This window comes from Triticum urartu, chromosome 4A (genome assembly GCF_056163025.1).
Source record: "Triticum urartu cultivar PI428250 chromosome 4A, HENAU_Tu73, whole genome shotgun sequence".
In the NCBI taxonomy this organism is placed as follows: Eukaryota; Viridiplantae; Streptophyta; class Magnoliopsida; order Poales; family Poaceae; genus Triticum; species Triticum urartu.
Window position 1 is genome coordinate 14,336,468 of NC_141876.1, and position 72,089 is coordinate 14,408,556.

At 44.1% G+C, this 72,089-nt stretch overlaps 2 protein-coding genes and 1 pseudogene across 5 annotated transcripts; 1 reads left to right on the plus strand and 2 right to left on the minus strand.

Moving 5' to 3' along the window:
• The first annotated feature begins 282 nt into the window (after positions 1-282).
• Positions 283-19,137, plus strand: SAB (HYPERSENSITIVE TO PI STARVATION 4). 3 transcript variants are annotated; one of them, XM_048713226.2, is made up of 23 exons: positions 283-605; positions 1,849-1,960; positions 2,626-2,886; positions 3,596-3,861; positions 4,213-4,435; positions 5,506-5,679; positions 5,767-5,844; positions 5,922-6,173; positions 6,831-8,912; positions 9,584-11,405; positions 11,566-11,666; positions 12,617-12,973; positions 13,095-13,213; positions 13,645-13,894; positions 14,477-14,701; positions 15,058-15,191; positions 15,412-15,484; positions 16,447-16,545; positions 16,968-17,141; positions 17,413-17,763; positions 17,852-18,019; positions 18,191-18,470; positions 18,673-19,137. In XM_048713226.2, exons 1-23 carry the CDS (start codon positions 535-537, stop codon positions 18,768-18,770), a joined length of 7,770 nt encoding a protein of 2,589 aa, XP_048569183.1. In that variant the 5' UTR covers positions 283-534; the 3' UTR covers positions 18,771-19,137. The 3 variants fall into 3 exon arrangements, with proteins under 3 accessions (XP_048569183.1, XP_048569182.1, XP_087373616.1); XM_048713225.1 differs by having other exon boundaries at positions 284-605; positions 18,191-18,560; XM_087517490.1 differs by lacking the exons at positions 283-605; positions 1,849-1,960; positions 2,626-2,886; positions 3,596-3,861; positions 4,213-4,435 and adding an exon at positions 4,521-4,920 and having other exon boundaries at positions 18,191-18,560.
• A 1,333-nt stretch (positions 19,138-20,470) lies between these two features.
• On the minus strand, positions 20,471-22,228 carry LOC147974445 (uncharacterized). Its single transcript, XM_087517491.1, has 2 exons — positions 21,453-22,228; positions 20,471-21,136 (listed from the first exon to the last, which is right to left on the minus strand). The coding sequence occupies exons 1-2, from the start codon at positions 22,190-22,192 to the stop codon at positions 20,515-20,517; spliced, it is 1,362 nt and encodes a 453-aa protein (XP_087373617.1). The 5' UTR covers positions 22,193-22,228; the 3' UTR covers positions 20,471-20,514.
• A 1,912-nt stretch (positions 22,229-24,140) lies between these two features.
• On the minus strand, positions 24,141-29,159 carry LOC147974446 (uncharacterized; annotated as a pseudogene). The gene is made up of 2 exons (XR_015600099.1): positions 28,335-29,159; positions 24,141-24,821 (listed from the first exon to the last, which is right to left on the minus strand). The product of XR_015600099.1 is annotated as an uncharacterized LOC147974446 (transcript).
• Between the last annotated feature and the right edge of the window lie 42,930 nt (positions 29,160-72,089).

Here is a 72,089-nt window from a genome sequence, read left to right on the forward strand (position 1 = left end):
TCATTGCTCTCCGACCGTGGGGCCCTGTTTTTGTACTACCTCTGTCCGGAATGAACTGTTGCTAAAATGAGCATATCTAGACACGGAGGAAGTGGTATAACTATTTCTCCTTCTCTTTTAATAATGAAACGATGCATAAATCTTTTGCGTGTTTGCGAAAAAGAAAAGGTTTATATATATAAACCGAAATTGGTGTCCCATATGGTGCCCAAAACGAGAAGCCCAAAGCTTGGGCAGTGCCGCCGCTACTGTACTCCTACTTGTGTCTTCTCCCTCACCCCACCCCCCACCCCCACCCCCCTCTGACTCTGACACATCCCCCGAAGCAACAGCTCTCCGCGCGACTCCCCAAGCGAGATCGCTCCCCCCAGCAGCCAGCCGCCGGCAAGCGAGCCGCCCGCTCGCTCCCCCGCCCCGGAGGAGCTAGCGCCAGGGTTCCCGATCCCGCCGCCCGCGCGCGTCGGCGGAGCCCATGTCGGCCCCCCGGATCCGGGCGGCCTGAGCGCGCGGATCCGGCCGCCCGGCGGGGCGGGCATGGCGTCCTCGCCGGTCAAGTTCTTCTCGGTGTTCCTCGCCGTCTCCGTCATCGGCTGGGTCGTCTTCACGTAAGCCGCCCTCCTCCTCCCCGCACGCGCGCCGGAAACCGCCAGGAATGCCGGGGGCGGAGGGGATCCCGCGCGCGCCGAGCTTGGTTTTCGGGCTTCCCGCGGGGGGAATCCGGGCACTCGGCTCCGGGCGCCGCCTGCTGCTTAGCGCCGCTGCTTGTCGAGAGTCGGATTTTCAGTTCCGGGGTTGGTCGGTTAATTGATTGAGTGGTTGGTGGTTCCTGGCCGAGGACTGAAGTGGCTCACTTAGTGCCACTCCACTAGCAGCCGCAGCAGTGAACTGGAGCCTCGTGGGAGGGCTGCAACCTCCCGTCCGGGGAGCTCTCCGTGGTGTGGGTCTGGTTGGGGTTTTGCAGTGCCAAGTTTCAGGTCTTCAGTGTCTAAGGGTGTGTGTATACTAGCCATTTCATCTCATCGGGGGCAGCGTGTGCTGCTTTCCGAGCTACTGCTTGGTAGCAAGATCCAAGCGAGATCGGGGCTTTCGTCCATTCATTTCTCCGTCTGGATGGTCAATTGCAAACTTCTCCCCGTTTGCCCCCTAGTTGGTACCAATTGGCAGCAAAGTGGTGATATGGTCCGATAACTGAGAGCTCTTGCTTTTTGGTGGACGGTGTATCAGTAAAATTCGTCATTGTGCGTTTCGTGTCCATCTAGCAAAATTCATAGACTTGTATCATAGGACAATGTAGTAGCTTCCCTTTCTTGCCTTCCGCGTGCTTTATGGTTAATTATAGTGGCGTGTTCAAGATTTGTATGCTATTTGCGGATACTATATTAACCGCATCCCTAGTTTCTCAATGATGGATTCTAACCCAATCAGTTCACATTACTGTTCACATGATACTATATCATGTAAATAAACCTTGTTGAACATCTAACGGTAAATACCAGGCTTCCCATTCTGTTGTGGCTAATGAATTAAGCCTGTTTGTTGGAACATATATTTCTACTATGTCTTTGTTATGGAAGAAAAAAGTGACATGTCATGAAGAAGGGTTTGACTTATCTTGACTTTTTGATTGTCATTCTACTGTACTGATTTAACGCCAGTCGCACACAAAACATTTATTCAACGACATAATGGTATAGATATGCCACAAACAATTTATTGTTCTATCTCTTAAGATAATGTGATGCCGATAAAAGTTAAATGTTCTATCACTTGAATACTTCAACATTTTTTTTGTGACAAAGAAAATCTGTAGGGAAACGTCTATTCATTCTGTGTTTGGATTCGTTGCAGGTTTGCTGCAAGATTGTTAGCTTGGTTCTTGAGCCGTGTATTACGTGCTTCCGTTGTGTTTCGAGTTGCTGGCTTCAATTGCTTGCGTGATGTAACCATAAAGTTCAGCAAGGTTTGTCTTTCATCTCACACTTCTATGTTGCTTGAAGGTCATGACTGTCTATTTTAAGCCTTTTCAGTTTGTTTTTAATTTAGAACAACTTGGTTTGGTGTATTCAGTTCCTTTTTCTACACGCAATCTGGTGCTATTACTTTTGCTACTTTGTCAGGGCTTTGCTAATTGTCATGCTTTGTTGCACTTTCAAGCAGATCATTATCTAATGCTTTTCATGTTTGTGATATGAACAGTTAAAATTTATGCTTTCCCACAATGTAGCCGGGTTGCCTAAGATCACTTAACTTACGGATGTTGCATACCCTCTAAAATGAAATAAATTGTTAACCATTGTCAACGCATAAGGTATCAATACAATTATCCTGATGAACCCCACCCTAGTGGCTCCATGAATAAAATAGCGGGAAGGAGATAACAAACGTTATTACCTTGAAATTGCAGAATATTTATTTTTTATAACAAAAAGGTCTTGACTTATGCTAAAACTCTCATTTCATGCTGGTTTTTGTCTACTTGTAGTGGAGATGGCCATACCATCTTTCCTGTCATAATATACTTACATAGTTAATAGCTAAAAATCAAAATCATTTGATGTTTGTTGGTGAACATGCATTTGATTACTTGCTTGCTAATTCATTTGTGCCACCTTTTCTTCTTCACAGGGTCCTCTTAAATCAGTTTCAATTGGTGAAATAAAACTAAGTTTCCGCAAGTCGCTGGTCAAACTAAGTTTCGGTGTCCTTTCCAAGGACCCAAAGGTGCAACTGTTGATAAGTGATCTTGAAATTGTAACTAGATCATCTTCGCGAAGCAAAAAGACAAGCAAACCATCAAAGCCTCGCTCCACGGGAAAAGGGAAATGGTTGATAACATCAAGTATGGCTAGACTTTTATCTGTTTCTGTGGCAGATCTGATGATCAAGGTAACTTTCTTATCTTGCTATTGCCTTATATTTCAAAATTTGATGTGTGTATGCATTTTGCTTGTTTTTAACTTGTATGACAACAACATATCTAGTGTTTCGACATTCAATATTTTGTTCCCTCTGCAATCTGCATTCAAACAGTTCTACTGTTGAATTTAGTTCAGATTGGTAGCTTTACATGTATAATATAATACCTGTTATTCCTTATTTCCCACTAGTTCAAAGTGACAACTCTGTTACAAGGGAACTATAGAGAGAGTCCAGAAAGACTAGGAAAGAATATATTTTGATAGGAGTAAAAGGTTACCTAGTTAGACTATAATAACCATCATTGGCTTAATTTTCTGCATGTTACATGTGCCTTTATGGCCATGTACACAATCTAAAAGGTGGGACCAGTGTAAAGTTTTCACCAACCGGTATTGTCGTGTTTTTAGGAGCTTTAGGCAGCTAAACTAAGCATTCATGTGCATGGGTCACCAGTATAGCATGCAGCATAATAATTGTTTAATTGGCATAGTTTTTCTGGCGTTCTGTCTTCCATATTCAATTTTTTTCTCCTGAAATGCATCTCAGCAGAAGTCATCACCCAACCACTGAGATGTGCTGGATGCACCGTTTGCTGACTGAAACATACCTTTTGTGTTTGGCTGTTTGCTGTTCTGTGCTGTTATTTATAATTGTTATTTCCACAACAATGATGCAGGTACCAGATGGTGCTGTTGACATCAAAGAGCTAAAGGTGGATACATTTAAAATCGCCGGACCTAATCATATTCTTGGTGTCAAGTTGCACATATTACCTTTAAATGTACACCTTGGAGATTTTGGGCTGATTGCTGATCCGGTGGGCAGCGGTAATCAGCTTGATACTTTCCAGTCTGATCAAGCTTCTCTATCAAGTTCTGAGAAATTTCTGGCACCATTTGTTTGTGAAGATTTGTTGGTAATTTGTGAGTTTGGTCATGAAAAGTGAGTTATTTTGTTCTTGGTAACTGTTATATTGGGTGCACATTTTGTTAATTGATATTTTGGATTGTAAATGTGGATTAAAACACTCGGGTCTCTAATTGTTATGGAAGTCATATACAATTTCTGATAAGCTGTAGATTATTCTCAAATTAGTTTCTGTTGATTAATTATCAGTTGGTTCAAAGTAATGCGAAAACACTTTCATATATCTAGATAATATAGCCAGGATACGAAAATCGTGTTTTCAATTGGCCAAGCAATGCCTTGACACCTCGTATCTTTATCATATTTAGGTTTCAATAGCCTTTTACTTTTCTTGTGTGTATTCAGAAATTGATAGTTTTTTGACAGGGAAAGAGGTGTTAAAATTGTTAATCTCGAATTGAAATGTGGAGATGTTACTGCGAACATCGATGAACGACTCTTTTACAAGAAACATGCAAAGCCAGAGAATAATGGTGGCTCTGAGAATGCCGGAGATGCTATCGCTGGTACTTCTTCAACTAAACAGATCTCGAAAAGCAAATCTATTCTACCAGCATTAAAGAAGCAGATGCTTGCATTTCCAGATAAGGTTTGTTAGCACTAAAAGTTTCTAGTGTAGGGTAAACAACAATTATTCAGTTCATTTACTATAGCACACTAATGTTGTTTGTGCTTGCAACAACTGTGATTCTGTTCGATATCTTTTGTAAGCCCAGTTGCAGCCCCAGCTCACATTCATAATCTTGCTTTTCTCTTCTCCTGTGAGTGTCCTGCTTAGCTAGCATTTCAGTCTCTTGGAAACATAAATTCAGTCAAACCAGCACATAATATTGCAGCATGGACAATATTTTATCAGGAGGGAGGCTTTGCAAACATCAACACAACTCCTGCAGTATTAATTGTATACCTGATTTGAGTTTAACTGCACTGTAATGTGCATTTGATGCAAGTCACTTGATGTAGTTGTCCAGGCAGAGCTGCTTTGGGTATTTTGCTGTGCTACTTCTGAAAATGGCTGGAGGCCATTTTTGTTGTTGCATGATTAGTCTTCGGACTTGGAGACTTCCATTAGTGGTTGGTAACCATGTATTTTAATCCGCAACATAGATTGAGGTTGGTTTTGTCATGTTTCTCATTGCATGAGTAGGATGGGTGCACGGTTCCATAAGCTAAAAGCTTGCCTACTTTATAATGACCAGTGTTAGTAATATATCAATCGTGCATAGGCAGGGCCAAATCCTTTAACTTCTCACTTGTTAAATTAACTGCTTCGCCTGAGATAGAAGTCTTGTTATGCGTTTTTGATGATGTTTTGGAGTGCATGAGAAAACTAGATAGTAGGCCCTCAAGTTTGTACTCCCTCCATTCCAAATTACTCGTCGCAGAAATGGACGTATCTAGAACTAAAATACATCTAGATACATCCATACCTGCGACAAGTAATTCGGATCGGAGGGAGTAATTGTTAGCAAAATTTGTTGGCACGTGGCTTGTCGCGAGCTTAATCATGATTCTGTGGCATATGTTCACACGCGATACTAAAATTTACAATCCTTCTTTTGGCAGTCGAAAATCAATGAAGAACTGTAGTTTTTTACTCGCTTATGTTTCGGCTGTACCTGAAAAGTATTGCTAAATATTATATTTGTTCTTTGGAAGGTTAGCTTCAGTCTGCCGAAGCTTGATGTGAAGTTTACACACCTGGGGGAAGGGCTTAGTGTTGATAACAATGTTACGGGGATCAACTTTACTAGTACGAAATCCCTGCCACAGGACGATCTAGAGGAAGCTACACCGCACTTCGATGTTCAGATTGTTCTTAGTGAGATCCATGTACTTCTCTATTGCTTTATCCAAGACTCTCGTTATACTTTCAGTAGCTATTCATCAATCAGCACTATTAACTTTGTTGCCTTGCAGTTAGTTAGAGAAGGCTCAAGCTCTCTGTTGGAAGTTCTTAAAGTTGCTGTGGTAGCTTCTTTGGATATTCCGTTGGATGTAAGCATCTTTGTTCACTTTAGTTGATTGACTATTGCAACTGCCCTTTAGAGCTAAAAAGTATGACTTCCTTTCAGCCACTTCTTCCAATCAGAGCCGAAATCGATGCCAAGCTTGGTGGTACACAATGCAATCTTATGTTGAGCAGATTGATGCCATGGATGCGCCTTCATTCTTCGAGAACCAAAGGAATGAAGCTTTCAAAGGCAAACTCTCATCAAGAAATTTCTCAAACAAAGGAGATCAAGCCAATTATGTGGACTTGCACAGTTTCTGCCCCAGAAATGACTGTCATGCTTTACAGCCCTAGTGGGTTGGTATTGTATCATGTAAGTTCTCTCGAGATTCATTTAAGATAAGGTTTGTTCTGCGCAGCACTTGTTTTATGTAGATGGCTCTTATGGATTGTAAATACTAGTATTTCTTTTGTCGTGGCATCGATTATGGATTGTGTTCGTTGTGATCAATGGAACCGGGGGGCTTTTGGCCGCCCTGTTTGTCTAAATTTTTTATATTTTGGTGTTTGGTGTCAAGAGTTAATTGATTGGTGATGGTTTAATCTACTGGTTGGTGTGTGTAGATGCAGATGCCTAATTTATTCTAGATGTACTAGAGGTCTAGCACGGGAAAATAATGAATAAGTTGGTACTGCGGCTGTGCAGGCAAGTGTGAGTATTGTGGATGAACTCTCATTATGGGTCATGAACACATACTATCTAGATACTAGTTTCTTTTCTTATCCCTACTTTCCATGTCTTAATAGCACATAGTTCTTCTGCAGTATGGTGCAAGTCCTCTGAACTTGTGAAAGTATAGTTTTTTTGGTATCCTTTTTACAGTTAATAGCACTTGGTCGTTTGACAATAGGGTGCAAGTTTCTCTGAGCATGCCAAAGTAACTTTAGTAACCTTTTACAGCATTTCTTACAATTTGTATTAGTATAAGCATCATCTTCTTCCAGTTCATATGTTCCTTTCATTTTGCAGGCTTGTTGCCAGTCATCACATGTATTTGCAAATAACATTGCCAGCAAGGGGATTCAGATACACACTGAACTTGGTGAAATGCTGGTGCACATGGAAGATGGGTATAGGGAATTCTTGAAGGAAAACATATTTGGCGTTGATACTTGCTCAGGCTCCTTAATGCACATTGCTCGGGTGAGCCTTGATTGGGGGTACAGAGAAATTGAGGTCCAAGACATGGCTGAAACTAGTAGACTTGCACTTGTATTTTCCATTGATATCAGTGGCATAGGAGTAAAGTTTGGTTTCAAGCATTTGGAATCTCTTCTGCTCAATTTGATGTCCTTTAGGGATCTATTTAAGAACCTTTCATCCTCTCGTGAGAAGGATAAAGAAAAGGATTTGGAGGAGAGACGGAAAAAGAAAACAAAAGGCATTGAAATATTGAAATTAAGCCTACAAAAGTTCTCTATTACTTACAGTGGTGATATAAATATATTAAATATGCCAATTGCTGATCCAAAGCGCGTGAACTATGGCACTCAAGGTGGTCAAGTAATTGTTGACGTTTCTGCTGATGGCACACAACGTACGGCAAGTATAACTTCGGAACCACCAGGCATTGGCCGCAACTTGAGGTTCACTTCATCTTTAGTTATCTCTCATCTTGCTGTATGTGTAGACAAGGAGAAAAAGTCAACACAAGCAGAATTGGAACGGGTGAAAGCAATGTACGAGGAAGATCACAGCTCTGGTATCAAAGTTACCTTACTAGATATGCAGAATGCTAAAATTGTTCGCCGATCCGGTGGCCTTACAGATGTCGCTGTTTGTTCCCTCTTCAGTGCAACAGACATTAATATCAGATGGGAACCTGATGCTCATTTAGCACTCTTTGAGACCTTTATCCGCTTTAAGTGGTTCCTGCATCATAACAAGATTCAGAGTTCCGGGAAGCTGATGACTGGAACTGGCAGTATCAAGGAGAATGAGCATGTCAACATAGCTGCTGGTTCAGTGAAACCTCAGAAGTCTGACAAAAGAGGTTCAATTTTTGCCGTTGATGTGGAAGTGTTGAGAATATCTGCTGAGCTCGCAGATGGTGTCGAAGCAAACATGCATGTACAATCTATCTTCACCGAGAATGCCAAGATAGGTGTACTATCAGAGGGTCTTTCTGTCAGCCTTAATGGTGCCAGGGTTCTAAACAGCACACGAATACAGATCTCATGTATTCCTTTCAGTACTGCAAATTCGCTCAGTGCAAAGGTTGAACCATCACCCAAGAGAGATTGGGTCGTTCAAGGGCTAGATGTTCATATTTGCATGCCATTCAGGTTACCGTTGCGTGCCATAGAGGATGCCGTTGAAGATATGATTCGTGGCCTAAAGCTTGTTTCTGCTGCCAAAAGAAGTATATTGTTTCCTGATGGCAAAGAGAACTCGAAGAAGGTTAAGTCTGGAGCTTCCAGTTTTGGATCTGTAAAGTTTGTGTTGCGTAAACTCACGGCAGAAATAGAGGAGGAGCCCATACAAGGTTGGCTTGATGAACATTACTATTTGATGAGGAACAAAACCTGTGAATCAGGTGTTAGATTAAAATTTCTTGATGATGCTATATCAGGAAGTGTAGATTCTAACCACTGCAGCTCTGAGGGAAAATTTATGTATGATGGAATAGAGGTTGACGTGCATGACACCACAGCTCTTCAAAGGCTGCGGGAAGAAATCCATAAGAAAGCATTTCGATCGTATTATGTGGCTTGTCAAAAGAAGGTATTTGCAGAAGGGTCGGGGGCGTGTGCAGAAGGTTTTCAAGCTGGATTCAAGCCAAGTTCACGGAGAGCTTCACTTCTTTCACTTTCTGCTTCTGAACTTGATATTACTTTGACCAGAATAAATGGTGGAGCAACAGAGATGGTTGAATTTATAAAGGGAGTCGACCCTGTTTGTCAGGAGAAAGGCATACCATTCTCTCGACTATATGGGAGTGATATTGCTCTCCTTGCAGGGTCCTTGGTCATACAAGTGAGAGACTATACATCTCCTCTCTTTTCTGCAACCAGTGGGAAATGTCAAGGTCGTGTTGTGCTTGCCCAGCAGGTGAGGTCCATCAAATTCTTTGTTTGTATTGCTCATTCATGTTCCCAAGTTAATTTTATGCATGATTATAGCTTTGTTATAAGGCTGGAACTCATAGCACCCACCTTCTCCTTTTTGTGTTGAGAGTTTACTTCGATATATGTTAAAACATAGAGGTAATGAGCCGTTAATGATTTGTTACATGCTTAGATGGAAATTACGATACTTGGATCTGTTGTTTCTTTTCTGTTCCTATGCTATCTATTTTCAATCCCTTTAGTGTGCATGTTGACTTGGGGTTGGCTTCTGCATTGTGTTTTGACAGACCTGATTAAACTAGTTTGCACTAATAATTATATCAAACTTCATATTGTTTAGCATATTATCTTCAGCTAGTTTTTCATGGTAATGGATGACTCAAATTCCCCTATTTCACATGTAAGAGTTATATGACTGAGATATTCATTGAATTATTAAGGATTCCTTATAGGCTACTTATTAAAACATAAGGGTATGCTAATGTTTTTTCGAACATACTCAAAAATCGAGCTCACTCCTGAAAGCTTTAACTCTGCAAATACCTGCCAGATACGAGTTCTTGTAGGGACATTTAGATCTGGTTGTTACATATTTGGATGCAAGTCTTATTCAGAGTATTTTGTGTTTTTGTTTCCCATTGTATCTACTTGCAGGCAACATGTTTTCAACCCCAAATACACCAAGATGTATATATTGGCAGATGGCACAAAGTCAAAATGTTACGTTCTGCCAGTGGTACCACACCAGCAATTAAAATGTACTCCAATTTACCTGTTTATTTCCAGAGAGGAGAAATTTCTTTTGGTGTTGGCTACGAGCCATCTTTTGCTGATATAAGTTATGCATTTCAAGTAGCCCTAAAGAAAGTTAATCTTAGCTCCAGAGATAAAAGTTCTGGTGCAGCAAACCAACCACCTAAAAAGGAGCGCAGCTTGCCATGGTGGGATGACATCAGATACTACATCCATGGAAAGATAGTTTTGTATTTCAATGAGACAAAATGGAAGATCCTGGCAACAACTAATCCTTATGAGAAGGTAGACAGACTGCAAATTGTTTCTGAATACATGGAAATCCAGCAAACGGATGGGCATGTAGATGTCTCTGCAAAGGAATTCGGGATGTATATCAGTAGCTTAGAGAGTATGATGAAGAATTGCAGCTTAAAAGTGCCATCTGGCGTGCCCAGGCCTTTTATTTATGCTCCTTTGTTCTCTCTTAATGTGATTATCGACTGGCAGTGTGAATCTGGCAGCCCTTTGAATCATTATCTGCATGCACTCCCTATTGAGGGTGAGCCAAGGAAGAAGGTTTATGATCCATTTCGATCTACTTATCTCTCTCTTAGGTGGAACTTCTCCCTTAGACCTTTGCAGGTGCAGTCTGATAATGGCACATCATCTCCCTGCTATGCAAACAATTCAATGCGATGTGGGTCTGCCTTTGGTAGTTGCTCCAAAATAGCTGATGTTGATTTCCCTACAATGAACCTGGGTGCTCATGACCTTGCTTGGGTTTTCAAATGGTGGAGCTTAAACTACAGCCCCCCACACAAACTGCGTTCTTTCTCTAGATGGCCTCGATATAAAATTCCTCGAGCTGCTAGATCTGGTAACCTCTCAATGGATAAAGTTTTGGTTGAGTTCTTTTTCCGGGTTGATGCTACTCCCTGTTGCATAAGACATGCCACTTTAACTGAAGATGATCCTGCCAGTGGCTTGACCTTTAAAATGTCAAGTTTGAAGTATGAATTGTGTTACAGTCGAGGTAAACAGAAATACACATTTGATTGTAAGCGTGAACCTCTGGATCTAGTTTATCGCGGTCTTGATCTATACAGGCCAGAGGTTTATCTAGTGCGAGATGTTAACTTGTCCTCAGTTGAAAATGTGTCCAAATTAAAGACTACTACCCTGCCGTCACAGGGCAAAGATAAATGCACCATGGGCAGTTTTCAAGAAAAACATGAGGATGGTTTCCTCTTGTCCTCTGATTATTTCACAATAAGAAGACAAGCCCCAAAGGCAGATCCTGCAAGGCTTATGGAATGGCAGGACGCTGGTCGGAATCTTGAGATAACATATGTCAGATCTGAGTTTGAGAATGGCAGTGAAAGTGACCATAGTCTATCTGAGCATAGTGATGATGATGATGGTTTCAATGTGGTGTTGGCAGACAATTGTCAACGGGTGTTTGTGTACGGTCTTAGGCTTTTATGGACCATTGAGAATCGTGATGCAGTTTGGTCATGGGTTGGAGGAATTTCCAAAGCATTTGAACCTCCAAAACCCTCGCCTTCGCGGCAATATGCACAAAGAAAGATGATTGAGGAAAGGCAGAATGCAGATAGCTCTAGATTAGCTCAAGATGCTACCTCTTCTACCCATGTCGGTTCTCCTTCGGTGCAGCATGCTGAAGCTCTGGGCTCTACTTCTCCATTGCATAGTAAACCCAATCGCTCCTCTGATATAGCAGGTATGCTTACTTTTGCTAGATGTTTCATGTGGTACCAAAAGTTGCAGGCTTCATTTCTTTCACTAGTTCACTTGTGTCGGTTCAAAAGTACAAAACTATTGGAATTATTACCGATTACCGCTACCTTTTTGGTTAAATCCTCTTTTTGTCCATGCTGCAGTGAAGTATGGCATGTTTGATGATTTGGATAAAGGAGGGAATCTCCATTTTATGGTCAATGTTGTCAAGCCCCAGTTCAACCTACATTCTGAAGATGCCAATGTAAGTGATCTTGAAGTACTTATATTCTGTTCTTTAACTAATGATAACAAAATTAACACCGGCGGTCTGTTCAGGGTTCCAAAGTCATAGTGGCAACTAAACACGAGGTTGCGCTCGTTGCGAGTCTTAACTCAACACCTTCATATATGTTGGTAGTTTTTGGGTGTCACCAGTTTAGGTCAGTTTGGGGCCCCACGGCATGTTCTTTCATTTATAACCCACTTAAAGTAACACATTTTGCCTCAAAACAGCAATATGCCAATACATTATATATATATAGCAATGATACAAAACGTATACGGATGCATGAAGGGGATTACCATACATTGATGAAACTATATCCAATTGACAGTGTAATTTACTATACACTTCGATACCATCTGTTTTACCGACCCATTTTAGTAACACGAGACATTATGCATTCAAGAAAAACTAACAAATCATCTATATCCAACGTAGCATAGCAATTTGAATAAATATCACTTCTTACTCTGAACAACTGATATAACCTTGTAGATTTAGTTGAGTGCTGTGCGTTGCGATAGGTTTCAAATGAGGAGTTAAATGCTCTAGAATTATTGGAGGGGTATCCGACTGTATCGAAGAAGTGTAAATTTGTTTATTTATTTTAAACCCCATTTTCTCCAATATTTCCTAGTATCAGGGAATATCCAGTAATACAGTAATTTTGTGAAACTTCAGAACCACCTCGCCTGTCATGAACACTGTATCTCTTTGTGCCTTAGTCTTGTTTCTCTTGTGGGCTCTGGGCGTGTATGAATGTATAGTTGCTCTGTTTGGTAATTTTTATTTTCCTTTGGTGTGGTAGTGACGTGAAGGGGTCATGGAATTGGTGTTTATGTACCAGGCTCATGTAGATTATGATTTATTGCAATAATAGCTGTATGGCTTTTTTGGCAAGAAACTGAAGCTTGTGCTATATGTACCAGGGTAGATTTCTACTTGCTGCAGCTAGTGGACGTGTTATGGCACGTTCATTTCATTCAGTTGTTCATGTTGGGAAAGAGATGCTAGAGCAAGCGCTGGGGACAAGCAGTCTACACATTCCTGAACCACAACCTGAAATGACCTGGAAAAAAGCTGATCTCTCCGTGATTCTGAAAGATGTTCAGGCTCATGTTGCACCGACTGATGTGGACCCTGGTGCAGGCCTACAGTGGCTTCCTCGTATTCTCGGTAGTTCGGAGAAATTGAAGCGCACAGGGGCCTTGCTAGAGAGAGTATTTATGCCTTGCCAGATGTACTTCCGTTATACCCGTCACAAGGGTGGAACTGCAGACTTGAAGGTAAAGCTAAGAGTCTTAAGGATACAGGCCAATCCCAATGTCTGAGTTTGTACTGGGTCCAGTCTAGGAAAACTATATGCATGAAGTAATGTTCTTCTGATTATTGTATTTAATGATCCAGGTTAAGCCATTAAAGGAGTTACGTTTCAATTCTCCAAACATTACCGCAACAATGACTTCACGCCAGTTTCAAGTTATGTTGGATGTGCTTAGCAATCTCCTGTTTGCAAGGCTTCCCAAGTAAGATTCCTTCTAGGTTCATGGACCCTTTTCTTATGCTGAATTACTTATGTTTGTTGCTTTCAGTATGTGGTCATCGAGCTCGCCCTAAAGATTAATGAAGTTACTATACCACGGCATAATATTGTTTCGTAAAAGGCACATTTTTAACTAAATAAACACTGTCATTTTGTGGATAGAGGCCTCTTGCACCATGTGCCAAAATTTTAGTTGTTTTACACTTTGATCTACACACCATGTGAATGACACATGTTCGGTTGATATTTCAAAGAGGCAAGGAATCTTTTACCACTCTTCTTTGAATAAAGGTTTGTGCGTTTACATGTTTTTTTGGGTAATTTTCACTCGTAATTATCTAAAGCAGGACCTATTTAACGAGTTAGCAGTATCTCAAAATTCGTCCTCATTTCTCGTTAATCTTTCTGCCACAGGCCTAGGAAAAACAGTCTTCAGTATCCATCGGATGACGAAGATGTTGAAGAAGAGGCTGATGAGGTGGTCCCTGATGGAGTAGAAGAGGTGGAGCTTGCAAAAATTAATCTCGAACAGCGAGAAAGGGAGAGAAAGTTATTGCTTGATGATATAAGATCCTTAGCTGGAACTGGTGATAGTCATATCGACCATCTTTCTGCGGAAAAGGATAATTCGTTCTGGATGATTAACAGTGGGAAAGCATCACTGGTAATTTTTCAAAACTTTGTATGGCCTGTTCCAAATAAAAAATGTATTTTTTATGGTGCCTATATCATTATAATAACATCAAAGTACTTTTGTGTTTGGTAGCAAATCTACACATACTAGCCGAATTGCTGCATGTTTCTATGGTAGTAATAAATATCTAATCATGTGGCACATCAGTATACATATAAATTCATGGCCAGAAAAACTGACTTGTAGTGAAAAAACAAGTTAATTTTGATATGACATATTTTGCAAACATTAAGACAAGATGTTGAAAAGCATAAAGAGACCGCCTGAATAGTCAGGAAGTTGCATTCAGTGGAAGGGAGGAGGTGGATGGCATACGGACCATCCCCTGCTTTAATATTTATAGGGCTAAAGATAGCATGTACTCACTTTCTGTTATGTGTGTTGTTAGAGCCAAGTACATGTATCTGTTCCTCATACCACAAACATCTCAGACTGAAATACACTCTATTGATTCTGTTTGCTCTATATCAGCTTCAAACATAGGAGTCAAAACTTCCAGTTATCGGAGTGTAGTTTCTGTACAATGTTTGACTGATATTATACTGTAATCAGGTGGAAGGACTGAAGAGAGACCTTCTAAATCTCCAGAAATCTCGAAAATTTGCATCTTCTGCGTTAAGGAAAGCACTACAAAAAGCTGCCCAGTTACGCTTGATGGAAAAAGAAAAGAACAAAACCCCATCTTGTGCCATGCGAATCTCTATGAAAATCAGCAAAGTTGTATGGAGCATGCTTGCAGATGGGAATACTTTTGCCGAAGCTGAGATCAGTGATATGGTATGTGTTCAAACTTTTGTGGAACAGTTCTTTGTTTGTAGTTTCATTACTGTCTTTTGTATGTACCATGTGCCAACCCCAATGCATTAATTTACTGCAACTTTATTTTATTCTTTTGGCTATAAGCCTATAACTGATGTTTCACAATCTGAAGATTTTCTCAAACTACCTTTTCCCCTAGTGATTTGTAGTACTCCCTCCGTTCCGAATTACTTGTCGCAGGTATGGATGTATCTAGATGTATTTTAGTTCTAGATACATCCATTTCTGCGACGAGTAATTTGGAACGGAGGGAGTACTTTCCAATCGACTAACTATTCTGGTTGTTCAATCATTCATTTTTGAAATATTTGCAGGTATATGATTTTGATCGTGACTACAAAGACATTGGTGTTGCTCGGTTTACGACTAAGTATTTCGTTGTGAGGAATTGCATGGCCAGTGCCAAATGTGATACATTGTTGTCTGCATGGAATGCACCTCCAGAAAAGTAAGGGCCTAATTTTGGCTTTATCTCTAACATTGGTTATTCATCATATTATTAACGTATATATACCATGTTAAGCTAGTGTGAGTCTCACACTCAATTCACTTTTTAATGCTATGTCACATTAGTGGGCAGTCTGTTCTCAGTTACTTTATAATTCTTAAAACCTCCCAGTAGATCAACTGGGGTTTCAGCAAATGATGTTAACTGCATTCTATTGCAGAGGTGTCATGCTTCGTGTGGACGCGAAGCAAGGTGCTCCGAAGGATGGAAATTCCCCTCTTGAGCTCTTTCAGGTTAGTTTGCATGTGGACTAGTTATCTTATTTTGCACCGAGCTAAAATGAGCAATTACTGTGCTGAAGGTTCTAAAATCCAAGATGTAGCTTAATGGCACCATATCATAAGTCACATGGATAGCATAACAAAACAAATTTAGTTGATCTGTAGAGATGTCTAGAATCAGTTATTGAGCAGAAAAAGGAAATCCATGAAAGGGAAACCCGTTAGAATGACATGAAAAGCAAATACTATTGTCCAAATTGTCTATCTGAATTCAGTTTCTCCCCGTAGATACTTTGGAATTCTCTTCGCATTCGTCATCCACTACAATACTAGCTTTTTCTGTCCAGATCGTTTATGGTAGTTTATACATTCCTACTTTATGCATGTTTTCAGTGGTATTTATCTGCCTGTTTTGGCCATGCAACGAGTATTTAATTTTGTTCGAACTAAGCTGTCCATGTAAACATCCAATTACCTGTAACCATATGTATTGTTTTATACTTCTAATATTTTTACCTGCTTGTTTGCTTGACAAGATTCATGTAGTACTGGAGTGTTTTTACTCCATGCAGAACATATGTTGTTTTAAAACCTCTGCTGCCAGAACTTTCATACTTTTGTACCAATACACAGTACTTGAGATTGGCCACATAAAAATATGCTCCTTTAATACATTCTGTTTCCTATATTTCTGTTTTCCCCTGAAATACTTTTGGAAGATGTAAGATCGTGGTTGTGTAATTAGTGATGCATACATACCTTATAATGTGGAATCATGAGATCAAAGTGATGGAAAAAAAAGGATGGTGGTAGTAATATTTTTATCCGATTGCCGCATTGCTGTCATTACACATTTACAAGCTGCTCTAAGCATTTCATGACTAGACTCCACTGAAACATTTGGTGCACTGTATATATGATTTATACTGCTACTTCATTAGTTATGTTTCTGTATTCACGATCAAGCTTTGCAGGTGGAGATATACCCATTGAAAATATACCTCCCTGAAACAATGTATAGAATGATGTGGGATTATTTCTTTCCTGAGGAAGACGATTCTCAAAGACGTCAGGTAAGCCGTAAATCATGCTTCGTCACATCTCCCATGTTTAGGGCCTCTTTGATTCACAGGATTTTGGAAATGTAGGAATAGGAAAAGTATAGGATTGCAGTGGCATGTCAACTTGAATCCTATAGGATTAGCAAAGAGTGTTTGATGCCACATGAAAAACAAAGGAATTGTAAAAAGAGGTTGGAGTGGATGTTAGATTTCCTATGAAATATAGTGCAAAAGATTCCATAGGATAAATTCCTATGGGATCCAATCCTATGAATCAAAGGGCCGACATAGGAAAAATTCATAAGGATTTCAATCCTTCAAAAATCCTAAAGAATTCCTTTGAATCAAAGGAGCCCTTATTATTTCTACACCTTGTTTGCTTAGTTTTCTGTTGATATAATTTTCATTTCTGATATTTTGATTGGGTGTAAAAGGATATTTGGAGGGTCTCAACATCAACTGGATCTAGAAGAACTAGAAGAGTATCTTCTGGTGCTGATGCTGTTGCTTCTACCAGCTATTCTATCAGGGAGCATGAGCTTCCTGGGAGATCAGGTACTTCAGTAAACGTCTCAAGTTGGCAAGGTTCACATGGAGACAATCCGCAGGTGAGTCACATAAGAGCAACCTAGGATATTTCAATGACACTAATATGTAGAATTGGTCCAAGTTTGGTGCCTCTGAGTTATAGTGTCATTCTGGTCTAACCACTTGTACAGAGCTGGGCCCAACCAGCCTGATAGAGCTATGAAGCTCACTATAGTATTTAAGCACGCCTTCAATTAAAAAGAAGTGCTAAAGCTACTCGTGTCGTCTCCTGTCAGATGGAATTTTCTTCTATTATTGGTCTCTCTCACAGAATAGGTCAACTGCATGCAGGTATCCAAGTTGCAGAGTCTAAAGGCCAATATGGTATGCGGTTCACATCCGGAGTTGGGACGGACATCTTCATTTGGAAAGGCCTGGGAAGAAAGTGCAACAGAAAATGCCACAAATAATGATGTGGTATCACTATTGAATTCTTCGAACATTACTTCAAAAAGCGACGGCTATTCTATGGCAGAGAACACTGTTGCTGCTACTGAGATGTTCAGGAGTAAGACTAAAGATCCCAAATCGATCAAGTCTGGTCGTTTATCTCACGAGGAAAAGAAAACAGGAAAATCCAATGATGAGAAGCGGCCAAGAGCTCGGAAATTGATGGAATTTCATAATATCAAGATTAGCCAGGTTAATATATCTCTATATCATTGGATCTGGAGACATCTATATCTAATATTTCAGTCTAATGTAAGTGTAAAACTTGCTGACACTGTAGGTTGAACTTCTTGTTACTTACGAGGGATCGAGGCTTGCAATAAATGACCTAAGGCTGCTTATGGATACTTTCCACCGTGTAGAATTTACTGGTACATGGAGGAGATTGTTCTCAAGAGTAAAAAAGCATATCATTTGGGGTGTTTTAAAGTCAGTGACTGGGATGCAGGTATGATGACTATTCATTCCTTGTTATGGAAACGAACATAATCAGAGATGGCATGGCCTCTTTTTTGCTATTTGACCCCCCTTTGATGTGGCAAGTGTCCACAAGTTTTGGACAACCTTATACTGTACTCTTTATTACTTAGAAAATTACTGACTCTTTGGTCTTGAACAGGGAAAAAAGTTTAAGGCCCAGAACCAGAGGGAAACACTTGATGGTACTGTTCCAGAAAATGATCTTAATTTCAGCGACAGCGATGGCAGTCATCATGGAAAACCTGATCAGTTCCCAGTATCATGGTTGAAGAGGCCAGGTGACGGTGCAGGTGATGGGTTTGTCACATCGATTAGAGGGCTATTCAATTCACAGCGCCGCAGAGCAAAGGCATTTGTGGTGCGGGCAATGCGAGGCGATGGGGATAATGAATACCATGACGAGGGGAGTGAGAGTGATGGTGAGTATCCTTTTGCCAGACAGCTCACAATTACAAAAGCTAAGAAGCTCCTCCGAAGAAAGTTCCGCCCGAGAGGGCAAAAGATCATAGGTATCCCTTACACGCCGAAACTATGCACTGCGGATCGAAAGTGTTAGTGCCACTGCCGTGGAAAGTATCCTCGTCACATGTAGGACTGACATTTTTTTTGGTTTTGTTGTAGGACCAGCAATGCAAGATTCTCTCCCGTCTAGCCCGCGTGAAACAACACCGTACCAGAGCGATTCGTCAGAGTCGTCTTATGAGGACTTCCATGAGTAGCGAAGCAATGCAGGCAGGCCATAGTATCTATTCAACAGGCAGCACAATGACTTGCGGATTGTCGCGAACCCCTTCACCGGGTGAACACAAGAAGCAACTATTCCGCCGGCGATGTACAGTTCTACTTCTACCTGCTGTGAGGTGCATAGTCTTTGGGGTAGTTCTGGGAAAAAAACTCCCCCTTGTACATAGTAGGGTGGTGAAGACAGCGGAGGAAAATATGTATTGTTGTAGTCAGGTGTATCGGTAAAGAATTCCAGATGTAGCCGGCATTATATTTTGGCCTTGTAAGTTAAATAAGAGGCCTTCTCACAAATTCTGTAACAGTATCATGAGAACAAAAGTCCTTGTCTCATTGCTCATGCCATTTTCGCCGTTTTTGCTGTGGATGAAGGCATGAATTTTTGCTGTTGATCTTGTGTTGTAATAGTTACTGAAGAAACACCCTCGTAGTGTCATGTTAAGTCGTCTTTGGTTTACAGGAATTTGCTATAGTATATGATTCCTATAGAATTGAATCCTTGGTTAGGGTTGGTCCCTATCCTACATATTTCAAAGGAAAAAGAAAACATTGGCTCGCCCTAATGGAAAAGTTCCTAAGCTATGAATCCAATGACAAAGGTGACCTGTAAGAAATATAATAGAAAGATGGTAGATGGTCACTGGTGATGTCGAGTTCATTTTGAGCTACAAGTGTTAAAAGAGTGAGCATGTGGCCAATCCTAGAGGTGACCGATGTAGTTGAGGGCCCAATTCTACTTTCTTTTATGGAAGTTATTTTTTGAAAGTTAATGGAAATAGGTACAAGCAAAAAAATACTTAGTGGCTTGGTTTATATATAAAACAAAAACAAAAACACATAACCTACCTAACACACCTCCCTTCGAAAACGCCTCCAAGAAGGAAAACGATGCCCAAGTACACTATCATCGACCACCGTCTACCAGAAATCTTTTGCCCAACCAGCACATGACCACCCCACCGAACCTCAGGAAAAACCGGCCCTGCCAACAGCCACCGTTGTTGCTCCCACTTAGAGCGAACACGGTCCAGTAATGAGGGAAGTACTTTTTGGTAATGACTCCAAGGAGGGAGAAGACGCACAAGAGTGCTCTCATCACCGACAATGACTCCCATTAAATCCAAAGCTTTTGCCTAGAGCCTCATACCTCTGCACCTTTGCAACCTAGTGAGGGGGCCTAACTGCTACAAACCTACAAGATTGAGCCGCGACTCCGCGCATATTCATCAAGGGCAAACCACGCAATCATAGGAGAAGGACAACACAACCAAACTACACCATGGAGTAATTCTTGAACTAACACCGACACCACCCTCACGATCACGAGCTTTTGCCCGACGGAGGCACTGGTGATGTTGATGAGGAGGGAGTGTCCCGGGGGCTGGGGCCTTTTGTCGCGACTTAGAGATTAGTATGTAAACAAATATTCCGTCGATACAAACAACACATCAGTCGGACCTTTCATAACTCATTGTTCCTTTGGACACAACAAGTGCAAGCATAGCACATCCATCACTTATGGTTTGCATATGCATGGTAAATTCATTTAGCATTCTAATGCACCTTTCATACACAAAAGAAAAGTACACATGCAGAGGAAATAAAAATAGGATGGGAGCCGGTTGTTAAAATCGCCTTCTATAAGAATTCATATCCCTGAACAAAATTTATACAAGTCAAATAAAAATGCACCCTGAATATTATCCTCACAAGTCACAATTATTATTTTTCAGATAACTCTCCTATCCAACATGGTGTGTACGGAAAAGAATATCCGATCCAATGCGCGGGTAACTTGCCCAAGTATTGTAATTTAGAGCTACTAAAATCATAAGCAACTGCTGTGTCTCGTGACATCCACAAGAAGACAATCTCCTTATATGGATGAAATCCAAGGAAATAGACCTCTCTAAAATGCATGTGGTCACAATTAACCTTAAGATCTCGAGTCTCAAGGATAAAACCCTTGCTGTAGTCCCATTCAGCGCTATCTTCCATTAGTCCTTCCTTAACATCTTCATCAAGACAAATACCTCTCAGAAAGATCCAAGGTCTGAGGTTTTGATCCTTGTGCTTTTTTTTGTTGGGAAATCCATCCTTATACTCGACCAAAGAAATTTTTGCCATCACTGGCGCAAATTTGATATCATTCTTCAACTCCCACTCCATTCTACCACAAGATTCATCTAGAAACCAAACCTGAAACTGGTGCTGAACATTATGATAAATCAAAGCACAGTACACCCCCTTGTTTGATTTTCCAAGATAAAGATGTGTAGAACCATCCATTTTGCCGCCCGATGGCGATTTAATCACTTGATACGCACCATCCGATAAGGTTATGCTGCAAATTAAGTTGAGACGCCAATGGGTGAATATAAAATATTTGCATGTTGATAAGAACATGTATTAACACAACGAGTGTTTGAACTTGAATTATGTATTTTGGCTAGGTCAAACTTAAGCAAGTTTGATTTAGGACAAACCGGCAACAACTGCAATTATATATTTTTTGGAATGAAGGTATTACAATTTACTGTATTAAGCAATGAGTTTCATCAAACCCTAAATGAGTCCAAATCTACAATAAAGAAAAAAGAGAGGCCGCACCCAGTTAATTAAATTGAGAGAGGCCCCGGTGAGTAAATGCATATACATACCGCATGATGGAGTCATTTTCACAGTGCACATAAAGCGCTCCTTTCCAGTAGACGGTGTAACAGCGTTGGAACTCTGTATATTGCTGCATGTCGGCGATGGTGCCTGCAGCCTCTCCTCTGCGGAGGAACGACCTCTCCTCCCATCTCCATGTCCTTGAAGAGAAAACTCGTATCGCACATGACGAGGGCGGCCACTCCGATTCCTCCGTAAATATCGTCGCCGTGGGATCAAGATTGCAGGGGACGCTAGGAATCAGAAACACCTCATAGTCCGGGGACACGATGGGGTCAAAGGCAAGGCAGACGTCGTCGTAGAAGCCCTCCATCCCACTCTCGGTGCACCGCGGCGGGGGCGGAGGCAGGCGCACCCATTGCCGTGTGGCCGGGTTGAGCACCAGGTGGTCGTGGCCCGAGAACAGGAGAAGCCCGTTGCAGTGATTCCTAATGCGTAAATCATCCTCCTCCACGTAGTCAAGGTTTGCGTCGATTCTAGGGCTCGTCAGCGGGTTTGCGAAGAGCTTTGGGGGGTCCGCGCAGAGGACATCTATCTCCATGAAGAAGATCCCGTAGAGCGAGAGCGGGAGGAGGTCCGTCCGCAGCAGGCGGCGGCCGTCGATGACGTCGCGCCAGCCTTTGCAGACGCAGCGGGACGCGGCGAGGCTGCGTGGCTCGAGACGGCCGAGGACGCACGCGAGGATGTCGTCGGGCAGCAGCTGCGCGTGCGCCGCCACACCGGCCATGGATTGATCGGTGCGTATCAGCGTATGGCTCCTTGCTCGGAGAGGTTTAGTCTGGACGAGAAGTATGCAACAGATACAGATCGATATAGGGACAAGTGTTGCAAAAAGATATTTACTGTGCGGAGGAGAGGCGATGGGATTCCGTTCGGTTTTGTGATCGAGTCGTAGCAGCGTGCGGCACCAAGTAGAACAGCTTTCTTTTCTACCACTCTGACCCTGACTCCTTTGCATATCGGATTTTTCCCGACTTCTCAAAAAAGAAAAGAAAAAGAGAGCCGTATGCCGTGTATTACATCACTGAAAAAAATAGCGCGCTATAGCGCCGCTAATAGCACGCTATAGCATATAGAGAATTGTCTTGCTAAGTAAATCAATGTACAATGTCTTACTAATAGCACGTTATAGCACGCTAATAGCATATTTTCAGAGGCCATACTATTTTCTGTAGCGCGCTATTTTTTCATTGATATAGAGTGAGGGTTTCAGGAGTATATGACCAGTGGCCAGAGTGTCAGGCCCTAGTGCACCACTTCCCGGGCAGCAGCCACAAAGGGTTTCAAAGTAGAAGCGAAACGGAAGCTAGAGTTACTTAAAGTTCACACTAGCGGGAGAGAGGAATCAGAACAACTGAAGAACTACATAATCCTTTTGTTACTCATCGTGATCGCTCTTCTCTTGTATGTGATCATATCGTAGTTTAGATCGACGATGAAACCTGTGTATGTGACTATGTAGTTTTATTCGAGACTTGTAATAACTTATTTGATGATGATGAGACTATATATGTTGTATCACTATGCCAATGATGATCCGGCATTGTTGTCTCATATAGTTTCAATATTGATACGCCTATGTCTTGCTGGGAGGTTTGGTATCGATGAGATGTATGAGATAATAGATGCAGATCGATGGATCAGATATTAATGTAGATGAGAAGAGATGGGATTCTGTTCCGTTATGAGATCGATCGAGTCGAGCATAATATTACGTAATTCGCTAACAAACAGGTTCTCTCTTGTCTAAAGGCGAACAAGTTAAATCCTTGCCGGAACAGAACACCTACCAACCAACCATGTCTATCTTCTTTCACAGCGTCCCTCAAATGCTCCTCTCACCCTAACAATCAATCAAAGCACACATGGCTGAATCCTTTGTCCTCAATACCGGCGCAACGATCCCAGCGGATAAATTACGCCACTGCCAAGGTCGGTCTTCTCCGCATTGCTCTAATCCTGTCTTAATGCTATGAATGGATTGAAAGTTTTTCCCGCAAAAAAAAAATCTCCTAAGTGAAAACACTATGTTGCCTCTTGTCTTCGGTTCTTGGTTTTTTTGGCCGCCCCTAATGGTTGCAGATTTATCCTATCAAATACCACTTATATAAATATTTTGTACATTTGGAGTAATGCCTAAATGTCATCTTTAGGTACCGACGGTCGGATTGAAAGAGGGATAGAGAAACATGTTTTGTAAATGGACTGTACTATTGCCTCCTCACACAGTTTTCTTTATATGTAAAGACGAACGATTACACTTGTTAAATTTTACATGTGGAGATATCATTTTTTGTGTAGTATCATCATGTGATTCAGATAATTAGATTTCACCCTATGCTGTTCTTTGGCTTCAATGTGTCTTGTGTCAAAGTTGTCACAAGTTCTCCCCTTCATGACCAAAACATAGTCTCTTATTGGTTATGTTATTCGTTGCAATGGGATTTGTCTATGTATATGCTCTTATAGCATTATAAAATTTGGCTCACGTGGCAAAGCATGAGTACATAGCTAGTCAGTATGCAAACGAATATCCCATCGATACAAACAACACATTAGTCGGTCCTTTCATAACTCATTGTTTCATCGGGGGCAACAAGTACAAGCGTAGCACATCCGCGGCCAATTGTTCGCATATGCTTGGTAAAATTATTCAGTATTCTAATGCACATTCCTTAAAAAAGACATGTACGAAGGAAATAGAATTAAGATCAGAGCAGGCTGCTACAATTATCCGCTAACAACATTCATGAACATATATAGGCAGTTACAAGTCATTTAAAAGTTAAAACACACCCTGTATATATTCTCTGCACAGTTAATTCTTTTCAAATATATCTCCCATCCAGCATGGTGTGTAGGGGAAAACACTTCCTACACACTGTACAGGTAACTTGCCCAAGTCTTGCACTTTCAAACTACTAAAATCAAAAGCAACTACCCTCGCTTGTGTCCATAGGAAGATAATCTCTTTGTATGGATGAAATCCAAGGAAGTGAAGCATTCCCAAATTCATATCGTCAGATTCAACCTTATCTTCAGCCGCAAGGATAATACCATTGCCGAAGTCCCATTCATAGTTATGTTGCACTGGTGCTTCCTTAACATCTTCATCACAATCACCTTTCTGTAAGATCCACGGTCCTTGGTCTTCATCACGAGAAAACCAAGAAAATTTTGCCACCGCTGCCGCAAAGTTGATGTCATTCTTTAGCACCCACTCCCGTTTACCACATGATTCAGTAAGCAACCAAATCTGAAGTCCCCCCAGATATCATTATAAATTCAGATATCATTATAAATCAAAGTGCAGTACACCCCCTTCTTTGATAACACTTCTGCTTCGGTACACCCCCCTAAACACAAGAACGACTCAGATTAGCCGATACCTCTTTCATAAGCAAGGGCATGATAGTCATATTTTATAAACTCTGCTGATTTTTTTTAGGAACACGTATACGCTGTCATACGTGCTGCAGGATTCGAACCTAGGTCCTCGAGGAATTAGCACAGCCGCACTAACCAACTGGGCAACCGGAATCAGGTGCTATGTCTACTTTTTAACACTTAAAATAGAATACTGGAAAAGCGCAACATTTTCTGTCTGCTATTTTCCTTTTCTTTTTTGTTTCTTAAATGCGTGAAGTTTTTATAATTCGTGATTTTTTTTAGAAAATGACGACAAAATTTCAAATTCTTGAATCTTTCTTCCAAATCAGTGAATTTTTTTCTCAAAATTGACCAGTTTTCTTCACAAATTCGTGAACTATTTCGCAAATTGGCGATTTGTTTTTGAAAATTGTTGAACTTCTTTATAAAATTGACGAGCTTTGTTTCTAAATCAATGATTTTTTTTTCAAATTTGTGAATTTTTTCCCAAATCAATGAACTTTTCTTCAAAATCAATAAACTTATTTTGAATTTTTATGAACTTTTTTCAAAGTAAAAAAAGAAACAAAAAAACAATTTTTTTTAAAAACCCATGTAAAAACTGAAGAAAAAACCAGCCTGGTTGAAAAGGAAAACCAAAGTCTTTCTTTTTAGCGTTATATTTGACGCACTACAAAAGATTGAAAAAGAAAAACTTAGACCATGATCAACAGAGGTGAGTAGGCAAGATGGCTCCATCTAAGAGCACGTCGTTTCCCGACATGCTTGAAATGGCCCCAATTTTTTTTCATGCCTTGTATGACTAATTCAAGGCACCATGCCAAGTTGTTTTGGTTTTCGACAAGTTTTGCATTTTCCAGAGTTTTCTCGGTCAAAAACGCCCGATAAATGGGCGGACGTGTCACAACTTGCATACGGTGTTAGAAATCGTTCAAACCTAGCATGGATGACTACCATGGTCATGCCCACCTGGTTGAAAAGGTTGGGGTCATTTTAGGAATGTCCAAAAGTAGACCATGTTTAATGGAGGATGTTCGGGTTGGCTAGAAGACTCCCTGAGGGTACATTGTTTCTCAACATCCTTCAAATGGCCTAATTTTCCCACCTCCTTCTATGATCAAATCAAGGCACCATGTCAAACTGTTTGAGTTTTTGATAATTCTTGCATTTTTTTAGAGTTTTCTCGGTGAAAACTGGCTAATAAATGGCTGGACGTGACACAACATGCATATGGTGTGGGAAATTCATTCAAACCTGACATGGATGCCTACCATGGGCATGCCCACCTACTAGAAAAGGTTGGGGTCATTTCATGCATGTCCAAAAATATATCATGTTCAACAGAGTGTGTTCGGGTAAGCGAGAAGGGTCCATTTGAGGGCATGTTTTTGCGGCATCCATTAACTCACCCCAAATATTTCCATGATCTTATATGATCGATTAAACGCACCATGCCAAGTTGTTTAGGTTTTCGACAAATCTGATCTTTTCTGGAGTTCTCTCGGTTAAAACAGGCAGATAAATGACAGGACGTGTCACAACTTGCATATTTTGTCGAAAATCGTTCAAACCTGGCATGGATCCTTACCACGGGCATGCCGCCCTGCCTGCAAACGTTGGGGTCATTTAAAAAAAATCAAAACTAAACCATGTTCAATGGAGGATGCACCCGGATGGGCATGCCCATGGTAGGCAACCATGCTAGGTTTAACAATTTCCGACACCATATGCAAGTTGCGACATGTTCGACCATTTTATCGGTCTTCTTTTACTAAGAAAACTCCAGAAAATGCAGAATTTGTCGAAAACCAAATCAATTTGGCATGATGCCTCAAATTGCTCATAAAAGGCCATGAAAAAAATTAGGTCCATTTCTTCTTCTTTTTTGCTGGGGAAATTGGGGCCATTTCAAAGATATTGAAAAATAACGTGCTCTCAGACGAACCGTTCTAACCTTACCGAATAATCTTCATTGAACATTGTGTTTATTGGACATCCTTGAAATGACCCCAACTAATAAATACAAAGGGATAAAATATAAAACAGTAAGTGTTTTTTTAAAAGCATTTAATAAAAAATATAGAAAAACGAATTTAAAATCATTAGTTTAAAAAGTTAGTTAAAACATGTATTTTGGTATTGAAAAAAGAGAAAAGTGAATTAACAAAATAAGAAATGAAATGAAAAAATAGAAAATAAAATAAAACGCTTAGGCCTCGGCCTAACTAGGCGACGGCATTGCTCCCGTCGGGCGCGTGTGGGCCTGCTCCAAGAGCTCACAGATTTGAAAAAGTTCATCAATTTTTTACACAATATTCATGGATTTGAAAATTTTCAAAAAAAAGCTCACTAAGGAAATTTGCAAAAAGGTTTTCTCGGTTTTGGGAACCTCGGCTTCCCAGCCATTTTTTTCCGGTTTTGGGACGTTCTCGGAGGTCGTGAACCGTGATTTTTCGTTTTCTTTTTTATCTTCTCTCTTGTTCATTTTTTTGGTCTTCCCCGACTTTTCGTTTATTCTGTTTGTTGTTTCTATTTCTCATAAATTAAAATTTTGTTCATATTTTTCTGGAATTCTAAATTGTTACTGATTTTCAAAAAATGTTCATATTTGAAATTTTTGTTCTTTTATAAAAAAATTGTTCGTGTTTTGACATCCTAAGCAAGTTTGAAAGGCATGAACATTTTTTTCTGAAATTTATGTACAATTTTTAAAAAACAAATATTAGTATTTTAGAACAAAACAGGAAAACTAGAAACCCTAATGAAAACCGTGCAAAAAAAAGAAACATAAACCAAAGAGTGAAGGTGCTGTGTTTTTTTCTTGGCGTTATGTCTCTCGAACAAGAAGAAGAAAACAAGGTTTGTCGGCAAATCAGATATGCTAGCCCAGATGGTTTGTGCGGCCACACATAGTCCGTGACGGCTGTAGTTCGAATCCAGCCGAGGGCATCCACTTTTTGCGATGGGTATCATACAAACGTACAGCGTATACGTAGAAAAGTGAGTACACCTTGTGAAAAGTTTATACTACCCTTTATACGTTTTGTGAGGAGGGGTGTACCGAAGCATTTCATCCATATGTTTGCAGCATAACCTTATCGGACGGTTCGTATGAAGTGATTAAATCGCCAACAGGAAGTAAAATGGAAGATTTTGCCAATCTTCATTTAGGGAAAGTCAAGCGTGTCTATGTTTATAACCAAACTTATAAAAGAAAATATCAACATTCAAAATCCAAAATTAAGTATCATCAGATTCATCATAAAGTGTATATTTATATTTTATTTATTAAATGATTTAGACATATGTAGTTTATATTCTTCAAACTTGGTCAAACGTAAACATGTTTGAATTTTTTTTCTAGACTAAATATGCACTAGCTACGTTGTGAAACAGAGAGACTAGTCTGGTGAGATGAGTTTCATCTTCTTAAAAACAAATAACATGATTAAAGTGATGACCAGGGCGCGAATGCATACCGTAAAATGGAGTCATTTTGACAATGCACATAGATCGCTCCTTTCCAGTAGACGGCGTAACGGTGTACAAAATCCCTATATGGCTCCATGTCGGCGATGGTCCCCGCAGCCTCTCCTCTCCGGACCAACGACCTCTCCTCCCATCTCCATGTCCTTGAAGAGAAGACTTGTACTTATTGCGTAGGCGGAGGGCAGCCACTCCGATTCCTCCGTGAACATTGTTGTGGAATCAAGACCGTAGGAGACGCAAGGAATAAGAAGCACCTCGTAGTGCGGCGACACTGTAGGGTCATAAACAAGGCACACGTCGTCGTTGAAGTCCTCCATCCCGGTGCACCGGGGCGGGGGCGGAGGCAGATGCACCCATTGCCGAGTCGCCGGGTTAACCACCAGGTGGTTGGAGAGCAAGAGAAGCCCGTTGCAGTGATTCTTGATAAATGAACCCTCGTCGTTCTCGACATAACCAAGGCTTGCGTCGCCGATCCTGTGCTTTGTGAATGGGTTTGCGAAGAGCTTTGGGGGGTCCGGGCAGAGGTCCTCCATGAAGAAGATCCCGTGGAGCGAGAGCGGGAGGAGGTCCGTCCGCAGCAGGCGGTAATCGTCGACAACGGCGCGCCAGCCTTTGCAGACACTGCGGCAAGCGGCGAGGCTGCGCGGCGCAAGACGGCCGAGGACGCACGCGAGGATGTCGGCGTGCGCCGCCACCAGGGCCATGGATATTGATCGGCGCGTATGGACTTCCTTGTGAGACACAGACGGACGACGATGGCCGGCGCTCTTGCTCGGAGATGCGATACGAGATGTATATGCCGATGGTGGGCTAGCTCTTGCAAATATATATTTCCAGGGGGCCGTGCTAAAGCGCGTCCAGCCGGCGGACGCGGTTCCGACCGCGACCGGGAAACGGCAAAGCCAGAGCTGGATTCTGGCCGATCCTTGGCCTAGTCTATTTCCTCCATTACGCGTTTGGATATCTTTTCTTTTTTTGATAATAAAAACGCGTTGGATATCTGGTTCGTCAGCGCACAGGCGGCGTCCTGGTGGACCGGTCAATTGCGTACAGAGCGGGAGCGAGATGTGCACAGTCTATAAATTGGAACAGTTGATCAAAAAAATTGGTCAAAATTTTTTCTGATAACGTGAACTGTTTTGAAAAACATATTATTTTTTAAATTCTGAACACTTTTAAAAAATGAACAAAATTCGAAATTCCTAACATTTTTCGAATTTTCGAACATTTACTTAAATTTTGTTTGAAAAAAACGTGAATATTTTTTAAAAGTATGAACAAAATTTTGAAATTTTAAATAAATTTTAATTTTTTGTACAAATTTGGGAATTGTAAACTTTTTTGAAATTTTCAAATTTATGATAAAGAAAATAAGAAAAAGGGTAAAAAATTAAAAAAAAACAAGTAAAAGTAATCAACATGAAATTTAAAAAATGGTTCAGGAACCTTCTTGAAGGTTTCCAAAACAGAAAAAACCCGAACATGAACTTCTCACAGGTTACGAAAATCGGGAGCACCTGACTGCTAAAATGGATCTGCCCATATATCAGGTTCTACGCGAAAGCACGACTCTTTGCCGCAATATGCGGCATATAGGATTTTCTCATGAGCAAACTTGTGGAACTGAGATCCTATTGGACCGGAGCTCCTATATAACGTGTTTTGCGTCAAATAGGGATCATATTAGTTGGATTGTGTGATTGCGTCTATATTCGGTTCATTGTCTAGCAGTGTATATATGCACGCTATAGATGCACATTACAACGGTACAAATAGAGGACCGGGCCTAAGATCTAGATTGATGTGCTTCTTAGGTAGGTGAAAGCCAGATTTAGCGCGGGTCTACATTTGGTGTTCGTTGGCAGGTGTGTCGACGTGTATCGTGCGAAGAGGCGGTGGTGGTGGGGGTGTAATGGTGCATGGGGTGAGCAAGGAGGAGATGGGTGTGCAAGGCGGTCCCATGGGAGAAAACGGACCACGTGGAGAGCAAGGAGTGGGCGATGTGGAGTTGTCGATGGGACGTCATGTGGGGCTAGCTCGTGGTGAGACGATGCGGGGGGGGGGGGGGGGGGTGCCCAGTTGGAAATATGCCCTAGAGGCAATAATAAAATGGTTATTATTATATTTCCTTGTTCATGATAATTGTCTATTGTTCATGCTATAATTGTATTAACCGGAAACCGTAATGCATGTGTGAATACATAGATCACACCATGTCCCTAGTGAGCCTCTAATTGACTAGCTCGTTGATCAATAGATGGTTGTGGTTTCCTAACCATGGACATTGGATGTCGTTGATAACGGGATCACATCATTAGGAGAATGATGTGATGGACAAGACCCAATCCTAAGCATAGCACAAAATCGTGTAGTTCGTTTGCTAGAGCTTTTCTAATGTCAAGCATCGTTTCCTTAGACCATGAGATTGTGCAACTCCTAGATACCGCAGGAGTGCTTTGGGTGTATCAAACGTCACAATGTAACTGGGTGGCTATAAAGGTGCACTACAGGTATCTCTGAAAGTGTCTGTTGGGTTGGCACGAATCGAGACTGGGATTTGTCATTCCGTATGACGGAGAGGTATCTCTGGGCCCACTTGGTAATGCATCATCACAATGAGCTCAATGTGACTAAGGAGTTAGCCACGGGATCATGTGTTACGGAATGAGTAAAGAGACTTGCCGGTAACGAGATTGAACGAGGTATGGGGATACCGACGATCGAATCTCGGGCAAGTAACATACCGATGGACAAAGGGAATTGTATACGGGATTGATTGAATCCCCGACATCGTGGTTCATCCGAAGAGATCATCGTGGAACATGTGGGAGCCAATATGGGCATCCAGATCCCGCTATTGGTTATTGGCCGGATAGGTGTCTCGGTCATGTCTGCATGGTTCCCGAACCCGTAAGGTCTACACACTTAAGGTTCGGTGACGCTAGAGTTGTAATGGGAATAGTATGTGGTTACCAAGGTTGTTCGGAGTCCCGGATGAGATCTTGGACGTGACGAGGAACTTCGGAATGGTCCGGAGGTGAAGATCGACATATTGGATGAAGGGTATGGGAGTCCGGAATTGTTCTGGGAGTACCGGGTGACGACCAGCGTGATCGAAAAGTGTTTCGAAGGCCACGACAAGCGTTGGGGGCCTTATGGGCCAAGGGGAGGGGGCACACCAGCCCACTAAGGGGCTGCGCGCCCCTCCCAACCCCTCTCACGTAACCTGGAGAGGTGGGGGCGCCTCCCCTAGGGAAGCTGTTGGGGAACATAGTAATTTCAAAAAATTTCCTACGCACACGCAAGATCATGGTGATGCATAGCAACGAGAGGGGAGAGTGTTGTCTACGTACCCTCGTAGACCGAAACGGAAGCGTTGACACAACGTAGAGGAAGTAGTCGTACGTCTTCCCGATCCGACCAATCCAAGCACCGTTACTCCGGCACCTCCGAGTTCTTAGCACACGTTCAGCTCGATGACGATCCCCGGACTCCGATCCAGCAAAGCTTCGGGGATGAGTTTCGTCAGCACAACGGCGTGGTGACGATGATGATGTTCTACCGACGCAGGGCTTCGCCTAAGTACTGCAACGATATGACCGAGGTGGAATATGGTGGAAGGGGGCACCGCACACGGCTAAGGAACGATCACGAGGATAAACTTGTGTGTCCTAGGGTGCCCCCTTGCCTCCGTATATAAAGAATCCAAGGGGGGGGGGTGCGGCCGGCCCTAGAGGAGGCGCGCAGGAGGATTCCTACTCCTACCGGGAGTAGGACTCCCCTCCCTTTTCCTTGTCCAAGTAGGAGAGGTGGAAGGAGAGAAGGAAAGGGGGGGGGGGCGCCGCCCCTCCCTCCTTGTCCAATTCGGACTAGGGGGAGAGGGGGCGCGCGGCCTGCCCTGGCAGCCCCTTCCTCTTCTCCACTTTAGGCCCATGAGGCCCATTAACCCCTCGGGGGGTTCCGCTAACCCCTCGGTGCTCCGGTTTTATTCGAAACTTCCCCGGAACGCTTCTGGTGTCCGAATATATTCATCCAATATATCAATCTTTATGTCTCGACCATTTCGAGACTCCTCGTCATGTCCGTGATCACATCCGGGACTCCAAACTAACTTCGGTACATCAAAATGCATAAACTCATAATAACTGTCATCGTAACGTTAAGCGGGCGGACCCTACGGTTCGAGAACAATGTAGACATGACTGAGACAAATCTCCGGTCAATAACCAATAGCGGGACCTGGATGCCCATATTGGCTCCTACATATTCTACGAAGATCTTTATCGGTCAGACCGCATAACAACATACGTTGTTCCCTTTGTCATCGGTATGTTACTTGCCCGAGATTCGATCGTCGGTATCCAATACCTAGTTCAATCTCATTACTGGCAAGTCTCTTTACTCGCTCCGTAATACATCATCTCGCAACTAACTCATTAGTTGCAATGCTTGCAAGGCTTATGTGATGTGCATTACCGAGAGGGCCCAGAGATACCTCTCCGACAATCGGAGTGACAAATCCTAATCTCGAAATACGCCAACCCAACATCTACCTTTGGAGACACCTGTAGAGCACCTTTATAATCACCCATTTACGTTGTGACGTTTGGTAGCACACAAAGTGTTCCTCCGGCAAACGGGAGTTGCATAATCTCATAGTCATAGGAACATGTATAAGTCATGAAGAAAGCAATAGCAACATACTAAACGATCGGGTGCTAAGCTAATGGAATGGGTCATGTCAATCAGATCATTCACCTAATGATGTGATCTCGTTAATCAAATAACAACTCTTTGTTCATGGTTAGGAAACACAACCATCTTTGATTAACGAGCTAGTCAAGTAGAGGCATACTAGTGACACTCTGTTTGTCTATGTATTCACACATGTATTATGTTTCCGGTTAATACAATTCTAGCATGAATAATAAACATTTATCATGATACAAGGAAATAAATAATAACTTTATTATTGCCTCTAGGGCATATTTCCTTCAGTCTCCCACTTGCACTAGAGTCAATAATCTAGTTCACATCGCCATGTGATTTAACAGCAATAGTTCACATCACCATGTGATTAACACCCATAGTTCACATCGATATGTGATCAACACCCAAAGGGTTTACTAGAGTCAGTAATCTAGTTCACATCGCTATGTGATTAACACCCAAAGAGTACTAAGGTGTGATCATGTTTTGCTTGTGAGATAAGTTTAGTCAACGGGTCTGTCACATACAGATCCGTAAGTATTTTGCGAATTCTATGTCTACAATGCTCTGCATGGAGCTACTCTAGCTAATTGCTCCCATTTTCAATATGTATCTAGATCGAGACTTAGAGTCATCCAGATCTGTGTCAAAACTTGCATCGACGTAACCTTTTACGACGAACCTTTTGTCACCTCCATAATCGAGAAATATTTCCTTATTCCACTAAGGATAATTTTGACCAATGTCCAGTGATCTACTCTTAGATCACTATTGTACTCCCTTGCTTAACACAGTGTAGGGTATACAATAGATCTGGTACACATCATGGCATACTTTATAGAACCTATGGCCGAGGCATAGGGAATGACTTTCATTTTCTTTCTATCTTCTGCCGTGGTCGGGCTTTGAGTCTTACTCAATTTCATACCTTGTAATACAGCCAAGAACTCTTTCTTTGACTGTTCCATTTTTGAACTACTTCAAAATATTGTCAAGGTATGTACTCATTGAAAAAACTTATCAAGCGTCTTGATCTATCTCTATAGATCTTGGAGCTCAATATGTAAGCAGCTTCACCGAAGTCTTTCTTTGAAAAATTCCTTTCAAACACTCCTTTATGCTTTACAGAATAATTCTACATTATTTCCGATCAACAATATGTCATTCGCATATACTTATCAGAAATGCCGTAGTGCTCCCACTCACTTTCTTGTAAATACAGGCTTCACCGCAAGTCTGCATAAAACTATATGCTTTGATCAACTCATCAAAGCGTATATTCCAACTCCGAGATGCTTGCACCAGTCCACAGATGGATCGCTGGAGCTTGCACATTTTGTTAGCACCTTTCGGATTGACAAAACCTTCTAGTTGCATCGTATACAACTCTTCTTTAATAAATCCATTAAGGAATTCAGTTTTGTTTATCCATTTGCCAGATTTCATAAAATGCGGCAATTGCTAACATGATTCGGACAGACTTAAGCATAGATACGAGTGAGAATCTCTCATCGTAGTCAACACCTTGAACTTGTCGAAAACCTTTTGTGACAATTCTAGCTTTGTAGATAATAACACTACTATCAGCGTCCGTCTTCCTCTTAAAGATCCATTTATTTTTATGGCTTGCCGATCATCGGGCAAATCCATCAAAGTCCATACTTTGTTCTCATACATGGATCATATCTCAGATTTCATGGCCTCAAACCATTTTGCAGAATCTGGGCTCATCATCGCTTCCTCATAGTTCGCAAGTTCGTCATGGTCTAGTAACATGACTTCCAGAACAGGATTACCGTACCACTCTGGTGCGGATCTTACTCTGGTTTACCTACGAGATTCGGTAGTAACTTGATCTGAAGTTACATGATCATCATCATTAGCTTCCTCACTAATTGGCATAGTAGTCACAAGAACAGATTTCTGTGATGAACTACTTTCCAATAAGGGAGAAGGTACAATTACCTTATCAAGTTTTCTACTTTCCTCCCACTCACTTCTTTCGAGAGAAACTTCTTCTCTAGAAAGTTTCCGAATTTAGCAACAAAAGTCTTGCCTTCGGATCTGTAATAGAAGGTGTATCTAATAGTTTCCTTTGGATATCCTATGAAGACACATTTCTCCGATTTGGGTTTGAGCTTATCAATTTGAAACTTTTTCACATAAGCATTGCAACCTCAAACTTTAAGAAACGACAGCTTAGGTTTCTTTGCCAAACCATAGTTCATACGGTGTCGTCTCAACGGATTTAGATGGTGCCCTATTTAACGTGAATGCAACTGTCTCTAATGCATAACCCCAAAACGATAGTGGTAGATCGGTAAGAGACATCATAGATCGCACCATATCTAATAAAATACGGTTATGAAGTTCGGACACACCATTACATTGTGGTGTTCCAGGTGGCGTGAGTAGTGAAACTATTTCACATTGTTTTTAACTGAAGGCCAAACTCATAACTCAAATACTCTTCTCTACGATCAGATCGTAGAAACTTTATTTCCTTGTTACGATGATTTTTCACTTCACTCTGAAATTCTTTGAACTTTTCAAATGTTTCAGACTTATGTTTCATCAAGTAGATATACTCATATCTGCTCAAATCATCTGTGAAGATCAGAAAATAATGATACCTGTCGCGAGCCTCAATATTCATCGGACCACATACATCAGTATGTATGATTTCCAACAAATCTGTTGCTCGCTCCATTGTTCGAAAGAACGGAGTCTTAGTCATCTTGCCCATGAGGCATGGTTCGCAAGCATCAACTGATTCATAATCAAGTGATTCCAAAAGCCCATCAACATGGAGTTTCTTCATGCGCTTTACACCAATATGACCTAAACGGCAGTGCCACAAATAAGTTGCACTATCATTATTAACTTTGTATCTTTTGGTTTCAATATTATGATTATGTGTATCACTACGATCGAGATCCAACGAACTATTTTCATTGGGTGTGTAACCATATAAGGTTTTATTCATGTAAACATAACAACAATTTATTCTCTTACTTAAATGAATAACCGTATTACAATAAACATGATCAAATCATATTCATGCTGAACGCAAACACCAAATAACACTTATTTAGGTTCAACACTAATCCCGAAATTATAGGGAGTGTGCGATGATGATCATATCAATCTTGGAACCACTTCCAACACACATCGTCACTTCACCCTTAACTAGTCTCTGTTTATTCTGCAACTCCCATTTCGAGTTACTAATCTTAGCAACTGAACTAGTATCAAATACTGAGGGGTTGCTATAAACACTAGTATAGTACACATCAATAAGATGTATATCAAATATACTTATGTTCACTTTGCCATCCTTCTTATCCGCCAATCACTTGGGGTAGTTCCGCTTCTAGTGACCAGTCCCTTTGCCGTAGAAGCACTTAGTCTCAGGCTTAGGACCAGACTTGGGCTTCTTCACTTGAGCAGCAACTTGCTTGCCGTTCTTCTTGAAGTTCCCCTTCTTCCCTTTGCCCTTTTCTTGAAACTAGTGGTCTTGTTAACCATCAACACTTGATGTTTTTCTTGATTTCTACCTTCGTCGATTTCAGCATCACGAAGAGCTTGGGAATTACTTTTGTCATCCCTTGCATATTATAGTTCATCACGAAGTTCTACTAACTTGGTGATGGTGACTAGAGAATTCTGTCAATCACTATTTTATCTGGAAGATTAACTCCCACTTGATTCAAGCGATTGTAGTACTCAGACAATCTGAGCACATGCTCACTAGTTGAGCGATTCTCCTCCATCTTCTAGCCATAGAACTTGTTGGAGACTTCATATCTCTCAACTCGGGTATTTGCTTGAAATATTAACTTCAACTCCTGGAACATCTCATATGATCCATGACGTTCAAAACGTCTTTGAAGTCCCGATTCTAAGCCGTTAAGCATGGTGCACTAAACTATCAAGTAGTCATCATATTGAGCTAGCCAAACGTTCATAACGTCTGCATCTGCTCCTGCAATAGGTCTGTCACCTAGCGGTGCATCAAGGACATAATTCTTCTGTGCAGCAATGAGGATAAACCTCAGATCACGGATCCAATCCGCATCATTGCTACTAACATCTTTCAACACAATTTTCTCTAGGAACATATCAAAATAAACATATGAAAGCAACAACGCGAGCTATTGATCTACAATATAGATATGCTAATACTACCAGGACTAAGTTCATGATAAATTAAAGTTCAATTAATCATCTTACTTAAGAACTCCCACTTAGATAGACATCCCTCTAATCCTCTAAGTGATCACGTGATCCAAATCAACTAAACCATGTCCGATCATCACGTGAGATGGAGTAGTTTCATTGGTGAACATCATTATGTTGATCATATCTACTATATGATTCACGCTCGACCTTTCGGTCTCCGTGTTCCGAGGCCATATCTGTATATGCTTGGCTCGTCAAGTATAACCTGAGTATTCCGCGTGTGCAACTGTTTTGCACCCGTTGTATTTGAACGTAGAGCCTATCACACCCGATCATCACATGGTGTCTCAGCACGAAGAACTTTCGCAATGGTGCATACTCAGGGAGAACACTTCTTGATAATTAGTGAGAGATCATCTTATAATGCTACCGTCAATCAAAGCAAGATAAGATGCATAAAAGATAAACATCACATGCAATCAATATAAGTGATATGATATGGCTATCATCATCTTGTGCTTGTGATCTCCATCTTCGAAGCACCGTCGTGATCACCATCGTCACCGGCGCGACACCTTGATCTCCATCGTAGCATCGTTGTCGTATCGCCAATCTTATGCTTGTACGACTATCGCTACCGCTTAGTGATAAAGTAAAGCATTACATCTCGATTGCATTGCATACAATAAAGCGACAACCATATGGCTCCTGCCAGTTGCCGATAACTCGGTTACAAAACATGATCATCTCATACAAAAAATTAGCATCATGTCTTGACCATATCACATCACAACATGCCCTGCAAAAACAAGTTAGACGTCCTCTACTTTGTTGTTGCAAGTTTTACGTGGCTGCTACGGGCTTAAGCAAGAACCAATCTTACCCTACGCATCAAAACCACAATGATAGTTTGTCTAGTTGGTGCTATTTTAACCTTCGCAAGGACCGGGCGTAGCCACACTCGGTTCAACTAAAGTTGGAGAAACTGTCACCCGCAAGCCACCTCTGTGCAAAGCACGTCGGGAGAACCGGTCTCGCGTAAGCGTACGCGTAATGTTGGTCCGGGCCGCTTCGTCCAACAATACCGCCGAACCAAAGTATGACATGCTGGTAAGCAGTATGACTTATATCGCCCACAACTCACTTGTGTTCTACTCGTGCATATAACATCAACATATAAAACCTAGGCTCGGATGCCACTGTTGGGGAATGTAGTAATTTCAAAAATTTTCCTACGCACACGCAAGATCATGGTGATGCATAGCAACGAGAGGGGAGAGTGTTGTCTACGTACCCTCGTAGACTGAAACGGAAGCGTTGACACAACGTAGAAGAAGTAGTCGTACGTCTTCCCGATCCGACCGATCCAAGCACCGTTACCCCGGCACCTCCGAGTTCTTAGCACACGTTCAGCTCGATGACGATCCCCGGACTCCGATCTAGCAAAGCTTCGGGGATGAGTTCCGTCAGCACAACGGCGTGGTGACGATGATGATGTTCTACCGACGCAGGGCTTCGCCTAAGTACTGCAACGATATGACCGAGGTGGAATATGGTGGAAGGGGGCACCGCACACGGCTAAGGAACGATCACGAGGATCAACTTGTGTGTCCTAGGGTGCCCCCTTGCCTCCGTATATAAAGGATCCAAGGGGGGGGGTGCGGCCGGCCCTAGAGGAGGCGCGCAGGAGGAGTCCTACTCCTACCGGGAGTAGGACTCCCCTCCCTTTTCCTTGTCCAAGTAGGAGAGGTGGAAGGAGAGAAGGAAAGGGGGGGCGCCGCCCCTCCCTCCTTGTCCAATTCGGACTAGGGGGAGAGGGGGCGCGCGGCCTGCCCTGGTAGCCCCTTCCTCTTCTCCACTTTAGGCCCATGAGGCCCATTAACCCCCCGGGGGGTTCCGGTAACCCCCCGGTGCTCCGGTTTTATCCGAAACTTCCCCGGAACGCTTCCGGTGTCCGAATATAGTCGTCCAATATATCAATCTTTACGTCTCGCCCATTTCGAGACTCCTCGTCATGTTCGTGATCACATCCGGGACTCCGAACTAACTTTGGTACATCAAAATGCATAAACTCATAATAACTGTCATCGTAACGTTAAGCGTGCGGACCCTACGGTTCGAGAACAATGTAGACATGACTGAGATAAATCTCCGGTCAATAACCAATAGCGGGACCTGGATGCCCATATTGGCTCCTACATATTCTACGAAGATCTTTATCGGTCAGACCGCATAACAACATACGTTGTTCGCTTTGTCATCGGTATGTTACTTGCCCGAGATTCGATCGTCGGTATCCAATACCTAGTTCAATCTCGTTACTGGCAAGTCTCTTTACTCGTTCCGTAATACATCATCTCGCAACTAACTCATTAGTTGCAATGCTTGCAAGGCTTATGTGATGTGCATTACCGAGAGGGCCTAGAGATACCTCCCCGACAATCGGAGTGACAAATCCTAATCTCGAAATACGCCAACCCAATATCTACCTTTGGAGACACCTGTAGAGCACCTTTATAATCACCCATTTACGTTGTGACATTTGGTAGCACACAAAGTGTTCCTCCGGCAAACGGGAGTTGCATAATCTCATAGTCATAGGAACATGTATAAGTCATGAAGAAAGCAATAGCAACATACTAAACGATCGGGTGCTAAGCTAATGGAATGGGTCATGTCAATCAGATCATTCACCTAATGATGTGATCTCGTTAATCAAATAACAACTCTTTGTTCATGGTTAGGAAACACAACCATCTTTGATTAACGAGCTAGTCAAGTAGAGGCATACTAGTGACACTCTGTTTGTCTATGTATTCACACATGTATTATGTTTCCGGTTAATACAATTCTAGCATGAATAATAAACATTTATCATGATATAAGGGAATAAATAATAACTTTATTATTACCTCTAGGGCATATTTCCTTCAGAAGCCGCCCCTCCCAGCTTGGGGGGTAAGTTTCCTAGGGGTGGGCGCGCCCAAACCCATCTAGGGTTCCCCCTATGGCCGCCGCCCCTTGATACGTCTCCAACGTATCTATAATTTTTTATTGCTCCATGCTATATTATCTACTGTTTTGGACCATATTGGGCTTTATTTTCTACTTTTATTTTATTTTTGGGACTAACCTATTAACCGAAGGCCCAGCCCAGAATTGCTGTTTTTTTGCCTATTTCAGAGTTCCGAAGAAACGGAATATCAAACGGAGTCCAAACGGAATGAAACCTTCGGGAACATGATTTTCTCACCGAATATGACCCAGGAGACTTGGACCCTACGCCAAGGAAGCTTCAAGATGGGCACGAGGTAGGGGGCGCGCCTCCCCCCCAGGGCGCGCCCCCACCCTCGTGGGGCCCACGAAGCTCCACCGATGTACTTCTTCCTCCTATATATACCTACGTACCCCCAAACGATCAGAGACGGAGCCAAAAACCTAATTCCACCGCCGCAACCTTCTGTACCCACGAGATCCCATCTTGGTGAAGGAAATATGCCCTAGAGGCAATAATAAAGTTATTATTTATTTCCTTATATCATGATAAATGTTTATTATTCATGCTAGAATTGTATTAACCGGAAACATAATACATGTGTGCATACATAGACAAATAGAGTGTCACTAGTATGCCTCTACTTGACTAGCTTGTTGATCAAAGATGGTTATATTTCCTAACCATAGACATGTGTTGTCATTTGATTAACAGGATCACATCATTAGGAGAATGATGTGATTGACTTGACCCATTCCGTTTAGCTTAGCACTTGATCATTTAGTATGTTGCTATTTGCTTTCTTCATGACTTATACATGTTCCTATGACTATGAGATTATGCAACTCCCGTTTACCGGAGGAACACTTTGTGTGCTACCAAACGTCACAACGTAACTGGGTGATTATAAAGGAGCTCTACAAGTTTCTCCAAAGGTACATGTTGGGTTGGCGTATTTCGAGATTAGGATTTGTCACTCCGATTGTCGGAGAGGTATCTCTGGGTCCTCTCGGTAATGCACATCACTTAAGCCTTGCAAGCAATGCAACTAATGAGTTAGTTGCGAGATGATGTATTACGGAATGAGTAAAGAGACTTGCCGGTAACGAGATTGAACTAGGTATTGAGATACCGACGATCGAATCTCGGGCAAGAAACATACCGATGACAAAGGGAACAACGTATGTTGTTATGCGGTCTGACCGATAAAGATCTTCGTAGAATATGTGGGAGCTAATATGAGCATCCAGGTTCCGCTATTGGTTATTGACCGGAGACGTGTCTCGGTCATGTCTACATTGTTCTCGAACCCGTAGGGTCCGCACGCTTAACGTTACGATGACAGTTTCATTATGAGTTTATATGTTTTGATGTACCAAAGGTTGTTCGGAGTCCCGGATGTGATCACGGACATGACGAGGAGTCTTGAAATGGTCGAGACATAAAGATTGATATATTGGAAGCCTATATTTGGATATCGGAATCGTTCCGGGTGAAATCGGGATTTTACCGGAGTACCGGGGGGTTACCGGAACCCCCCGGGGGTTAATGGTCCTACATGGGCCCTAAGGGAGAAGAGGAGGGCCGGCCAGGGCAGGCCGCGCGCCCCCTCCCCCCTAGTCCGAATAGGACAAGGAAGGGGGGGGGGCGGCGCCCCCCTTTCCTTTTCCCCCCTTCCCCTTTCCTTCTCCAAAAAGGCAAGAGGGGGGAGTCCTACTCCCGGTGGGAGTAGGACTCCTCCAGGCGCACCCCTAGGGGCCGACCGCACCTCCCCCTCCCTCCTTTATATACGGGGGCAAGGGGGCACCCCAAGACACACAAGTTGATCTTCGTGATCGTTCCTTAGCCATGTGCGGTGCCCCCTTCCACCATATTCCACCTCGGTCATATCGTAGCGGTGCTTAGGCGAAGCCCTGCAACGATAGAACATCAAGATCGTCACCACGCCGTCGTGCTGACGGAACCCATCCCCGACACTTTGCTGGATGGGAGTCCAGGGATCGTCATCGAGCTGAACGTGTGCTAGAACTCGGAGGTGCCGTAGTTTCGGTGCTTGATCGGTCGGGCCATGAAGACGTACGACTACATCAACCGCGTTGTTATAACGCTTCCGCTATCGGTCTACGAGGGTACGTAGACAACACTCTCCCCTCTCGTTGCTATGCATCACCATGATCTTGCGTGTGCGTAGGAATTTTTTTGAAATTACTACGTTCGCCAACAGTGGCATCCGAGCCTGGTTTTATGCGTAGATGTCATATGCACGAGTAGAACATAAGTGAGTTGTGGGCGATATAAGTCATACTGCTTACCAGCATGTCATACTTTGGTTCAGCGGGATTGTTGGATGAAGCGGCCCGGACCGACATTACGCGTACGCTTACGCGAGACTGGTTCTACCGACGTGCTTTGCACACAGGTGGCTGGCGGGTGTCAGTTTCTCCAACTTTAGTTGAACCGAGTGTGGCTACGCCCGGTCCTTGCGAAGGTTAAAACAACACCAACTTGACAAACTATCGTTGTGGTTTTGATGCGTAGGTAAGAACGGTTCTTGCTTAGCCCGTAGCAGCCACGTAAATACTTGCAACAACAAAGTAGAGGACGTCTAACTTGTTTTTGCAGGGCATGTTGTGATGTGATATGGTCAAGACGTGATGCTATATTTTATTGTATGAGATGATCATGTTTTGTAACCAAGTTATCGGCAACTGGCAGGAGCCATATGGTTGTCGCTTTATTGTATGCAATACAATCGCCCTGTAATGCTTTACTTTATCACTAAGTGGTAGCGATAGTCGTAGAAGCATAAGATTTGCGAGATGACAACGATGCTACGATGGAGATCAAGGTGTCGCGCCGGTGACGATGGTGATCATGACGGTGCTTCAAAGATGGAGATCACAAGCACAAGATGATGATGGCCATATCATATCACTTATATTGATTGCATGTGATGTTTATCTTTTATGCATCTTATCTTGCTTTGATTGATGGTAGCATTATAAGATGATCCCTCACTAAATTATCATAGTAAAAGTGTTCTCCGTGAGTATGCACCGTTGCGAAAGTTCTTCGTGCTGAGACACCACGTGATGATCGGGTGTGCTAGGCTCTACGTTCAAATACAACGGGTGCAAAACAGTTGCACACACAGAATACTCAGGTTAAACTTGACGAGCCTAGCATATAACAGATATGGCCTCGGAACACGGAGACCGAAAGGTCGAGCGTGAATCATATAGTAGATATGATCAACATATTGATGTTCACCGTTGAAACTACTCCATCTCACGTGATGATCGGACATGGTGTACTTGATATGGATCACGTAATCACTTGGAGGATTAGAGGGATGTCTATCTAAGTGGGAGTTCTTTAGTAATATGATTAATTGAACTTAAATTTATCATGAACTTAGTACCTGATAGTATCTTGCTTGTCTATGTTTGATTGTAGATAGATGGCCCGTGCTGTTGTTCCGTTGAATTTTAATGCGTTCCTTGAGAAAGCAAAGTTGAAAGATGATGGTAGCAATTACACGGACTGGGTCCGTAACTTGAGGATTATCCTCATTGCTGCACAGAAGAATTACGTCCTGGAAGCACCGCTGGGTGCCAGGCCTGCTGCTGGAGCAACACCAGATGTTATGAACGTCTGGCAGAGCAAAGCTGATGACTACTCTATAGTTCAGTGTGCCATGCTTTACAGCTTAGAACCGGGTCTTCAACGATGTTTTGAACGTCATGGAGCATATGAGATGTTCCAGGAGTTGAAGTTAATATTTCAAGCAAATGCCCCGATTGAGAGATATGAAGTCTCCAATAAGTTCTACAGCTGCAAGATGGAGGAGAATAGTTCTGTCAGTAAGCATATACTCAAAATGTCTGGGTATAATAATCACTTGATTCAACTGGGAGTTAATCTTCCGGATGATAGCGTCATTGACAGAATTCTCCAATCACTGCCACCAAGCTACAAGAGCTTTGTGATGAACTATAATATGCAAGGGATGGAAAAGACTATTCCCAAGCTCTTCGCGATGCTAAAAGCTGCGGAGGTAGAAATCAAGAAGGAGCATCAAGTGTTGATGGTCAACAAGACCACTAGTTTCAAAAAAAGGCAAAGGGAAGAAGAAGGGGAACTTCCAGAAGAACAACAATCAAGTTGCTGCTCAGGAGAAGAAACCCAAGTCTGGACCTAAGCCTGAAACTGAGTGCTTCTACTGCAAGCAGACAGGTCACTGGAAGCGGAACTGCCCCAAGTATTTGGCGGATAAGAAGGATGACAAGGTGAAAAAAGGTATATGTGATATATGAAGGAAATATGCCCTAGAGGCAATAATAAAGTTATTATTTATTTCCTTATATCATGACAAATGTTTATTATTCATGCTAGAATTGTATTAACCGGAAACATAATACATGTGTGAATACATAGACAAACAGAGTGTCACTAGTATGCCTCTACTTGACTAGCTCGTTAATCAAAGATGGTTATGTTTCCTAACCATGAACAAAGAGTTGTTATTTGATTAATGGGATCACATCATTAGTTGAATGATCTGATTGACATGACCCATTCCATTAGCTTAGCACCCGATCGTTTAGTATGTTGCTATTGCTTTCTTCATGACTTATACATGTTCCTATGACTATGAGATTATGCAACTCCCGTTTGCCGGAGGAACACTTTGTGTGCTACCAAATGTCACAACGTAAATGGGTGATTATAAAGGTGCTCTACAGGTGTCTCCAAAGGTAGATGTTGGGTTGGCGTATTTCGATATTAGGATATGTCACTCCGATTGTCGGAGAGGTATCTCTGGGCCCTCTCGGTAATGCACATCACATAAGGCTTGCAAGCATTGCAACTAATGAGTTAGTTGCGGGATGATGTATTACGGAATGAGTAAAGAGACTTGCCAGTAACGAGATTGAACTAGGTATTGGATACCGACGATCGAATCTCAGGCAAGTAACATACCGATGACAAAGGGAACAACGTATGTTGTTATGCGGTCTGACCGATAAAGATCTTCGTAGAATATGTAGGAGCCAATATGGGCATCCAGGTCCCGCTATTGGTTATTGACCAGAGACGTGTCTCGGTCATGTCTACATTGTTCTCGAACCGTAGGGTCCGCACGCTTAAGGTTTCGATGACAGTTATATTATGAGTTCATGAGTTTTGATGTACCGAAGGAGTTCGGAGTCCCGGATGAGATCGGGGACATGACGAGGAGTCTCGAAATGGTCGAGACGTAAAGATCGATATATTGGATGACTATATTCGGACATCGGAAAGGTTCCGAGTGATTCGGGTATTTTTCGGAGTACCAGAGAGTTACGGGAATTCGCCGGGAGAAGTATTGGGCCTTATTGGGCCATACGGGAAAGAGAGAGGGGCTGCCTAGGGCAGGCCGCGCGCCCCCCCAAGGCCTAGTCCGAATTGGACTAGGGGGAGGGGCTGCGCCCCTTCCTTGTTTCCTACTCCTACTGCATGGAAGGACTCCTAGTTGGACTAGGAAAGGGGGAATCCTACTCCCGGTGGGAGTAGGACTCCCCTAGGGCGCGCCATAGAGAGGGCCGGCCCTCCCCTCCTCCACTCCTTTATATACGGGGGCAGGGGGCACCCCATAGACACACAAGTTGATCTTCATGATCGTTCCTTAGCCGTGTGCGGTGCCCCCCTCCACGATATTACACCTCGGTCATATTGTAGCGGTGCTTAGGCGAAGCCCTGCGACGGTTGAACATCAAGATCGTCACCACGCCGTCATGCTGACGGAACTCCTCCCCGAAGCTTTGCTGGATCGGAGCCCGGGGAGCGTCATCGAGCTGAACGTGTGCCAAGAACTCGGAGGTGCTGGAGTAACGGTACTTGGATCGGTTGGACCAGGATGACGTAACTACTTCCTCTACGTTGCGTCAACGCTTCCGCTTCGGTCTACGAGGGTACGTAGACAACACTCTCCCCTCTCGTTGCTATGCATCACCATGATCTTGCGTGTGAGTAGGATTTTTTTTTTGAAATTACTACGTTCCCCAACAGTGGTATCAGAGCCTTGGTTTTATGGTTTGATGTTATATGCACGAGTAGAACACAAGTGAGTTGTGGGCGATATAAGTCATACTGCCTACCAGCATGTCATACTTTGGTTCGGCGGTATTGTTGGATGAAGCGGCCCGGACCGACATTACGCGTACGCTTACGCGAGACTGGTTCTACCGCTGTGCTTTGCACACAGGTGGCTGGCGGGTGTCAGTTTCTCCAACTTTAGTTGAACCGAGTGTGGCTACGCCCGGTCCTTGCGAAGGTTAAAACGGCATCAACTTGACAAACTATCGTTGTGGTTTTGATGCGTAGGTAAGGTTGGTTCTTGCTTAAGCCCGTAGCAGCCACGTAAAACTTGCAACAAACAAAGTAGAGGACGTCTAACTTGTTTTTGCAGGGCATTTTGTGATGTGATATGGTCAAGACATGATGCTAAATTTTATTGTATGAGATGATCATGTTTTGTAATTGAGTTATCGGCAACTGGCAGGAGCCATATGGTTGTCGCTTTATTGTATGCAATGCAATCGCCCTGTAATGCTTTACTTTATCACTAAGCGGTAGCGATAGTCGTAGAAGCATAAGATTGGCGAGACGACAACGATGCTACGATGGAGATCAAGGTGTCGCGCCGGTGACGATGGTGATCATGACGGTGCTTCGGAGATGGAGATCACAAGCACAAGATGATGATGGCCATATCATATCACTTATATTGATTGCATGTGATGTTTATCTTTTATGCATCTTATCTTGCTTTGATTGACGGTAGCATTATAAGATGATCTATCACTAAATTATCAAGAAGTGTTCTCCCTGAGTATGCACCGTTGCCAAAGTTCGTCGTGCCCAGACACCACGTGATGATCGGGTGTCATAAGCTCTACGTCCATCTACAACGGGTGCAAGCCAGTTTTACACACGCAGAATACTCAGGTTAAACTTGACGAGCCTAGCATATGCAGATATGGCCTCGGAACACGGAGACCGAAAGGTCGAGCGTGAATCATATAGTAGATATGATCAACATAATGATGTTCACCATTGAAAACTAATCCATTTCATGTGATGATCGGTTATGGTTTAGTTGATTTGGATCACGTGATCACTTAGAGGATTAGAGGGATGTCTATCTAAGTGGGAGTTCTGAAGTAATATGATTAATTGAACTTAAATTTATCATGAACTTAGTCCTGGTAGTATTTTGCAAATTATGTTGTAGATCAATAGCTCGCATTGTTGCTTCCCTGTGTTTATTTTGATATGTTCCTAGAGAAAATTGTGTTGAAAGATGTTAGTAGCAATGATGCGGATTGGATCCGTGATCTGCGGTTTATCCTCATTGCTGCACAGAGGAATTATGTCCTTGATGCACCGCTAGGTGACAGGCCTATTGCAGGAGCAGATGCTGACGTTATGAACGTTTGGCTAGCTAAATATGATGACTACTTGATAGTTTAGTGCACCATGCTTAACGGCTTAGAATCGGGACTTCAAAGACGTTTTGAATGTCATGGACCATATGAGATGTTCCAGGAGTTGAAGTTAATATTTCAAGCAAATACCCGAGTTGAGAAATATGAAGTCTCCAACAAGTTCTATGGCTAAAAGATGGAGGAGAATAGCTCAAGCAGTGAGCATGTGCTCAGATTGTCTGGGTACTACAATCACTTGAATCAAGTGGGAGTTAATCTTCCAGATAAAATAGTGATTGACAGAATTCTCTAGTCACCATCACCAAGTTAGTAGAACTTCGTGATGAACTATAATATGCAAGGGATAACGGAAACAATTCCCAAGCTCTTCGTGATGCTGAAATCGACGAAGGTAGAAATCAAGAAAAACAACAAGTGTTGATGGTTAACAAGACCACTAGTTTCAAGAAAAGGGCAAAGGGAAGAAGGGGAACTTCAAGAAGAACAGCAAGCAAGTTGCTGCTCAAGTGAAGAAGCCAAAAGTCTGGTCCTAAGCCTGAGACTAAGTGCTTCTACTGCAAAGGGACTGGTCACTGGAAGTAGAACTGCCCCAAGTATTTGGCGGATAAGAAGGATGGCAAAGTGAACAAAATTATATTTGATATACATGTTATTGATGTGTACTTTACTAGTGTTTATAGCAACCCCTCAGTATTTGATACTGGATCAGTTGCTAAGAGTAGTAACTCGAAACAGGAGTTGCAGAAAAAAACAGAGACTAGTTAAGGGTGAAGTGACGATGTGTGTTGGAAGTGGTTCCAAGATTGATATGATCATCATCGCACACTCCCTATACTTTCGGGATTAGTGTGGAACCTAAATAAGTGTTATTTGGTGTTGAGCATGAATATGATTTGATCATGATTATTGCAATACAGTTATTCATCTAAGTAAGAGAATAAATTGTTGTTCTGTTTACATGAATAAAACCTTCTATGGTCATACACACCAACGAAAATGGTTTGTTGGATCTCGATCGTAGTGATACACATATTCATAATATTGAAGCCAAAAGATGCAAAGTTAATAATGATAGTGCAACTTATTTGTGGCACTGCCGTTTATGTCATATTGGTATAAAGCGCATGAAGAAACCATGCTAATGGACTTTTGGAATCACTTGATGCTTGCGAACCATGCCTTATGGGAAAGATGACTAAAATTCCGTTCTTCGGAACAATGGAGCGAGCAACTGACTTATTGGAAAGAATACATACTGATGTATGCAATTCAATGAGTGTTAAGGCTCACGGCAAGTATCGTTATTTTCTGAACTTCACAGATGATTTGAGCAGATATGGGTATATCTACTTGATGAAACATAAGTCTGAAACATTTGAAAAGTTCAAAGAATTTCATAGTGAAGTGGAGAATCATCGTAACAAGAAAATAAAAGTTTCTACAATATGATCGCAGAGGTAAAATATTTGAGTTACGAGTTTGGCCTTCAGTTAAAACAATGTAACATAGTTTCACTACTCACGCCACCTGGAACACCACAACATAATGGTGTGTCCGAACGTCATAACCGTACTTTATTGGATATAGTGCAATCTATGATGTTTCTTACCGATTTACCACTATAGTTTTGGGGTTATGCATTAGAGACAGCTGCATTCACGTTAAAAGGGCACCATCTAAATCCGTTGAGACGACACCGTATGAACTGTGGTTTGGCAAGAAACCAAAGTTGTCGTTTCTTAAAGTTTGGAGTTGCGATGCTTATGTGAAAAAGTTTCGTCTCGATAAGCTCAAACTCAAATCGAAGAAATATGTCTTCATAGGATACCCAAAGGAGACTGTTGGGTACACCTTCTATCACAAATCCGAAGGCAAGACTTTTGTTGCTAAATTCGGAGTTTTTCTAGAGAAGGAGTTTCTCTCGAAAGAAGTGAGTGGGAGGAAAGTAGAACTTGATAAGGTAATTGTATCTTCTCCCGAATCGGAAAGTAGTTCATCACAGAAATCAGTTCCAGTGATGCCTACACCGATTAGTGAGGAAGCTAATGATGATGATCATGTAACTTCAGATCAAGTTACTACCGAATCTTGTAGGTAAACCAGAGTGAGATCCGCACCAGAGTAGTATGGTAATCCTGTTCTGAAAGTCATGTTACTAGACCATGACGAACCTACGAACTATGAGGAAGCGATGATGAGCCCAGATTCCGATAAATGGCTTGAGGCCATGAAATCTGAGATAGGATCCATGTATGAGAACAAAGTGTGGACTTTGGTTGACTTGCCCGATGATCGGCAAGCCATAGAAAATAAATGGATTTTCAAGAGGAAGATGGACGCTGATAGTAGTGTTACTATCTACAAAGCTAGAATTGTCGCAAAAGGGTTTCGACAAGTTCAAGGTGTTGACTACGATGAGATTTTCTCACTCGTATCTATGCTTAAGGTCTGTCCGAATCATGTTAGCAATTGCCGCATTTTATGAAATCTGGCAAATGGATAAACAAAACTGCATTCCTTAATGGATTTACTAAAGAAGAGTTGTATACGATGCAACTAGAAGGTCTTGTCGATCCTAAAGGTGTTAACTAAATATGCAAGCTCCAGCGATCCATCTATGGACTGGTGCAAGAATCTCGGAGTTGGAATGTACGCTTTGATAAGTTGATCAAAGCATATAGTTTTATACAGACTTGCGGTGAAGCCTGTATTTACAAGAAAGTGAGTGGGAGCACTACAGCATTTCTGATAAGTATATGTGTATGACATATTGTTGATCGGAAATAATATAGAATTATTCTGCAAAGCATAAAGGAGTGTTTGAAAGGAGTTTTTCAAAGAAAGACCTCGGTGAAGTTGCTTACATATTGAGCATCAAAGATCTATAGAGATAGATCAAGACGCTTGATAAGTTTTTTCAATAAATACATACCTTGACAAGATTTTGAAGTAGTTCAAAATGGAACAGTCAAAGAAAGAGTTTCTTGTCTATGTTACAAGGTGTGAAATTGAGTAAGACTCAAAGCCCGACCACGGCAGAAGATAGAAAGAGAATGAATGTCATTCCCTATGCCTTGGTCATAGGTTCTATAAAGTATGCCATGCTGTGTACCAGATCTATTGTATACCCTACCACTGAGTTTGGCAAGGGAGTACAATAGTGATCTAGGAGTAGATCACTGGACAGCGGTCAAAATTATCCTTAGTGGAATAATAATATGTTTCTCGATTACGGAGGTGACAAAACGTTCGTCGTAAAGGGTTACGTCGATGCAAGTTTTGACACTGATCCAGATGACTCTAAGTCTCAATCTGGATACATATTGAAAGTGGGAGCAATTAGCTAGAGTAGCTCCATGCAGAGCATTGTTGACATAGAAATTTGCAAAATACATGCGGATCTGAATGTGGCAGACCCGTTGACTAAACTTCTCTCACAAGCAAAACATGATCACTTTTTGGGTCTTAATCACATAGCGATGTGAACTAGATTATTGAATCTAGTAAACCCTTTGGGTGTTAGTCACATGGAGATGTGAACCAATCACATAAAGATGTGAACTATTGATGTTAAATCACATGGCGATGTGATCTAGATTATTGACTCTAGTGCAAGTGGGAGACTGAAGGAAATATGCCCTAGAGGCAATAATAAAGTTATTATTTATTTCCTTATATCATGATAAATGTTTATTATTCATGCTAGAATTGTATTAACCGGAAACATAATACATGTGTGAATACATAGACAAACAGAGTGTCACTAGTATGCCTCTACTTGACTAGCTCGTTAATCAAAGATGGTTATGTTTCCTAACCATGAACAAAGAGTTGTTATTTGATTAACGGGATCACATCATTAGTTGAATGATCTGATTGACATGACCCATTCCATTAGCTTAGCACCCGATCGTTTAGTATGTTTCTATTGCTTTCTTCATGACTTATACATGTTCCTATGACTATGAGATTATGCAACTCCCGTTTGCCGGAGGAACACTTTGTGTGCTACCAAACGTCACAACGTAACTGGGTGATTATAAAGGTGCTCTACAGGTGTCTCCAAAGGTACATGTTGGGTTGACGTATTTCGAGATTAGGATTTGTCACTCCGATTGTCGGAGAGGTATCTTTGGGCCCTCTCGATAATGCACATCACATAAGCCTTGCAAGCATTGCAACTAATGAGTTAGTTGCGGGATGATGTATTACGGAACGAGTAAAGAGACTTGCCGGTAACGAGATTGAACTAGGTATTGGATACCGACGATCGAATCTCAGGCAAGTAACATACCGATGACAAAGGGAACAACGTATGTTGTTATGCGGTCTGACCGATAAAGATCTTCGTAGAATATGTAGGAGCCAATATGGGCATCCAGGTCCCGCTATTGGTTATTGACCAAAGACGTGTCTCGGTCATGTCTACATTGTTCTCGAACCGTAGGGTCTGCACGCTTAAGGTTTCGATGACAGTTATATTATGAGTTTATGAGTTTTGATGTACCGAAGGAGTTCGGAGTCCCGGATGAGATCGGGGACATGACAAGGAGTCTCGAAATGGTTGAGACGTAAAGATCGATATATTGGACGACTATATTCGGACATCGGAAAGGTTCCGAGTGATTCGGGTATTTTTCGGTGTACCGGAGAGTTACGGGAATTCGTCAGAAGAAGTATTGGGCCTTATTGGGCCATACGGGAAAGAGAGAGGGGCTGCCTAGGGCAGGCCGCGCGCCCCCCAAGGCCTAGTCCGAATTGAACTAGGGGGAGGGGCTGCGCCCCTTCCTTGTTTCCTACTCCTACTACATGGAAGGACTCCTAGTTGGACTAGGAAAGGGGGAATCCTACTCCCGGTGGGAGTAGGACTCCCCTAGGGCGCGCCATAGAGAGGGCCGGCCCTCCCCTCCTCCACTCCTTTATATACGGGGGCAGGGGGCACCCCATAGACACACAAGTTGATCTTCGTGATCGTTCCTTAGCCGTGTGCGGTGCCCCCCTCCACGATATTACACCTCGGTCATATTGTAGCGGTGCTTAGGCGAAGCCCTGCGACGGTTGAACATCAAGATCGTCACCACGCCATCATGCTGACGGAACTCCTCCCCGAAGCTTTGCTGGATCGGAGCCCGGGGAGCGTCATCGAGCTGAACGTGTGCCAAGAACTCGGAGGTGCCGGAGTAACGGTACTTGGATCGGTTGGACCGGGATGACGTACGACTACTTCCTCTACGTTGCGTCAACGCTTCCGCTTCGGTCTACGAGGGTACGTAGACAACACTCTCCCCTCTCATTGCTATGCATCACCATGATCTTGCGTGTGCGTAGGAAATTTTTTGAAATTACTACGTTCCCCAACAATATACATGTTATTGATGTGTACCTTACTAATGCTCGCAGTAGCACCTGGGTATTTGATACTGGTTCTGTTGCTAATATTTGCAACTCGAAACAGGGACTACGGATTAAGCGAAGATTGGCTAAAGATGAGGTGACGATGCGCGTGGGAAATGGTTCCAAAGTCGATGTGATCGCGGTCGGCACGCTACCTCTACATCTACCTTTGGGATTAGTTTTAGACCTAAATAATTGTTATTTGGTGCCAGCGTTGAGCATTAACATTATATCTGGATCTTGTTTGATGCGAGACGCTTATTCATTTAAATCAGAGAATACTGGTTGTTCTATTTATATGAGTAATATCTTTTATGGTCATGCACCCTTGAAGAATGGTCTATTTTTGTTGAATCTCGATAGTAGTGATACGCATATTCATAGTGTTGAAATCAAAAGATGCAGAGTTGATAATGATAGTGCAACTTATTTGTGGCACTGCCATTTAGGTCATATCGGTGTAAAGCGCATGAAGAAACTCCATAATGATGGACTTTTGGAACCACTTGATTATGAATCACTTGGTACTTGCGAACCGTGCCTCATGGGCAAGATGACTAAAACACCATTCTCCGGTACTATGGAGAGAGCAACAGATTTGTTGGAGATCATACATACAGATGTATGTGATCCGATGAATGTTGAGGCTCGTGGCGGATATCGTTATTTTCTCACCTTCACAGATGATTTAAGCAGATATGGGTATATCTACTTAATGAAACATAAGTCTGAGGCATTTGAAAAGTTCAAAGAATTTTAGAGTGAAGTTGAAAATCATCGTAACAAGAAAATAAAATTTCTACGATCTGATCGTGGAGGAGAATATTTGAGTTACGAGTTTGGTGTACATTTGAAACAATGCAGAATAGTTTCACAACTCACGCCACCCGAAACACCACAACGTAATGGTGTGTCTGAACGTCGTAATCGTACTTTACTAGATATGGTGCGATCTATGATGTCTCTTACAGATTTACCACTATCGTTTTGGGGATACGCTCTAGAGACGGCCGCATTCACGTTAAATAGGGCACCATCAAAATCCGTTGAGACCACACCTTATGAACTATGGTTTGGCAAGAAACCAAAGTTGTCGTTTCTTAAAGTTTGGGGCTGCGATGCTTATGTGAAAAAGCTTCAACCTGATAAGCTCGAACCCAAATCGGAGAAATGTGTCGTCATAGGATATCCAAAGGAGACTATTGGATACACCTTCTATGACAGATCCGAAGGCAAGATTTTTGTTGCTAAATTCGGAAACTTTCTAGAGAAGGAGTTTCTCTCGAAAGAAGTGAGTGGGAGGAAAGTAGAACTTGATGAGGTAGCTGTACCTGTTCCCTTATTGGAAAGTAGTACATCACAGAAACCGGTTTCTGTGACACCTACACCAATTAGTGAGGAAGCTAATGATGATGATCATGAAACTTCAGATCAAGTTACTACCGAACCTCGTAGATCAACCAGAGTAAGATCCGCACGAGAGTGGTACAGTAATCCTGTTCTGGAAGTCATGCTACTAGATCATGATGAACCTACGAACTATGAAGAAGCGATGGTGAGCCCAGATTCCGCAAAATGGCTTGAAGCCATGAAATCTGAGATGGGATCCATGTATGAGAACAAAGTGTGGACTTTGGTTGACTTGCCCGATGATCGGCAAGCAATTGAGAATAAATGGATCTTTAAGAAGAAGACTGATGCTGACGGTAATGTTATTGTCTACAAAGCTCGACTTGTCGCAAAAGGTTTTTGACAAGTTCAAGGGATTGACTACGATGAGACCTTCTCACCCGTAGCGATGCTTAAGTCTGTTCGAATCATGTTAGCAATTGCCGCATTTTATAATTATGAAATTTGGCAGATGGATGTCAAAACTGCATTCCTGAATGGATTTCTGGAAGAAGAGTTGTATATGATGCAACCGGGAGGTTTTGTCGATCCAAAGGGAGCTAACAAAGTGTGCAAGCTCCAGCGATCCATTTATGGACTGATGCAAGCCTCTCGGAGTCGGAATAAACTCTTTGATAGTGTGATCAAAGCATTTGGTTTTATACAGACTTTTGGAGAAGCCTGTATTACAAGAAAGTGAGTGGGAGCTCTGTAGCATTTCTGATATTATATGTGGATGACATATTGCTGATCGGAAATGATATAGAATTTCTGGATAGCATAAACGGATACTTGAATAAGAGTTTTTCAATGAAAGACCTCGGTGAAGCTGCTTACATATTGGGCATTAAGATCTATAGAAATAGATCAAGACGCTTAATTAGACTTTCACAAAGCACATACCATGACAAAGTTTTGAAGAAGTTCAAAATGGATCAGGCGAAGAAAGGATTCTTGCCTGTGTTACAAGGTGTGAAGTTGAGTAAGACTCAATGCCTGACCACTGCAGAAGATAGAGAGAAAAATGTTCCCTATGCTTCAGCCATATGTTCTATCATGTATGCAATGCTGTGTACCAGACCTGATGTTTGCCTTGCTATAAGTCTAGCAGGGAGGTACCAAAGTAATCCAGGAATGGATCACTGGACAGCAGTCAAGAACATCCTGAAATACCTGAAAAGGACTAAGGATATGTTTCTCGTTTATGGAGGTGACAAAGAGCTCATCGTAAATGGTTACGTTGATGCAAGCTTTGACACTGATCCGGATGATTCTAAATCGCAAACCGGATACGTGTTTACATTGAATGGTGGAGCTGTCAGTTGGTGCAGTTCAAAACAAACGTTGTGGTGGGATCTACATGTGAAGCGGAGTACATAGCTGCTTCGGAAGCAGCAAACGAAGGAGTCTGGATGAAGGAGTTCATATCCGATCTAGGTGTCATACCTAGTGCATCGGGTCCAATGAAAATCTTTTGTGACAATACTGGTGCAATTGCTTTGGCAAAGGAATCCAGATTTCACAAGAGAATCAAGCAGATAAAGAGACGCTTCAATTCCATCCAGGATCTGGTCCAGGTGGGAGACATAGAGATTTGCAAGATACATACGGATCTGAATGTTGCAGACCCGCTGACTAAGCCTCTTCCACGAGCAAAACAAGATCAACACCAAGGCTCCATGGGTGTTAGAATCATTACTATGTAATCTAAATTATTGACTCTAGTGCAAGTGGGAGACTGAAGGAAATATGCCCTAGAGGCAATAATAAATTTATTATTTATTTCCTTATATGATGATAAATGTTTATTATTCATGCTAGAATTGTATTAACCGGAAACATAATACATGGGTGAATACATAGACAAATAGAGTGTCACTAGTATGCCTCTACTTGACTAGCTTGTTGATCAAAGATGGTTATGTTTCCTAACCATAGACATGTGTTGTCATTTGATTAACAGGATCACATCATTAGGAGAATGATGTGATTGACTTGACCCATTCCGTTAGCTTAGCACTTGATCGTTTAGTATGTTGCTATTTGCTTTCTTCATGACTTATACATGTTCCTATGACTATGAGATTATGCAACTCCCGTTTACCAGAGGAACACTTTGTGTGCTACCAAACGTCACAACGTAACTGGGTGATTATAAAGGAGCTCTACAGGTGTCTCCAAAGGTACATGTTGGGTTGCCATATTTTGAGATTAGGATTTGTCACTCCGATTGTCGGAGACGTATCTCTGGGCCCTCTCGGTAATGCACATCACTTAAGCCTTGCAAGCAATGCAACTAATGAGTTAGTTGCGAGATGATGTATTACGGAACGAGTAAAGAGACTTGCCGGTAATGAGATTGAACTAGGTATTGAGATACCGATGATCGAATCTCGGGCAAGTAACATACCGATGACAAAGGGAACAACGTATGTTGTTATGCGGTCTGACCGATAAAGATCTTCGTAGAATATGTGGGAGCCCATATGAGCATCCAGGTTCCGCTATTGGTTATTGACCGGAGACGTGTCTCGGTCATGTCTACATTGTTCTCGAACCCGTAGGGTCCGCACGCTTAACGTTACGATGACAGTTTCATTATGAGTTTATATGTTTTGATGTACCGAAGGTTGTTCGGAGTCCCGGATGTGATCACGGACATGACGAGGAGTCTCAAAATGGTCGAGACATAAAGATTGATATATTGGAAGCCTATATTTGGATATCGTAATCGTTCAGGGTGAAATCGGGATTTTACCGGAGTACCGGGGGGTTACCGGAACCCCTCCGGGGGTTAATGGGCCTACATGGGCCCTAAGGGAGAAGAGGAGGGCCGGCCAGGGCTGGCCGCGCGCCCCCTCCCCCCTAGTCCGAATAGGACAAGGAAGGGGGGGCGGCGCCCCCCTTTCCTCTTTTCCCCTTCCCCTTTCCTTCTCCAACATGGCAAGAGGGGGGAGTCCTACTCCCGGTGGGAGTAGGACTCCTCCAGGCGCACCCCTAGGGGCCGGCCGCACCTCCCCCTCCCTCCTTTATATACGGGGCAAGGGGGCACCCCAAGACACACAAGTTGATCTTTGTGATCGTTCCTTAGCCGTGTGCGGTGCCCCCTTCCACCATATTCTACCTCGGTCATATCGTAGTGGTGCTTAGGCGAAGCCCTGCAACGGTAGAACATCAAGATCATCACCACACCGTCGTGCTGACAGAACTCATCCCCGACACTTTGCTGGATCAGAGTCCAGGGATCGTCATCGAGCTGAACGTGTGCTAGAACGCGGAGGTGCCATAGTTTCGGTGCTTGATCGGTCGGGCCGTGAAGACGTACGACTACATCAACCGTGTTGTTATAACGCTTCCGCTATCGGTCTACGAGGGTACGTAGACAACACTCTCCCCTCTTGTTGCTATGCATCACCATGATCTTGCGTGTGCGTAGGAATTTTTTTGAAATTACTACGTTCCCCAACACTTGGGGCTTGTTCCGGACCTCCGCCGGAGGGGCATCCACCACGGAGGGCTTCTACATCATCATAGCCCCTCCGATGAAGTGTGAGTAGTTTACCTCAGACCTTCGGGTCCATAGTTAGTAGCTAGATGGCTTCTTCTCTCTTTTTGGATCTCAATACAATGTTCTCCCCCTCTCTCGTGGAGATCTATTCGATGTAATCTTCTTTTTGCGGTGTGTTTGTTGAGACCGATGAATTGTGGGTTTATGATCAAGATTATCTATGAAAAATATTTGAATCTTCTCGGGATTCTTTTATGTATGATTGGTTATCTTTGCAAGTCTCTTTGAATTATCGGTTTGGTTTGGCCTACTAGATTGGTTTTTCTTGCAATGGGAGAAGTGCTTAGCTTTGGGTTCAATCTTGCGGTGTCCTTTCCCAGTGATAGTAGGGGCAGCAAGGCACGTATCATATTGTTGCCATCGAGGATAACAAGATGGGTTTTTTATCATATTGCATGAATTTATCCCTCTACATCATGTCATCTTGCTTAAGGCATTACTCTGTTTTCTTGAACTTAATACTCTAGATGCATGCTGGATAGCGGTCGATGAGTGGAGTAATAGTAGTATATGCAGGCAGGAGTCGGTCTACTTGTCTTGGACGTGATGCCTATATACATGATCATACCTAGATATTCTCATAACTATGCTCAATTCTGTCAATTGCTCAACAGTAATTCGTTCACCCACCGTAAAATACTTATGCTCTTGAGAGAAGCCACTAGTGAAATCTATGGCCCCAGGGTCTATCTTCATCATATTAATCTTCCAACACTTTAATATTGCTTTGCTTTTTTACTTTGCTCTTTATTTTACTTTGTGTGGGTGGCGCTGTTTTAAACGAGGTTGCTAACTTTGTATGATGCATAAAGTCATGCCTGGTTATCAGGCAGCAGCGTTTCGTTAGTCTATCGGCGTGCTTGCTATGATGGTGAGCCTGTATTGATGCCTTCACATGATGAACATTATGTTTACCTTGCTATGACGGCAGGCCTCATTCGCTTGAGAACAAATGCTTAGGGCAATATTTCAACTCAAGCTTGTTTTTATATACATTTTGTGTATTTCTTTTGGTTATTTGCAACACACTGATCTGGGACTGTCCTTAGAATGATGTGCAACCCGAAAAGCCATGAGCTTGTTGTCACTTACTTTTGTCATCATCTTGTCCTGTTGTGTTTGATTGGAAAGACCTTACTTGGTTCTTTGGATATTATTGGCGACAGGAGAGGAGAAGAAATTAGGACCATGCCAACAGCGCCTTCATATTTAATTCCCAGAGGAACTTGGATCGTTGCCATGTACTAGGATGTGTGCGGGAAGGTTTGTCGCATGAGTTGGAGCAATCCTAGACGAGATGGACCCTAGAGCCCCTGGCTGGACTCGAAGGTATGTTAATTCTCATTGATCCCTGAAGGATAGATGTGGTGCCAACAAACTGACTGAAAATGAATTATTGTTTGAACTATTGCGCCATTGCAACCTGTTAGATTTAAGTATACTGCTGATTGCTTAGCACTTTGTTGGCGTTTGCGAATTAGGCAATACACAGATTGGTCTTGGATGCGTGCATTACAAAAAATAGGCAGACCTTCTTGACAAAAGTTGAATGTTATTGTGTCCATACAGTTACTTAAGTTTGGTACTGTTGTTGTAGTAATTTTGTGCCACCAGTTTGGTGCTGCTTATTTTTTTCTAGCTCATGTGCAGTGGATGGTGTTTCGTCATCTTTTTGGTTTTGAGCAAAGCATGTTGTTGTTGTTGTTGACGTCTCCTGGTAGTGGCAACCTTTTTTTTAATAGTGGCAGCCAGTACTTAGTATGAGATAAATTGTGTAGTGTCTTTTTTGGTCACTCACTACCAGACATTTAGTTTGTGAAGTTGGTGTCGATATTTATCAACTATTGTTGATACTGATGATAGTTACTCCTTTTTTATTTGTTGTCCCCAGCGATGGACTTTGCAATGAAATGAGTTTTCAGTTGGAGTGAAAGGTTGAAGATGCCTATCTTGTTGGATTTGCAGATTTGTTGGTGGTTTGCTTTATTGGTGTGTTTTTTAGATGAAGAAAGTGATATTAAGAGTTCCTCTGATCTTTGGTGCATTCCTTGGATACAATTACTTTTATTAGTCTTGGGTGTTAAGGCTCCTTTGCGTGCCAGCCACTACCGGAATCGCCCCCGTCGGCATAGGCCTGAGTCCCGTCGGGATAGGCCTATGCCGACGGCCCCCGTCGGCATAGGGCCGTCGGCATAATATGCGTCGGCACAGCCAGGGTTGCCGTCGGCATAGAAAAGCCGTTGGCATATATGATACGCTGACGGGGGCCGCACATCTATGCCGACGGCCCTGGCCGTCGGCAACTATCACGCCTAACGGCGGCCGCCGTCAAGTCTGCCCAACGAGTGGTTGCCACGTGGCACCACTATGCCGACGGCCTGCCCGTCGGCATAGTGGTGCCACGTGGCGACGAGCCGCTGCTCTAGGACCAGGGCTATGCCGATGGCCTGCCCGTCGGCATAATTTGAAACTAAGCTGACGGCCAGGCCGTCGGCATAGTCCTTCATACAGAGCTCCCAGTAGCTGACACGTGGGCGCCTATGCCGACGGCCAAGCCGTCGGCACAATTTTAGGCGAAGCCGACGGCTAGGCCGTCGGCATAGGTGCCACGTGTCAGCTACTGGGAGCTCACGCTAGCCCTATGCCGACGGCCTAGCCGTCGGCATAGTTTGCATTTGCTTTTTTTTTCTTTTTTCTGTTTGTTTTCAAATCAATTCAATTCAAATAACAACACATATCAGCACAGCAGATATATATGATGGGATAGACTTATAAAACACAACGGGATATCATCCGGCACCATCACAACAATATATGCATAAGCATCATCACACACAAGTCTCTAAATGAACATCATCACAACCAACATAAGCATAAGCATATAGAGAAGCACACAAGTCATCTAAATGATCATCACCACACACAAGTCATCTCCAGCATCATCACCACACACAAGGATCATCGAGCACCACGGAGGTCGTCACCGCCAAGACGGCCGAAGCCCAAGTCGTCACTGCTAGCGGCAGCGCTACCGCCAAGACCGCCTCCACCTCCGCCTCCGCCTCCGTGGATCGGAGTGGTCGGGCTTCATGACTCGGGAGTGCTGCGAAGACCACCACCATCGGTAGATCCACCTGTTCCCCGGATGTTGAAAAGACATATTAACGGGATATATGACTGTGTTGAAAGGCATGACATGCTTTGGTGAATAGATTGGGGATGAACTAACCGGCGAGGGGCCAGCATTCTGTGCCACAAACTCCTCAAAGCTCATCAGCACTGGTTGTGCTGGAGGGCATTGTGCTGGAGGGAACTGAGGACACCTACCGGCCGCCATATCCTGAAAAGCCTGCTGCATCTGGCTATCCCTCTGCACTTGGTGTTCATAAAGCCTCTGATGCCACGCCATGGTCTCCTGGCGTGTGTACTCCAGGTAGGCCTACAGTATGACATGATGGAACTCATAAAACTACTAAATGCGGAAAATAAAGTGAGCAATGAAGATAAGAGGGAAAATACTTACAGATTGTTGCTCCTGAAAGAGGGACTGTGTACTGGTCACTGGCTGGCTCGTGCGCTGGGTCAGGCTCGGGTCGATCCGATGAAGCTGTGTGTGGGAGATACTAGGAGTGATCACAACATCGAGAACCGCCTCCCGACCGTGCTCCTTGGGCCCCATGCTCACCACCGCCATGTCGTCCAGAGGCGCCGCAATGGGGTCAGGTGTGTCAGGATGCAACTTCAGATACGCTTCGGAGTAGGCCTGCTTCCTCCCCGCGTTATGCTTGCCGTAGTACTGGGGCTCGCCAGGCTTGGAGTCCTTCCGCGTATGGGCGATCTCCCACGCCTGCATGTCTGAGAGCGGCCGCTTCAGTTTCTCCTCCTGCACCACCAAACAGAGGTTAGTCATACATAAGAAAGTGATGGTAAATAGAAGAAGAATAATGTTTAATGGGGTTAGTCATACATTAACTGCCTTGTGGAGATAGTGGTTTCGGCTTCCCTGAGCATGTACTCCCTCCTTCCCTCGGTTAGCCTTATTTTTGGTTCTCATAGCCGCCCAGGCTCCAGCCTCATCACACCAATGATCCACCAATGCCACCCAGGACTCGTCTTTTCCATAACACCAATTTGGACACACCTACATAATAAAAGCATAATGGCATGTAGGTGTGTCCAAATTGGTGTTATGGAAGCATAAAGCATAAAGCATAAAGCACCACAAGGTAATGAAAGCATAATATATGAAAGCATAATGAAAAATCTTTTATACTTACCGCCAAGAACTCGGGCCTCTCCAAGGTAATGCCCATCCTCCGCGCTTCTTCCTTGTTCATCTTCACACCAAGATAGTCGTGGTAGTATGTGGAGATGGCCACATAGCGTACCTCGTACTGCATCTGGCGGGCCTTCTTCTTGCATTGGCGCAGCACGATCTGGTCCGCTCTAGCCCTATGCTCCGGAAGAACTCGATAGAATTTCTACAATCATGCATGAAAACAAGAATGGAAGAAGCCATGAGTTAAATCATTTTCATGAAACTAGAATGGACTTGTTCTTTTGAAGAGAACTCACCCAGAAAGTAGTGATCACGGCCTTGGCATGGGTCTCATGGTCCGCGTGGCGGGCCGCTTCCCAGTGGTCCCAGCTCGTGGCCAAAACCCGACGAGCCGGCTGCCTGACTGGACCCGGACAGTACAACCCCGGCCAATATAACTTCAGCAAGACGGTGATGAGGCCGTTGGGAATACGGACCCCTTTAGAATATATCCAGTTGCTGCAAAAGAATGAACTATTAGCATGTGACAAGCAAAATAAATAACAACCGGAATAAGCATGTGACAAGCAAAATAATGAACCACTTACTCTTTTCCCGTGGGCTCAATGAGCCACTTCTGCTCCTCAGTAGCCGGAACCTCCTTTGGTAGCTTTGCGTTACCACGCAGCCACCCCTTCTTGTCAACCCCCTTCCCGTCACCACCATCATCCCCGCCACCACCCTCCTCCTCGCCTGCCTCCCCCTCCCCAACCTCCTCCCCAACCTCCTCCTCCTCCTCCTCCTCCACCACCACCTCCTCCTCCTCCTCCCTAGAGTGTACCTCACTAGAGGAGGGTACCTCACTAGAGGAGGGCCTCGAAGACAACACCCCTAAGTCGGTGAGGGTGCGCTCTTTGTGGCCGTGACCCCCTGTAGTGGCTCTCCCCCCAGCACCTCGTCCTCTAGAGGCTCTCCCCCCGCCCCCTCCTCCTCTAGGGGCACCTCTCCCTCGACCTCCCTGTGAGGAGTCATCGTCAAGTAGCCGAGGGGGAGGATTACGTGCTCGACCACTCCGACTAGGCAGGCCGACGACCTTGCGTAGGAAACCCACGCCGTCGGCCTTCCCCTTGCCCATGTTCTACGAACCTGCATTGAAAAGAGAAGAAGCAATTAGTAAATTAATGAAATGAAGGAAAAGGCATGATAATAAACACATTAATAAAAATGCATAAAAAGGCATATTCCTAAACTATAGAAAAAAATACTTGAAACGTACATCTGCTAGAGCCCATATGAATCATCACTGTTGTAACCTCTTTCTCGGTCCGTCTCATCATCACTATCAATCATATCATCTTCGTTGTCCGACGGAGGTGGAGGCTCTTCCTCGTCGTCAGCGTCTTCGTTTAACTTTTCTAGCATAAGTATGTCATTTTCATTGACAATGGTCTCACCATCTTTCCGTGCATCGTCGACGTTTGGGTCCACATCATCATCACCCAATGGTCTAGCGTCATCGTTTCTAACCACATCATCATCATCATCATCATCAGGTTGCTCTTGATAGAACACTCCCTTGTATGTCATGGGGTTAATGTTGTAGTAATCGTCTTCATTCGGGTCTGGTAGCTTACCATGTGGCGACACCTTGAACACAACTTCCCAACCCTTTAGATACACTTTTTGGCATGGGTAAGGCAGATAATATACTTGTGTAGCTTGGGTAGCCGCAATGAAGAGATCGGCTCCGGCATAGACGGTTGATGGTTTAACTTCGACCAAACCAATGGAAGGCGTATGTTTTACCCCCTCCCGCGGATCGAACCATCGGCATTTGAACACAGGCAGACTTAGGGTCTCACGCCCCTGGTGGAATTTAACCTCGTATATATTTTGTACCCTTCCGTAGTAGTCTACTGAATTTTGACCGGGGGTGTACACTCCAGTATTTATAGTTTTGGGATCGGGGCGGCTGTTTTGGTGCTCCTCTGTATGGAAGCGATACCCATTCACATCATACTTTTTACATGTCATGACGGCAGGGTCAAAACCCATGGAAACCCATCTCAATTCATCATCCATAGATATGTTTGGATCTTTTCCCTACAAGTAAATTATTGCGTGCATTAGTTCAGTTAACTAATAAATGTTGAAGTAGGTATTTAATAGGGGAGTGTGGAAAATTACTTTCTCCATGAACCAAGCAACACAATTTTTACGTCCAGGGTTTCCATGACGGAGAAGAGTAAGTGCCTCCGCCTCAGTAGGAGGATTCACTCCCGTCCATTCTTCTCGAACGAAATCACTAAAAAAGATAAGCGGTGTTAGACCGGGACTAAGTGAACATGAAACATGATGATGTGGAAGACATAAAGGAATGGTGTAGTGGTATTACCTCATCCACACTTCCTCAACTTCCTTGATGTTGTGCAAGATATAGAACATGAGGTCCTCCCACTCTTGTCGTGGCATGTTATAAGATTTCGAGGCCCCAGCCCTCCCACCTTGCGCGTTGAATAGATCGAGCCTGGGTTGATACTTGGGCTCTTCTATATTGTATCAAGGCACCTTGTTATGCAGATGGTGAACGTGGTCTGTATAGTATGATGTCTTGAGGTCTGACACCTCCTCTAGGATAACTGCCTTAGCTATGGAAGCTTCAATCTTAGCTTTGTTTCCACATTTCCGTCGGAGATGCTTGTTCTGCCTCTCAGGGCCGTACTGCCAGCGATTTTGCACAGGGCCCCCCAACAATACCTCGTTCGCGAGGTGCAGAATGAGATGTGTCATCGGAGTAAAGAAGCCTGGCGGAAAGATCTTCTCTAGCTTGACTATCAACTCCGGTGCCTTCTTATGCAATTTTTCAATCACCTCTTTACTTACTTCTTTAGCACAGAGCATGCGGAAGAAATGGCTAAGCTCGGCAAGCACTCGCCAGACATGCTCGGGGACATAGCCTCGAACCATCACCGGCATTATCCGCTCAATCCGTACATGGTAGTCATGTCTCTTCAGGCCGGTCACTTTGCCCGTTGAAAGATTGACTCCCTTACTTATATTCGATGCGTAACCATCGGTGAACTTCAAAATTTGTTTCAGCCAGATAAGTACTTCTTTTTTTTCTGGTTGTTTAAGGACAAAGTCAGCATCTGGCTTGAACCAGTTTTTTCGACCGCCTGTGGGAGGCTTCATGTTCAGGCGTGGTCTATCACAAATTCTCTGTTGATCGGCTCTAGCTTTTACGTTATCCTTCGTCTTATCAGGAATGTTGAGGATCGTGTGGAAAAGGGACTCTACCACATTCTTTTCGGTGTGCATCACATCAATATTGTAAGGAAGTTTGAGGTCCTTGAAATAGGGAAGCTGCGAGAAGGGGGTAATGTGCGTCCAGTTGTGCGTCTCACCATATCCCTCGAAGCCTTTGGCTTTGGCTTTGCCTTTGCCTTTGACTTTAGGCTTGAGAGCTTTTAGTTGAGCAAGAACATCTGCCCTCGAAAATGTTGGAATCTCGGTTACTTCATGAACAACCCGGCCTTTCGTGAAGTTCTTCTTGTCTTCCCTGTCTAGATGGTCTGGAGGGAGGAACTGTCGATGCAGGTCAAAGGCTACATACTTGCCACCCTTACTCAGCCAAATCATTCGTAGAGCCTGCATGCACACTGGGCATGGCATCTTACCACTTGTACACCATCCGCAGAATAGAGCATAGCCGGGAAAGTCATGCATGCAATAGTGCAACCAAACTTTCATCAAGAAATTTCTCTGCAGATCCCGGTCGTATGTCAACCTCGGAAAGTACCAAGAATGGTGCAAAGCATCCACAAGCGGCTGCATAAACACACCCAATTGCTTCCCCGGGTAGTCAGGCCCCGGAATGATGAGCGACAAGAACATGGTCTTCCGTTGCATTAGGGCACCGGGAGGAAGATTGAGCGGAATTACAAACACAGGCCAGCAGCTGTATGGATTGGACGACATACCATATGGATTCAACCCATCACCTGATATGGCTATTCTGACATTCCCAGCCTCGGCTACTTCCTCGGGGTATTCTTCATCGAATGACTTCCATGCTTCCCCTCCCGATGGATGTACAATTTTTTTTGGATTGTACCTTATACCTTCCTTGTGCCACTTCATCATTTTGGCAGACTCCTTCGTGATGAAAAGGCGCTGCAGTCTTTTTATAAAATCGAGATACCGAAGAACCTTAACGGGGATGGTTAGCTGCTTTTTCTCACCATCCTCACCGACCACCTCAATGTACCGAGACGAACCGCACTTCCTACAGTACTTGTCATCCGCATACTCGTGCCTAAACAAAAGGCAATTCTTCGGGCAAACATCTATTTTCTCATAATCCATAGAGAGTGCCTTCATGATTTTCTTTGTATCATACATGCTTTTCGGCAGTTCATGACCCTCAGGGAGGCTGTTAGCCCATACTCCCAGGAATGCTTCGAAGCATTTCTGGCTACAGCCGTACTCAGCCTTGACTGCAATCAGTTGCGAGATGGCATCCAGCTGAGATATTTTCGCACCCGCATAAAGAGGTTTCTTCGACGAGGCCAAGACCTCCAAGAAGGCCTTTGTGGTTGCCTCCGGCTCCTCCAGTTCATTCTCTGAAGGTGTCGCATTTGCCGTTTCTGCAACAATGACATCATCTAGCATGTCCCTGACCCCGTCGTCCTCATATCCATCGATGCGTTGTCGCATCACCTCCTCTCTACCACGGTCCTGCTCGGCTATGTTTATCGGCGGCATGTCAAAGTTTGGCATATATCCGTGCGTGCGAAGGTGCTCACTCATGTCCGTCTGATTTCTACGGTGACGTCTGGCACATCTCGCACAGGGGCATGGTGGGATAATTCTCATTGGACGACGGAATATCTCCTTCAAATACACATTGGTTTTCGCGATCCACTCTGATGTTACTCGATTCCGACGGATAAACCACTGTACATCCACTGATTATCTGCCATCCTCTGCTTTTTTGCAACCCACACAACATAATTAAGGATTCACTTAAATTAATCACATCAAATTTTCAGTTTCTACCGCGTTTAATCCACCTACATCTCTAATAGGTAAAGATGGGTCCTAATCCCACCCGAGGATGTGTAGATTGAGTACGTTCTCCATTCTACCCTGTTCCGAGACAAAATTTCGGCAGCACCTCCCCGCTGTTCTCCAGATACACGTCTCGGCAAATAGCCGAGAGAATGTGCTCCGGAGAACAATGGGGAGGCGCCGCCGAAATCCTGTCTCAGAACGGGGTAGAACATGGAGAACATACCCAATCTACACATCCTCGGGCTGTCCATGGAAAACGCTGGACAATCCGAAAGAGCTGCGGTGATAAATATGCAATTGAATGCATATTTATCGATGCAACCCTTTCGGACGGGAGACGCCTAGGTTACGTCAGTTGACTTGAGAATGAAATCTAGTGATATGAAAAATTGGAGGAGATGGAGTTGTAGCTCACCCTCGGCTGTAGAGGAAGTAGTCGAACAGCAGAGGGATGCTCAGGGGGACCAACGCGCCGGACAACGGTCACTCCAATGAAATGCGAAACCACAAAGCCTGCAAATTCCATCGCGACAAAAAATTAGAACATCACAACTCATAGAGCATATTTAAAACATTTAAACATGCATTCATTTATTTTTGCATCATGTAGGCAAAAAAACTAACAACATTAACAATATATTTATCATCATCATCACATATTCATCATCATCATTATCGCATATTCGTCTAACCAAATTTTTTTACTACCTATATTCATCATTGTCATCACATATTCATCATCGCCATCACATATTCATCATCGTCACCAATTTGTTTTTCAAGGTATGCAACATATAGCATCTCATCTAACCAAATTTTTATACTACCTATCTCACTATCTATCTAACTATCTACCTATCTAACTATCTATCTAACTATGTATCTAACTATCTAAATTACTAAAAAACACTAAAAACTTCAAAAAAAATCACCTTCGAGAGGGACGGCCGAAGTTGGGGCGGGGAGGCGCGGGGTAGGGGCGGGGCAGCCGGCGCAGGGTCGGGGCGGGGCGGCCGGCGCGAGGACGGGGCAGGGAGCCGCGGGGTCGGGGCGGGGCGGCCGGAGTGGGGGCGGGGAGGCACGGGGTCGAGGCGAGGCGGCCGGAGTTGGGGCGGGGAGGCGCGGGGTCGGGGCGGCCGGAGTCGGGGCGGGGCGGCGTGGGGTCGGTGCCGCCGACCGGCACGGGGTTGGGGAGGGGCGGCGCGGAGTCGGGGCGAGGCGGCGCGGGCGGCGGCGGGGTCGGGGCGGGGCGGCGCGGGGTCGGGGCGGGGAGGCGCGGGCGGCCGCGGGCTCGGGGCCGGGGGTGGCGTGCTTAGGGCGGGCGGCGGAGGTGGTGGGTGGCGGCGCGCGTGTGGGTCGGGGAGGAAGAGGGAGATGGCGAATGGGTGGCGTGGGGGCGAACCGCAAGGGGATAAGGCCGGCCCTATGCCGACGGCCTGGCCGTCGGCATATGCCCGCCACTTTGCCACGTCTTCGATCCGTGGACATGTGCGTTTCTATACCGACGGCAAGGCCGTCGGCATAGATAGGAGGCCTATGCCGACGGCTATGCCGTAGGCATAGATGGCAACTGCTTTTTTTTAAAAAAATAGTCCCACCTCGCCGAGGGAAAAGCAATTTGACCTGTTTAAATAGTTCACTAATCCATACGTTATAAGCTCCGGTATTCATTAGACTTACATGAAGAAAAGGGACAGTTGCTGTGAACTTTTCAGTGCTCGGGCATCGGGTGTGCCCGGGCAGCCGGCCCGGTGCCCGAGCACTAAAAGGTTCACAGCAATTGTACATTTTCAATGATGAATACCGGAGTTTTTAATCAATTCAATCATTACATTTTTAGATTCTTAGTTTACCGTCTGTATGGGACCCGGCACCTGGAGGGGGGAAACGGACGCGTGGGGTCTACACGGAGGGGATCTTGCTGTGGGTCTGGCCCGGATGTTGCTCCAAAGTGTTCCTATGGGCTGACCTACCACAACCGGGTGGATAGGTCCACTGCTCAAAGCCCGTCCATGCAAAGTCAAAGGGCTAGATCCCGTGGTCAAACGCTACAGGGTTAGGCGGGACGGGGGCCCTGGGGGGGGGGGGTAGCAATGCCACCCGAGCATCGCACCGGGCCCTGATATATGCGGGGTGGTGTGGTGGCATGTCCGAAGAGGCGGCACGCGTCTCCGGGGGGTGCCCCCCCTCACGAACGGAGATGCCACGGTATTAGACGTTCTACGGTAACGATGCCATCGCTGTCCGTGAGGGGGGCCACGCACCGGAGACGCGTCCCGCCTCTTCGGACATGCCACCACACCACCCCGCATGTATGAGGGCCCGGTGCGACGCTCCGGTGGCATTGCTACCCCCCTAGTGCCCCCGTCCCGCCTAACCCTGTAGCGTTTGACCACGGGATCTACCCCTTTGACTTTGCACGGACGGGCTTTGCCCAGTGGACCTCCCCACCCAGTTGTGTTAGGTCATCCCATAGGAACACTTTGGAGCAACATCCGGGCCAGACCCACAGCAAGATCCCCTCCGTGTAGACCCCACGCGTCCGTTTCCCCCCTCCAGGTGCCGGCGGCGGCGCCGTCCGTGAGGGGGGCACACCCCGGACATGCGTGCCGGGCGTTTGCAACCGCCACAACACTTCCAGACTTGTGAGAGGCCGCCGGCGCAAGATTTGGCGGCATGCTAGCCACCGGAGGCCGCCAGCCACAGCCGTAGACGCGCAAAGGGCAATCCGCGTAGAGGGAATTTTTCGGATACTTCTCCATCACCAAAAATTATGAAAAAATACCATCGTTCCTATAGCACATGTGCCCACGTCGTGCAAAAAAACTCATGATTTTATCGTGCTCCGAGTATTTAGTAATATTGACGCCGCATCGTTACCGCAGAACGTCTAATACCGTGTCATCGCCGTCCGTGAGGGGGGCCACGCACCGGAGACGCGTCCCGCCTCTTCGGACATGCCACCACACCACCCCGCATGTATGAGGGCCCGGTGCGACGCTCCGGTGGCATTGCTACCCCCCCCCAGTGCCCCCGTCCCACCTAACCCTGTAGCGTTTGACCACGGGATCTACCCCTCTGACTTTGCACGGACGGGCTTTGACCAGTGGACCTCCCCACCCGGTTGTGTTAGGTCAGCCCATAGGAACACTTTGGAGCAACATCCGGGCCAGACCCACAGCAAGATCCCCTCTGTGTAGACCCCACGCATCCGTTTCCCCCCTCCAGGTGCCGGCGGCGGCGCCGTCCGTGAGGGGGGCACACCCCGGACACGCGTGCCGGGCGTTTGCAACCGCCACAACACTTCCAGACTTGTGAGAGGCCGCCGGCGCAAGATTTGGCGGCATGCTAGCCCCCGGAGGCTGCCGGCCACAGCCGTAGACGCGCAAAGGGCAATCCGCGTAGAGGGAATTTTTCGGAAACTTCTCCATCACCAAAAATTATGAAAAAGTACCATCGTTCCTATAGCACATGTGCCCACGTCGTGCAAAAAAACTCATGATTTTATTGCGCTCCGAGTATTTAGTAATATTGACGCCGCATCGTTACCGCAGAACGTCTACTACCGTGTCATCGCCGTCCGTGAGGGGGGCCACGCACCGGAGACGCGTCCCGCCTCTTCGGACATTCCACCACACCACCCCGCATGTATGAGGGCCCGGTGCGACGCTCCGGTGGCATTGCTACCCCCCAGTGCCCCCGTCCCGCCTAACCCTGTAGCGTTTGACCACGAGATCTACCCCTTTGACTTTGCACGGACGGGCTTTGACCAGTGGACCTCCCCACCCGGTTGTGTTAGGTAAGCCCATAGGAACACTTTGGAGCAACATCCGGGCCAGACCCACAGCAAGATCCCCTCTGTGTAGACCCCACGCGTCCGTTTCCCCCCTCCAGGTGCCGGCGGCGGCGCCGTCCGTGAGGGGGGCACACCCCGGACACGCGTGCCGGGCGTTTGCAACCGCCAAAACACTTCAAGACTTGTGAGAGGCCGCCGGCGCAAGATTTGGCGGCATGCTAGCCCCCGGAGGCCGCTGGCCACAGCCGTAGACGCGCGAAGGGCAATCCGCGTAGAGGGAATTTTTCGGATACTTCTCCATCACCAAACATTATGAAAAAATACCATCGTTCCTATAGCACATGTGCCCACGTCGTGCAAAAAAACTCATGATTTTATCGCGCTCCGAGTATTTAGTAATATTGACGCCGCATCGTTACCGCAGAACGTCTACTACCGTGTCATCGCCGTCCGTGAGGGGGGCCACGCACCGGAGATGCGTCCCGCCTCTTCGGACATGCCACCACACCACCCCGCATGTATGAGGGCCCGGTGCGACGCTCCGGTGGCATTGCTACCCCCCCCCCCAGTGCCCCCGTCCCGCCTAACCCTGTAGTGTTTGACCACGGGATCTACCCCTTTGACTTTGCACGGACGGGCTTTGACCAGTGGACCTCCCCACCCGGTTGTGTTAGGTCAGCCCATAGGAACACTTTGGAGCAACATCCGGGCCAGACCCACAGCAAGATCCCCTCCGTGTAGACCCCACGCGTCCGTTTCCCCCCTCCAGGTGCCGGCGGCAGCGCCGTCCGTGAGGGGGGGCACACCCCGGAGCCCCAAGACGGGCGTCTACGCATGCATGAACACTTTCACATATGCATCGGGACCCGTGCGATGTTTCGGTGACATAG

What these genes read in the sequence shown, in the direction of transcription:
- LOC147974445 (XM_087517491.1), bottom strand. Translation starts at nt 22,192, where the DNA reads ATGGCCGGTGTGGCGGCGCACGCGCAGCTGCTGCCCGACGACATCCTC. An exon ending in GAAAATGACTCCATCATGCG is followed by an intron (nt 21,137 to 21,452) that starts GTATGTATATGC and finishes CTTAATTTGCAG; the next exon opens with CATAACCTTATCGGATGGTG.
- SAB (XM_048713225.1), top strand. Translation starts at nt 535, where the DNA reads ATGGCGTCCTCGCCGGTCAAGTTCTTCTCGGTGTTCCTCGCCGTCTCC. An exon ending in TGTGAGTTTGGTCATGAAAA is followed by an intron (nt 3,862 to 4,212) that starts GTGAGTTATTTT and finishes GTTTTTTGACAG; the next exon opens with GGAAAGAGGTGTTAAAATTG. An exon ending in ACAGTGGGAAAGCATCACTG is followed by an intron (nt 13,895 to 14,476) that starts GTAATTTTTCAA and finishes TACTGTAATCAG; the next exon opens with GTGGAAGGACTGAAGAGAGA.